Here is a 72,089-nt window from a genome sequence, read left to right as displayed (position 1 = left end):
CATAATATATCAAGTATTCTTTTCTTATTTCATCTTATCTTTCCTTTTCTCCCTTGATAGTCTAGCACCTAGGGTTGTTGTTGTATAAAAAAGTGAGACATAGAACAAACAAGAATAATATAAAACATGCAGGGTATGTTACGCTACATGCAACATCATTCTCATACTTTCATTCATGCCATCATTGTGCCATAGAAAGAGAGCTCATAATCATTCCATTTGATAACTCAATTATGCATAAGCCAAGGCAAATAATGCAAGAAGTTAAACATTTTATCATATAGCTAGCTTAACCACATCATGCCATAGAAACACAAAGTAAACAACCAATATAAGTTAACATTAAAATTATAAGTCCATGCTACCTTAATCCAAGTCTAGCCTTATGCCTTCCTTCCCTTGATCTTGAAGTTTCTTGGCCTTAGAACAATGGCTATCAATCATACAATAAAGACATTCTAAATCTCAACTCAAACAACATTAATGCCTTAACCTAACATAAACTCTAACCTTTATCTTTGATTTTAGGGTTTTTGTTCCATCTTTCTTAACTTATCTTTCACATGCTTTTCCTACATGATTTTTTTATGTTGAATCCATGTTTAAACTTTGATTTATCAAAATCTAATTCCTTCCCTTAGTCCTTAATCTGGCCGAGAAGTTCCCCCTTGAAACTCAAAAATTTTATTTTTAAGTTTAATACTTCCAAATGCATGTTCTCATTCACTTCCTAAACCTATTGAAAGCATTAAATTAACTTGAAGGAAACCCTAGCCTAATGTTTTATGCTTGATCGAGAGATATCATCGATCATGGTGGCTTGAAATTCTTTCATAATTCATGCAATAACACATGTTTCCAACAATTTTCTATCCTTTAATCCTTAAGCCATTATATAATCATTCTTATCAAATCAAATAACAATTAAGGTAACATAATTCCCTAAGGTTTCAATCCCTAAATCCCAATAAGATTAAATTCCAATCAACCACTAATCAATATAATTAAGCCCTCAATGAAAGCTTAAACGTACCTCGATTGCTTGCTTAAGCTTAGCTAACCTCTCTTGATGTTTCTATTCTTCCTTTTCTCTCTTTCTCTCTCTTAAATTCAAGAGAAAAACATTCCCCCTTTAGGTTTTTCAATATGGCCAAAATATATGTTATCGGTGGGTATTTATAGGTAAATTTTTACCCTTAGTTTGCCTTGTTTTGCCCTTAGGAAACTTGAAAATTTCATATCATCTTTGTCAAGATGGAGCCAAGTGTCTAAACATGTGATAAAAACCTAATTAAAAATTACAAATCAGGCTATTCCAAATCAAGATCATGCTATGTGTCTTTTAAACCCTAAGATCATACCATTTGCCTTATAAAGTGTCTTCCTTCTAGAAAAACATGTGTTTAAAGATATATTATTTCATTACATAATTCATTCTTCTAGGCATGTCCTTCAAAAATTTGAAAAATTTCAACTATGTCCTCTGTTCATAAAATGGCGCCAAAACTGGTAGAAAATGAGGAAGAAAAATTGCTCTACCATACTTTAGGTCATTCCACTGAATAGCCACACCGAATCTGTTAAATTTTTCTTAAATCCTATCCAATCCAGTGGTTCAAAAATTTATTTCTTCATGCCAATAAATTTCCTAATAAGAGGAAGTCTCCTAATTTTTCTCATATTAAAAGCCAACATATAACTCTATTCAAATTTCTCTAAAATCGACCTCCTACCAATATAACTCAACATTAAATATTTTTAAAGTTAACATCTGTACTTTCAGAGGTCATGAATAATTTTTCAGTCACTAATAAATTTTCAAATAATTTTTCTCATTTTTTTCTTCATTTATTAAGGCCTTTATGTATTTAAAATAATTGATATTGGCTAATTTTTCCTATTTAGCCAAAAATACCAATAATTAGAAATAATTCTTTGATAAATTATTTCCAGCTTGTTTTCACTTTTTAGGCCTCAAATACTAGTCTAAACCCTTTATTCTATTTTTCTTTATTTTCTAAGAATTTTTAGGTATTTTGGATATACTTTCTAATGCTGCACTTTCTTGACTGGATATTTCATAAACGACAGTCCGGTCTCTGCTTGGGTTTTACTTCAAAAGTTGTGCCATCTATGCCTCTACTACAATACCTAGCCCTCGGTCAATTCTAGGTTAAAATTAATAGGATATGACAAGGGCCAATCAATGTCAAAAATGAAATCTATACTCAAATACATATAGGGTGCAAAGCTAATCCAAAGTTTTGATAGAGACGAGGTGACAAAAGGCAATGCTCAAGAAGGACTTCAAGAGAACAAGGTTAGCCAAGGGTAATCCTACTATGGAGGACTAGAAGGAGAATCCTCTAGAGCTATGTCTACTCCACAAGAAACACACTCTAAGGATGATAAGTGGTTCTCTTAGATGGTTAAGGCATTTATGCAATGATTGAGTATATATTTGAGTCTGAAGCTAAGTCCGAAGTAAGATTTACAGCCATAGAGAATAGGATGGAGCAATGGGAGGCTAAGACTTCCAATTTGACTTCTTATGTCACTAAGCTATTGAATAGAATGCGAAAGTAGCAAGCTAAGGCTAGTGGTTCAATGATTTCCAATATGGTGATGAATCCTAAATCTCTGAATGCAATCACACTAAGAAGTGGCAAGGAAATTAGTGCTAAGCAAATGCAATTGAAGATGATAAAGAGGAGAAGAATTTGTTGATAAAGAGATAGAAGTTGAGTCTCTTACTTCTAAAACCACTCTAGACACCTCTAAGACTAACCAAGAAACCTCCATTCAATTTGAAAGTGCTAAGAAGAAAAGGCTCTTGGAGCAATTACTTAAGCAACTATTGGTTCATGAGAAAGAGTAGTTTGAAGATATCAAGAAGGGGTCGATGGAGAAAGGATCACCTTCCAGCTCTAAAAGTGATAAGGTAAACATTACTGACTTACCTTTTCATCATTTTTATCTCATGAGTAAGAAAATTGTGGAAAAGAAAGACAATGATGAGATTTTTGAAATGTTTAGCAAACTTGATGTTAATATTCCATTACTTGATTTGATTAAGAAAATGCCCTAGAGCTTTATGATGTCTTTCAGTTACCCTATAGTCTTTTTCAACTACAACCGAGAAGAACTTGGGGTTATCAGTTTGAAAACACTTCTTCCTTATATTAGCTGCAGTTAGCATACTTGTATTGATGACCACTGGTGTGCTCATGTTAGTCATATGCATATTGATAGCTGTAAAGATGCTCATCTTGTTGTTGCTTAGTGTAACCACAGTAAGTAGGACCTTTATATCGCCTATGATATGCTTTCTTATAGCTTTAAGCACCATACTTGTAATGATTATGATAAACATATATGTATTATTGACCGTTGGTGAACTTATACCAATACTCATCATCTTTATACCATTGGGAGCTTTAATAACTTTGTCGATGTTGAACATATCAAGATAGAGTACCATATTCACATGGAAATTTTCTATATGGACATCCTCTAAAACCCATATTTGCAATTAAGTAGCATGGTAAGTAAAGACAATAGCACTAGTTGATATAAAGACTTTAGAGTTTAGGGTGTGTCTAGCTGACAACTATAGAACTTTGTATTAGATGCAACAGAAGAGAGGCAAAAACCTAGCTCTAATACCAATTGATGCAAGATTGGTAAGGGGAAAAGAGGGACAGGGGAGAAGAAGGGGAAAAGCTAAGTGACATATGAAGAAGGGATAGAAGAGAACAAAGAATAGAGTGGGAAGAGGAAAGGGAAGGAGAGACAAGAGGAGAGAAAAGACTAGGAAATATCCATTCTCATTCAATCATAAAAGTTAAATACAAATGAAAAGCCTAGTCCTTTTTATAAAGCTTCTAAAAATATAAAATAAAATCCTAAATCAAAACACAATCATAATCAAAGACAATAAAGATAATTGCAAAATATAAAAAGACAATTAATGATGGATACATATCCTTATTTAGATCCCTAATGGATATTCTAGATATCTAATTAAATCATAATTATTTCATATCCTATTCTCTATTGCTAACTAAATTGGAATTTGACCTTTGTTGAATTTTATTTCAACTTGGAGTACCATATTCACATGGAAACTTTCTATATGGAGATCCTCTAAAACCCATATTTGCAATTAAGTAGCACGGTAAGTAGTGACGATAGTGCTAGTTGATATAAAAACTTTAGAGTTTAGGGTATGTCTAGCTAACAACTATAAAACTTTGTATTAGATGCAACAGAAGAGAGGCGAAAACCTGGCTCTAATGCCAATTGATGCAGGACTGGTAAAGGGAAAAGAGGGACACTAAGTTTGGAAAAACTTGGATGATTTTCAATTAGAGTATTTGGTTGAATCACCTTGTTATCAAGGTCAAATTATTTAATTAAGGTACTTTGTCAATGATAAAATCCTTAACAAAAGAATATTAAAATCGACACAAGTTGAGTAACGCGTAACTTTAAGGGAAAATTACACTCAGGTCCCACACAAGATAATTAATTCACAAAAAGTCCCTTGAAATCCCAAAATAACTCCCAAGTCCCCAGGGACCTATGTATAATAAATTGTAATTGTGAAATTACCTATTTACTCCCATTCATTTACAATCTCAACAGTGGTTGTTGACAACCCAAGGAGAAGTAGTTAACAACCGCGGCAATACCCCTGATATCTCACAGAGTGAGTTGTCAGGGGCACTGCTGAGGTTGTTAACCAGTTCTCCTCGAGTTGTCAACAGCCATTGTTGATGTTGTAAATAAATTACTGCAATAAAATTAATGGAGGTAAATAGGTAATTTCATAATTTCAATTTATTACACACAGGTCCCTAGGGACTTAGGAATCATTTTGGAATTTCTACGGACTTTTTATGAATTAATTGTCTTATGTGGGACCTATGTGTAATTTTTCCTAACTTTAATGTTTAAACCTTAAACTTCCATACAGTGCTTTCTAGCCAACTTTGATATGAATTGAGCTTTACTCTGAATTCAGCCTAAAATTTGAATTCAATTTAGATTCAACCAATAAGATTTGTAGCTTTCATGCTTTGTTTGGATGGGAAGAAAAGTCGAGAGAGAAAAAATAGGAAGAAAGAAAATAGAGAGAAAAGAAAACCAGAGAAAAATATTATCACCTCTTATGTTTGATGGACAAGAAAAAACAGAAAAAGAGAAAATGAGCAAATACCAAAACGAATAAAATACCCTTACTTATATATAAAAAAATATGTTAAAATTAAATTAAATATCACAATGAAAAAATGTCACATCTCGAAAAATTTCATCTGGATATAGGAAGTTAAAAATTGGGATGAGGGCCAATATAGAAAGAAGATGGAGAGATGAAACAACTTTTGATATGAAATCCTGATAGGGTTCGGGCTAGCAGTTTTGAAATTATCAATCTAGGAAAGGTAAAACGGAAAATTTCAAAAAAAATTTTAGAAAATTCTCAAAAAAATAGTAAAAATATGACTTAGAGGTTTTGAAATCTCAAATGAGGCCCGAAAGGTGAAATTAGCATGAAAATAACTTGTAACAGAATTTTCCGAAAACGAAAGTTTTTTAGAAAAATAGTAAAAAATTAGAGAAAAATAATTATTTTAAATAGTTAAATACCTCAATAATTCTATGAAAAATGTGGATTAGTTATCTAAATATTTTTTTAAATTTATAAAATTTTTTCAAGTTTTGGAAGCATAGGAATTAATTTTAAAAAATTTATTCCCTGCAGTCTTATCGATAAAAGCCTATTCGGGAAAAATTTAAAATAAATATCTAGAGGTGGAGAAAAATCCTAAAAATTTTCAGATCATATTTTTATATTAAATTAATATTTTTTATTAAGAGAAATGAATTTTTGAAGATCTATAAAAATTATAAAAAGTTACAAGTGAATAGTAACCGATAAAACTTCAAGATGGTTTTGGATTGTGATTTGATTTGTGGGTCATCTTTTTTGGCCATCCAAAACCCTTATTGGGCCCCATATTGGGCCAGGAGAAGGCCCAATTTTGTGCAAGATCTGGTACCTTAATTAAATTGAAATTAAATCCAATTTTCACACAAACATCTTGGAATATTCTAGGGCTTATACACATGGCATGATCTGGATATTTTCAACGCTTGATGGCAGCCAAGTACCCCAATTAGGTGGCACATTTTCATGCCAAATGGAGGGGGAAGGGGAAGAACATTTTCTTGAGCTCCAAAACTGAACTTGATAAATACATTTGGACAAGAAATCATCAAGTTTTAGTTAAGAATTCACCAAGGTATGTCTATGGTTAATATTAAAGCTTGTTTTGGTTAGGTATTTGAATTAAAATTCAAGGGGAAAATGCTATCACATTTTGGCCAGCATGCTTGTATATTAGGGAAGGATAGAACCTTAAATATGAAATGGAATAAGCATGTTTAAGTGGTGTTTGATTGATTTTTGGAAGAAAACCAACTTAAGGTTCAATATGTATCAATTCAGCCAAGGGGAATTTTTGGTGTAGGAGTTTGTTTTGATGTGTTTTGATGATTCCAATGAATTTAAAATATGTTTTTCTGTAAGGAAACACTAAAGGGAAGTGTTTAAAATCATTAGAATCAAAAATAAAATTTTTGAAACATATATACCCCAATTCGACTAAAACAGAATGAAAGGGAAGGATTTGATTTTCATAAATCTGATTAGATATTTGAGTTCTACATGAAAAATTATATAGGAATGAGTCAGGAGGTTATTGAAATCAAAGGAGGAATAATTATGTTAAAAATAAAAAAGGGGGAAAATTAAGTGAGTTTAAGGTCAAGTTTTGTGTTCAAGCTTGAAAATTGTTAATGTGGCTTGTAATTACATTTGAATTGATAGGTTTTGTGGAGGAAAATCAAGGAGAGCATAATTCCCTTAAGGAGGCTAAATTATACCATGGGTTAAGAGGTAGCATTGAATCTATAATTTGATTGTTTTTCTTGCATGCTTAATGTATTCATGTTGGTTATTTTGTGTTGATTGAATTATGCTATGGAATGATTGATTTATGGTGCTTGATGTGCTTGATATTGCATAATGGTATGTTAAGATAATTATGTGATGGTTTTAATGAATAGCATAAAGCATAATATGTGATTTGAATATGTTTTAAGGTGTTTTGGCATGATGCATTATGCATCGCTTGATTAACATGATAATTATAGATCATTGCTATGAGACTTCTATGTAATCTCATTCCCTCCTATGTTAAATTATGTATCAAATAGGGAGTAGATCAAGCATGGCCAAGGGCAAAGAAATAGTTTTGGGCTAAGGAGCTTATGTGGCCTTTATGAATATGTATTAATATTATGTTGTAATTTTGGAGGATTTTATTATAATGTTGTAATGACTCTTGAATGATGTTGACTTAAACCTATGTATATATCGTGTGCATTGTGGTGCATGAATAATGATCTTGATATGGCCAAATGGTTTGGCAAGGAAAAGAAGAAAGAAAATTTAAGAAATCTTGATTTAGAGGATAAACATACCGTAAACAAAGGCCATTTTGTGATACATAAAATAATAAGCAAATGATTGAATTTGGACCTAAGATTTTACAAACTTATAGATCTCATTTTTAGCGTTAAAGCAAGTGGTAAATCACCAAAATTGAAATTTTGTACTAAGAGTTATGCCCTTCCAAAGTTAGGCTAAAATACTAAAAAATTAAAAATTGACCATATAAATAGTACAATTTGATGAATTTTCTAGCTCTGTTTTGGATAGATATGATGCCAATCAGTATTTTTTCCTTAAAGAACTCATGGCAAGCTTAAAATAGAAATTAGAACCACCCCATTTTAATTTTTTTTATAATTAGTTATAAATTTTCAAAGTTTGCCAAAATTTCAATGATGGATGAATAATAACCCGAGACAAATTTTTAAAATATTGGAGTTTTTCACCTTTAAGTCTTAGGAAATGATTTCAAATGATTCCAATTATTATATAATAAGGTAATAAAGGAGATGTGACAAAAAAACACTCAAAATAACGTTATTACAATCAAAATAATTTACAATTAAATTACTTAGCAAAAAATATATTGGGAAAACTAATTTGGGGGTCCCTATATTTTCATCTAGTATTGAATTAGGTTCTTAGGCTTTTTTTCTTTTATTAGGTTCTTTTAGTTTATACAGTTATGCCAATTAGTCCTTCTATTGAATCTGAATTAATGGTGTTAGAAATTCTGTTAAAATATGCTGATGTGGCAAAGAGTTGGACTGTTTTAATAACTTGGACTCTTACTTAGCATTTATGGAGAAAAAAATTTAGCCACGTCTGAAGAGATTTTTTTTTTTTTTACTTAAACCCTAAAAAATATCATGTTCTTCTTCCCTCGTAGCCACCATTGGAGGTCTTAAGGGTATGTAATGCATAGCTTTTGCCTTTTGGTGCAAAATTTGAACCACATCTCTAAATCTGACCACTATTTTGCCATATCTGAGACACTCTGCTAGGTTTAAATCACAGCATCTTGAACTAGACGTAGAACTAAAGGAAGAATAAGAGGAATCAAAAGAAATAAACCCAAACCATGCCTAATCTAAACCATTTGTGAAACATCTTTCCTGTAACCTCTCAGAGTACGCATTTGTTCAAGTGATTTGTGAAATAAGCCCGTAGATTGAAAATTTGCAATTGGTTTCTCAGGTTACTGTTCACTAGTTAAATTTCAGATTTTTAGTCCAATTACAAAAATCATATGGAGGTGTTCTAAATTTCTACTTGAAGCTCTTTTAATGCTCTTTAAGGAAAAAATATCAAAATCTACTTATTCCTTACCAATTTGTATAGTTTAATCCGTAAACATTACTGTTCATTTAGTAAATTCTGAAACTTTCAGATTTCTTGCCTCAACTTTAAGAATTTATATCTTCTTGTGTACACATCCAATTGAGGTAACCTACCTCTCATTTTAAAGCTTGAGATGTGTACCATATTCTTGCCAAAACTCATGGCTTAAATATTGATTCATTTGATAGGTCAAATTAGAGTTGGAAGCTGTCTATTATAGGATATACGTTTTATCCCTTATACAATTCTTACTTTAATTCTTTTAAGAATCCAAGCATGCATAATTTAGTCTCATGCATTCTCATTACACCCCATACTCATTCTTACATGCCGCCAATGTCATATACATCTAAATTACATAAATTGGCATATTCCATTATTATTACATAATTAAAGAATTTAAGTATCACATAGTAATACTAACAATTCTCCACTTCTTTGCATCAATCCCTTGGCTTCTCTTCATGCAACTATTGCCCATCATGCTTGACCTAAATGGTTGGTTAAGGGAGGGGTGAGACTCATGGAAATCTCAGTAGCAAACATTACCACATATATGTACAAGATGAATACTAATGTATAGTATGTAATTTTTCATAGACTTGGGTTAACTGGTAACATGCCATCATGCTTTATACTTGGTATAAAAATACATGACCCTGAAAACATATTAAGCATAGAATTTCCAGCAATAATTATCATGTCACAACATCATATAGTCAACATATACAAACCAACACATAAGCGTACCACATCAAGCACAGGGGTAAGTTCACTATCTTGCACCATAAGTTTTCTCTTGTCCTTCAACTTGCTTCCTAAGCTTCCCAACCATCTAGCTTTCAGTTGACCACCTCCAAACCTTCTCTTGGATGTCTCAAGGTCCTGATCATAGCCACAAGGGTCACATTACTCACTAGGACCAAGAACTTCACAATGTGAAAGACTTATGTCCTTAAATTTAATCTCTTTTCCTTAATTTATAATTTAGTGTTCTAGCTTTATAAAATTTGTTCCCTTAGGCCAATCCTACACAATTTTGCCTGAGGAATCTAAATGTGAGCTTAGATTCATTAAAATCCAACTCCTTCCCTTGGTTCTAGGCCAAAACTGAAATATGTCACCTAAATTTTAGCTTTGATTTCAATGCTTCCGACTTCATTCTTTCATCTTGCTACTACACAATTTTCCATTATAAATCCATTGGAACAATCAACAAAATCACATCCTAACCACAAGAACGGGTCAAGCCACAACATCCTCTTTGGTTCCAAAGTCATGAAATTCAATTAATACAAAGCTAGAGCTACTTGAATCCTCTGTGCTATCCCTTAAACATAGATCTAACATCAATTTCATCTTTTCCTAATTTTATAAATTTTTTGCAGCATGTCCTCTTAGGGTTTCAAGCTCCTAAAAACCATTAAAATTCATAACCAACTCAACAACAACAATGGTAGTGAAAACCACATCAAAAACTATGAACATACCTTGTTTTAGAGCCTGATCTTGCATAGGATCACTTGCTCTTTCTCTTCCCCTTTTCTTTCTCTCTTTAGAATTCATTTTGCAAGAGTTTCTCCATGGTTTCTATATGCCTAGGATGACATGAGGGGAGGGGAGGGGTATATATAGAAAACAAGATTGAATCTTGGCCCTTGGTCTTGTAAATAGGTGGCTCAATCTTGACCGTTCATTTTCCTTCTTTGTCTTGTGGTAACAGCTGTCCTCATGACATTATGCTTACTTCATCTTACTTACATCATGCTTATATCATCAAGTCACATGTCCTTAATCCAACCGTACACGTGTCTTGCATCTCACCGTACACGTATCTTGCATCCAACCGTACACATGTCTCTTTTATCTAACCTTACACTTGTCTCTTTGATGTCCCTTCATCATTTTGGCATTAAAATAAGGAAAAAAATTAATAACAAATTCGTGCAAAATGAAGCCCCTAGACATTTCTCCACCTATCTTACCATTCTGCACCATATCGGGTGCTTTTTTAGGTCCTGACTTTTCCGATACTACTGGAACATCTTCTGACACTCTTTTCTCGTCTCAAATAAGTCCACGTGGTATTATATAACATGCGTAAAGAGGAAGTGATGCTCTCTCCTTATTCTTCTATTAAAATAATTAATAATATTTATTTCAGAATGAACTTAACCAAATTCTTTCTACCAATCCATGACTCCAAGAATCTGTCTCTGGGTACCAATATTGTTTATTCATCACAGGAAATTTTTCTAATTTTTCTTAAGTCAAAAGTCAACCTTTAGATTGTTGACTTTGACTTTTTTTGAATAATGTATAAATAGATTTTAAATTCTATTAAAGCTAATCTCTTCGCTTTCTAGGGACGTAATTATTTTTAAAACCTGTAATAATTTCTCAAGTATTTTCCCCACTTTTGTCCAATTATCTGAGGCCTCTCTGTATTTTAAATAATTCAATTTTTGCTAATATTCAAAATTAGCCAAAGCCTTAGGAATTCCACAATTCCTTCCGGAGGTATTTTCATTATCTTTAACTTTATATGGGCCTCTAGACCTCATTTTAAATTTTTTGGAATTTTTTTAAAGTATTCATAGCTACTTTTCATCACTACCCTTTTTGGGCCTGAAACTTTCCAAATTTGTATTTTAAGTCTTTACTAGGGTTTAACCTCGAGAATCATCTTACTAAGATTCTTAGCATAACCTTTGGCCCTTAATTACCTTAACTCTTTATATTGGGTCCCTGAACTTCACACACAGGCCTTAACACTCCATTTCCTATTTTTCAAGATTTTTCTAGATTTTTTGGCATAATTGCCACTTTTGCCCTTACCAGTCCAAAACTTTACAAAATTATGATTTGCCCCTGGTTTGGCTTAACCCTGTAATTCACCTTATTGAGCCTTCCAGCATAACTTTTGGCCTACATTCATTTCTATTTCTCATTCTTGGGCCTTAAAACTTCATTCGAGTCTCTAACTTTCTCTTTTCTCAGTCCTAAAAAATTTCCTTTTGTGATTTAGTCCATGTGAATCCCTCTGTCCTTTCAGGGAACCTCTAAGACTGCTGCTAAAAAAGGTCTGGTAGTCTGTCCATTTGAGGCTAATTCTGGTACTTTTAGACCCAAAATTGGGGATGTGACAATTTGGAACCATTATGCTATTGCAAGTGAGCTCGCAAAAGAAAGACGGGGGAGTGAGAGAGAAAGGGAGGGAGGAGAGGTAATGGTGGTGTGAGCTTATAGATAAAGCCGAGAAAATGGGGGAGCCCGTCGAACCGCCTGTTTAGGCTTGAAAATTGTGGGGACAAGGCTTAGAATTTTTTCCTTCAAATGAGAAACAAGCTTAAAAAGGTTAGCCCTGTAAAGCCAAGTGCGTAAACGAGCAAGCTCGTTTAGGCCTTTTTATAATTTTTTTATTTTTTTAAATTTTTTGTATAATTCTAATATTATTAATTTTTTTTACATTATTAATGATATTTTGAATATTTAGTTATTATTATCACTTTAAAATTAAATTTTATAGAATAGTTTGATTTATTTGGTTTTAAATAATAATTTGTCCAGTTAAATTTTTAAAAGATAGGTTAATTTGGACTTTAATAATGATTCTATTTATGTTATATGTGTTAATATTTTTAAACTATATATATTTGATAAAAAGAGTATTTTTATAATTATATAACTTGTGATTCTGCATTTTGAACTAGAAATTTATAAGTTTTAATAACAATACTTGTCAAAATAAAGTAAAATAATAGCTACACTATAAAATTGAAAAGCAAAATTAAAGAAGAAAAACTTATTTTGATACGAAAGAAGAGCATACTCATGAAAAAGAGCAATTAATTATAATAATGATAAAATTTCAAAAAATTAATAATAATGCTTGTCTATTAAACATTTGTATTATTGATGAAACTTTTGAATGTTGTCTTCTTGTTGATGGATGTTTTAGATGTTTTTGGATGTTGATAAATATTTATATCTGATGATACTTTATATTTGTAACTTAATTTTATTCATATTTATGTCTTTTAATAATAATTTTATTGATTTATTTTCATTCTTTTGATAAAAAATATGAAAAATATGAAAAATAATTTTTTTTTCCCCTTAAACAAGCCAAAAGCCCGCAGGCCGACACTAAACCCGTCAACTTAAGAGCCGAGCCTAACAAATTGAGATATTTTTAAAACTAGAATTCACTTCCTCGCGCGATGCGTGGAAAGATGGTTAATCTGAATTTCTTTTATTTTAATTTTATTTAAGAAATTAATTTTATCGGCTTCAAGCGAAAAAAATTATTTTGGGCTAAAAACATCTCATTAATTCATTTCAACATGAAATTAATCTCTTCTTACATGCTTTGTCTTACATAACATTGATTATCTTCATTTGATTGATTTAGTATATTATTTTTAACCTTCACCATCACAAATCCCCCATTTATTCGTTCACTATGAGCCATCAAAAATACTAATTTTAAGACAGCATTTAAGGCGATATTTCCATCCCCATAACAAATATAAGTCAAATTTCAAATCTTGCAAAAATAATCACAGAGATCTATATTTTCAAAATAAAAATAGATATCAATAATTAAAAAATTGCAAAAAAAAAATCTTTGTCGAAGTATATATCACATATAATCAATCAACACAGAGTTGAAGAAATGATATATATATATATATATATAAACTTTAGTGATTTACTAAAAATGCGGATAACCTTTTTCAGCCCACATTAAATCCCACACAACGTCATCTTGCCATCATAATTCTTTCCCTTAAAGGTTTCAAATTTCCACCAAAAAGATTTTTTTAAGACGACTTAACATAACAATTTGACTTCAACATTTACATACCTTGATTTTAATTCATCAAATATCAAACTTTACAATATTAAAAACAATATACAACACTTAACCCAGGCGTGCATCCAAAAATTATTTAAAATTAAAGATACAAAATATTAAACTTTAATTAATGACAGCAAAGAATAGTTTCTACATATTACCAAGTCTAAGATTTTCATACGCCACTAACATTGCGATTGTTGATCACAAAAAAAAAAAAAAAGATCACTCAATTTCTTCCTCACTTGATCTCATGCATTTCACTAGAGATTTCCCAACCCATGGTCACAATATCCTTTAACACACAACAATAAATATAGGCAAAGAGGCTAAGGAAAAGAACAGAAGTGGACACCATCAGGAAATGCAAGGGGAGGCAGTTATGGGAGAAAAACGGAAGTAAGATCAATGTCCTTAAGACATGGCAGAAACTGAGATGTCAAATTTGACAAAGGAAAAGGCGGACCTGAATTGCAGTCTGCAAGTATACAAAAGAGAAAAGCCAGGAGGCTGTCGACACAGTGAACTGAGGTAATAGCAAAATGAGCAGGGATGGGATAACTCAAAAATTTTGGGAAAAAATAATCTCCTCTAAATCTAAACACTAATATTTATCCTTCTAGCCAGGTTTAAGGGAATAGTAAAATGAATATAATATCTTACTGGTCAAAGAGATGAATTAATCAAGTGGAACTAAGCTAGCATATCTATGAAATGTCTAGAATCTATATGGAGAACAGAAGAGATGCATATTGAACCTCTTTGCAAATAAATTTGGCCATTCCAACTCCATCCTTTTGGTAATATCCTCAATTGCTTCCTGATAGCTGCAGAGGTAACTTACCTTCGTCTAGTCATTTACTAAAAGAATGCACACCCACAATTCTATCTCATCACACACATATGCATAAGCTAAGTTAATCCAGGCACTGCATCAACAGTGACTTCTGAGGAACCCCTGCCGTGTCATGAAATATTTTTTAAGAAACAAAACAGGATAACAAATAAGATAACTTTGCAAACAGAGTCAAAATCAACAATTTTGTTTTTTACCAGCTGCCAGTTCAGAAAGCAATTCATAGGGAAAGTAGAGAATTCTTAGGTGCGAGAAAACAAATGTAAAAACATCTATAATATGGTTGGTAAATAATGATAGTTCACATGGACAAACAACTCAAAGGGCCAAACTTAAAATCTGACTGCTGTGCTGTATAGAGTAAACATAATTTTTTAGGGGAAAAATTAAGAGAGGTAAAAACAGAATATCAAATATGTTGATTCATGAATTCACTCACACATGAAACAGACAATAGGCATTTGAATACATGGCCATGGCAATAAAAAAAGAGAAGGCGTTAAATTGGATATAAGGCTAGTGGTGATGATATTGATTAAATCAAGGATGGAAATAACCAAGGGCCATGAACAAATTTTGCTATAATATCTTGCACACTCCCTCAGACGAAAGCATTTAAAGCTTGAAATGTGGACAAAACACAAACCAACCATGCCTTGGGGTTGCAAATAAATTGTAATTAAGAGAATTGGAGATAGACGGTATTCAACTTTTGACTACTTGATCTTAGATGTGCTTTGGTATCTTGTCAAGGACCGGTTCAACTTAAAAAGTAGGGCTATTAATTAGCGCTATATTCTTATTCCCATCATATAAAAGAAAAAAAGGAAAGAATAGAAGCAACTGGCTGAACTAAGTTTGTAGAAGTCTGTTTGCCATAATTGAAGCTCAAAGAAGCATATAATACTTCATAAGAAAAACTTATGCAATATACCATGGTCAAATGTTTCAGCTTCAATTAGTAGAAAAGGATTCAATAAATAGAAAAGGACACGGAATATCACAATCAGACGCATTGTGATGAGCACATCTAAAGTTTTAGCTCCAGTGCAACATTTACACGAATGACAGGAGTCAAATGGTCACTTGGATTCCAATATAAGATCATGAATAAATGAAAATGAAATCTGAAAGGGAAAAAAATAAGTACTCACGATGTCGCTATTATCTCTCTAAATTATCACAGTACACCCTCCTTAGTCTCCAGTGGCCACATAATCACTATGCTTCTAGAAATGAATCATTGCTATGACATCATCTAAGAGAAAGCCCCAACAGTCAGCAGAACAAAAACCAAGTGTATGCTCAGCAGATAGGGAAAAGAAAAAATATGCAAGTTTCTTTTGAAAAAAGGGCGGCGCCAGCCAAGTATCATGCCACATACAAGGGAAAAGGAAGAAGCTTGAACATTACAAAACATTTCAGTAGAAGAAAGGAGAATATTCGAACATACCGACACATATAGAGTAGAAGACAAGAGGTAGGAACAATGAAATGAGGAGTTGACCAATAAACTCGAGCTTTCGTATTGATGACGAGAAAAGGAAGAATATTTGTGAAGTTTTTCGCCCCTGACACTCCCTTCCAATCGCCGTGACCTGCAAAAAAAGGAGGCTATGAAAATGAAAAAGATTGATTCATCGTCGAAGACGAAGGCCACTGAAAAAGATGAATGAACTGATGAAGGAGAGCCGGGGGCAGAAGAAGAAGCTTTTACTGTGATGACGAGAAAAAGAAGAATGTTTGTGCATGTTCTTCCTCTCATCACTCCCTTCCCGTTGCCGCAACTTGTAAATAAAGGAGGATGTGAAGATGAAGAAGATTGATTCATCACCGAAGAGGAGGGACATTGAAGAAGATGAAGGGACCCATGACGAAGAGTCGGGGTGGAATAAGAGATTTTTAGAGTGAAGGCTGAGAAACGGGATAAAGGATAAGGGATTTTAGGGAGTGTTTGGATGAAACCAAACCATGGTTTGGAGAATAGCTTCTGGAGAATAGATTTTAGAGAGAATAGATTTTGTGAAAAAGTGATTTTGAGAAGTGAAAGTGTTTGGATAGTTATTATGACAAGCACTTTTTACATGTAGAAATTACCAAAAAGGATATAAGTTAATATGATAATTATATAAGGAATAGATTTTATAATATATTTTGATTTGAAGAAATAAAATTGTTAATGAAATAATTTTTACTAACATAAGTAATAATATATAAGATAATATAATTAATAAATAATTAATGTGTATATATATTTATAAAACATAATATTAAATATGTTTATAGAAAAATGAATTTTTTTTGCTAACAGAAAAATATTAATTTTCTTTAAAGATTTTAAACATGAAATCCCATAATATTTTTTCACAACTAGTTTTTTTAATAACATACTACCTCCAATGTTTAATATAATTAATTAATTAATTGTCACCACATGTATATATTCATAAATATAAGAGTAAAAATATTTTTGAAGAAGGTGAATTATATTGTTGTAAACAAAAAATTATGTATTTTCATGAAGATTATAAACATGAAATAGGATGATATTGTTTGATAAAATTGAATAAACACGCCTTAAAACAATTTATTAATTGTTAAAGTAAGTACTAGTTGGTGTGAGAATATAAGGTATAATATTAATAAAAGGAATATAAATAAATAAATGTCATAATAATTAAGATGATGCATCGATACAGAGCATTTGTAATAGGTTTTTTTGTAACTACATATTACAATCTATGATAAAAGGAAATCAATAAATTTAGTTTGATCTGTTGCACTGACAACGCAGGAAACATGTGTGCTATCAATTGCTCCAATAGCATGTTTAAAAAAAGGCCAGTATTTACCAAACCGAATTTTTGTATGAACATGCCGGAATGTTGGATCTTTCGGTTTGATATTAGACATGTTAAGTCTATAGCATGCCATTAAGACATTATGAAAATGTCTACTAATTGTCTCCCCTGAATGTTGAAATCTTTCTTTTTGCATTTTGCTACTAAGTGCATGATATGTAAAAACATTGCAACTGATTCCTGTATCCCTATATGTTTAGTTTCTTTTAGACCATGTTGTTGCAATTGTTCCACCAGACTTAAGAGCACACTTTGTTCCATCCTAAACATGTTATAACAACGATTGGGGTTGCCATCTAAAACGTCCCTTACCCATAAGCTGCCTGTATAAGCACTTGTATGCCGAGGCTCTTTACACAAGTTCAAAGTAGGGTATGCACCAACCACTGATGCAACCTTGTTAACCTTTTTTTTTCGTCCCTTAGCATGCTCTTTAACAAGTTTAATTTCAGCATCCATATTCGTTTTATCCTGTACACATACACATAAAGTTTAGAATCCTTACATAGGAATTACAAAACATTTATAAAAGTTACAGAGTTGTCTGATTCATACAACAATCCACTAGTCACATAAAACGATACACATAAGGAATTGTCTAATATAATAAACAAGTCATAAATCCCTAGTGTAATGCTCCAAAATGGGCAGAAGTTGTTCCTTCTGATCTTTCAGAGCTGCATACATTTCCTGTGCCTCTGGCCGTTCCATGAGGAGTTATGGGCACTGTCTAAAGAAATCAGGATCACTAACAACTTTAGGAACTGTTTTGAGGTGAGACAGGACTCCCCTAATTGAAATCTCATAAGCACGCACTTCTTCTTTCAACCTTCTAGCTTCTACTCGTGAAATGACCTCATTTCTACGCTCAGCCTCAGAAATATTTGTTTCAGTAATCTTGCTAAGTGCATCTGCTATTTTCATAGAGGGAGATATGCGTTTCTTCATGACTTCACTCTTCCTTCTGACCCTTAGTGAACTACTAGGTCGACTCCCACCTCTGCTTGTACCCCGACCATTGTTATCCTGCCTCAATTCAGTGTTGCACCCACTACCTCCACTATTGTCATTGAAGTTCACTGAGTTAAATTCCCCACTTATACCAGTTGGCGCATCTAAAATTTCATCACTATCTCCGGACCCTTCTTCCAAATCTTCATTGGGTGTTCCTTCACTTAGAAGTGTCATGGAAGAAGGTGCCCATGCTTATGGTCCAGTTGCAGCCACACTCCTGAACAATTGAGTTAATTGATCCCTAAAGTGAAGTCCTCTTTCTCTGAATTTTTTGTAGTTTGGAATTTCCTGCACATTAGATACTAATAATATCATAAAATATTCAAAAAACAGTAAATATACCCCCAAAAAAATTAACGGGCAGAGAAAATGTAAGATCAAAAGGTTCAATAATTACCATTATTTTCTTCTCCCACCAATCATCAGTTGCACTGACAGTATTCCTTTTAGTATCCCATCTCAAACCTGTCTCATGAAGCAGCCTATCCCATGTTTGCCACTCCTTTCGTAGGGAATCATATTTGTTCTTACATTGAGGTTTTGCGTACACTCTTCCAGTTTTGGTAGCAAACTTATCACCAAGAATATCTCAAGCTTTCTTTGTTAAGCTTGTACCCTTTCTTTCTCCTTGTTGCACAAGTTCAATGCACAGGTTAATAAACACTTTTGTGGTTCTTAGATCCCAGAAAGCTTTCACCATATCCTTACCCATTATGCTATAGCACAATTACAGCTCTTTAGTCGTCACAAGTTAATCAACCCAAAATCATATGAAATAACAAAAATCATATTGTCTACTGCAATAGGTGAAAAAGTTGACCACATCTTAAATCTCAATTCCTTCCTACCAAACCAAGCGCGGCAAAAATTAACAAACACAAGAAAATTCTAATTTTAAATGGCCGGAAAAAATACACCCCCTCCTATTCTAAACTTCATTATCTGTTTTTGCTTCAAAATACTAACTTCTAAAACGTCAAAACTAACTAAATAATTATATATACTTTTTCTTTTTCTTAATTGTTGTAGAAAGACAATTGGAAGACAAAATAATAAGAAAAACCATATTTGAACCATCATGCACCATAAATCATATTGTACTTAACCTTTGAAATAATTGTGTATTACGAATATATTTGGAAAAAAATTCGTTCATGTGCGTAATTAATACAAATGTTCATGATGAATGCAATAATATTATAAAGCATATAATTGTTTTAAAGAAATAACATGTTGCACAAGCCTTTCATAATATTTTTTAAAATTATATTCTTATCGGATTTGTCAACCGAAAATAGAAAAAACTAGCAACATAAACCTCTGACCAAAATACAAATCACTTCCTTCAATATATACATGGATTTGAGTTGTGATTTTATTTTTCCTCACTCTCAAAAGTTGGCCATAAATCTATCAAAGTCCTTAATACAACAGTACAGGACAACACATTTCTTATATCATCCCAAATCAGATCGACTCTTAACAAATAATGTTAATTAATTTAATTAATCATAAACCTAAAGTACTATCCAAGAAACAAAAAAAAAAAAGTCCCAATACATAGTTCGACTTCACAGGCTTCTTCTCTAGGGGGAATCTAGACAAAAAAAAAAAGGGATCCCACGCCAAGCAACAAGAGGAAAAAGAACTTGTGTTGAATTTATATAAGTAGAATTCAATTCGCAGGCTTTCTCGTCTCCAAAACAAATTTTCAACAACGCCACATTTCTAAAAAAACAGCCAACGCATTCATCACTGATGACCCGATGCTGCAATGAAGAGATGAAGAGGAGGGAGCGAGCCACAACCACAAGCAGGTAGCTACAATTCAGATGACAGATTGATGCTGGTTGTGAATGGAGAAAATGCATGAGTGAACAAAATTTTTAATATCACCAGAGAGAGCTAACCTAAGTGCAAGATCTGACTAACCGAACTAGACACAGCAACCTGACCGGGCGAACTGAACAATGAAGATTGGAAACCGAGGATGGATGGATCGGATAACCCAACTCTTGATATAGTTTTGGCGAGCCGAGAAACACACAACCAGCCCCTGTTTTCATGAGCCTAGGACGATCTCGTCGGTGTAGAAATTTAGAGCAGCAACGGCGAAGGAAGGACGAAGAGGCGAGCTGAGTAAATTTTGGATGAAAAAAGGACGAAGAGGCAAGCTGATGAAGAAAGGGTGAAGAGGCAAGCTGAATTGCAGATTTGAGCTGGGTGAAGAGAGAATAATCACTGCCAAGTGTCGGCCAGCGAAGCGAAGGAAGAAGGGTATTTTTGGTCAATGACCGTTGCCTTCAATTATCACCCGACTTGTTGCAAATTTTTCTACGCAAAAGTGACTATTTTCTGCTTCTAATAAAACCATGGTTTCACCTGGACCACAGTTTGAAAATTTAGCCCACCTGTTTGGATGATATTTTGTGCAAACCATGGTTTAGCCTTCCAAACCATGGTTTGCACAAAATGTTATCCAAACAGGTAGGCAAAATTTTCAAACCTTCCAAACCATGGTTTCCTATGTCATCCAAACAGGGCCTTAATGTTGAATATTGAGACTGAGAAATCAGATACGGCTCAAAATTCAAATTCAAATTTTCAAGTTGTATCCACAACACGTAGCCCCATTTGTGAGCCGCATGACACAAAGCCCAATAAAATTATTATGAAGCCAGATATCTCTCATGAATAGTAAAATGAGTTTTAAGCTAAAATATAAGCCATCTGAGCCGTGGTTTTAGTGTAAGAGTATTAATAGATGATTTCGGCCTTACAGAGCCGGCCCTATAGGGCTAGACCTACAAGTATTCCCACTTCTAGTTGTAGAAGGAAGAGAGAAGGGAGAGAATTGAGAGTGGTCAATCATTACTCCTCCAATGCCTATTTGAAGCTTCAAGACCGGCCAGTATTTCCACTTCTACTTGTAGAAGGAAGAAAAAAGGGAGATAATTGAGAGTGGTCAATCATTGCTCCTTCAACGCGGATTTGAAGCTTCTAGGTCATCATAACTATCAACCTTCAACCTTTGAAGGCATGGTTCAAAGATTCACAAAGCTTCCGGTTTATTGTGCAACCATTTGATTTGCAGATATGCCTCGTAGATGATGAAGAATTGGGGAGAATATAGTTTTTTTTTTAAAAAAAAAAAATTGATTTCATGCTTCTTAATCATTATGATATATTCTTCCGGTCCTAAATATAAAACCCCTTTCGTAGTGTAATTTATACTATGAAAAGGGTCTTATATTTAGGACCGGAGGAGTATTATATTAATTTCTAAACATAATATTTTGCTTCTCGGCGGGTGATTCTCTGTATCCATTTTTTTTAATCTATTGATTCAGGAAAGATAAAATAAATACATCAGGTCAACAACTCATTGAACTTCCATAAATCGTATAATAGTTTGTTTTTAGACGTTCTAGTAAAAAAATTTCTCTTAAGACGCGACAAAAATTTTTTGTCCGTAAATGCCGAGTAAGATCCAAGCTATTAGAGTAAAAATAGTCCAATTCTTTGCCACATCAACACATTTTAACAAAATTTTTAACACTGTTAATTCAGATATAACAGTGGTATAACCGGACAAACTAAAAAGACATAATAAAAAAGAAAAGCGCTTAAGAACCTAATTCAAAACTAGAAGAAACTATAACTAATTTTGAATTAGTTTTCGAAAATATATTTCCATATTATTATATTTTAAAGCCAAATGATTTAACTAAAAAAATGCTACTTTCAATACTAATAGGTGCAGCTATATTTTTTTGGTGGATAAAATTTAATTCAAACCAAATTTTATTTTAAAACCAGATACATACACACACATATATATTTGTTGTGGATGAACTGACTACTGTAGTAGCCAACTTTGTTTCAAAATTGTGTGGCAAGTCCAAATAGGAAAAAACTGTGCAGCGAGATTTATTGGCGAGACAAGGGCAAATGGGTAAGTACAGTTTTGTTCCTATTTTCTCTCCATTTATCAGCGAGAGAAAAATGGAGAAAAAATTGAATCAGTCTCACACCTCATTTTTCTCCTAATTTTTTTTTCCTTTTTTCTTCGATCATTCAAACAAAGGAAAATTTACTTCTCCCTTCCTAGTTTTCCTTCCTCCATCATTTTCTCTCCATCCAAACAAGGATTCAATGTTCTCCTTTTAGAATTTTGAAGACTCCATCAACATAAGAAAGTGAAAATTTAACTACACAATTCTCACATTTCCTCTATTTTTTTTTTTTTAGTTTTACACGGCAAGCCAGCGGCTTGAGAGAAAAGAAAAAACTAAAACCTAATACAACTCAGATTTGACTTTAAGAGATGTTCTCCTTGTCCATTCTCAAAAGGTCCCTACACGGCTCTGTTGCCTAAGGTAAACAGATATCCTCTGTGTCCAATGTGTCATTTTTCCTCTAGTTAAATACAAGTTTATTCACGTTAAAAAAACAAGGTTTATATAGAAAAGTAGTGTTAGGACTGAGCAAAAAATTCATAGCCCATTGTACTGGCCCACAGCCATGTGAAATTTTACCCATTTGGGTCGTCCCAAAAAGTATATTAAACGAGCAAATTTAAACTGGCAGGCTAGTAAAATCAACGCCCTTACTCACTCGTATATATTTTTTTTTCATTTTTTAATATGAAAAGTATATTAAAATAAATTATTTTTCACACTCATATAACAGTTATAACCTTGATTTAGTGGCAAAAGTGTTTTGCCTGTGGATTCTTGTGACATGCAACTTCAAAATTTTTTATCAATTTTCATATAACATTTAAATTTGGAAGAAGAAAAAAACCCCCATGCTTCCTCATTTTACCATTGCTGTCTTTTTCCCCTCCAATCCTTTCAACCCATCGCCGCTTTTCTTTTCCTCCTCCACCTACTTCTGTAAAAACCCTCTACCTCAAGACATTTTTAACCCATCATAAAACCTCTACTATGGTAGAAAAGGAGAGCTGTTAAAACGAGCTACCATAGTAGAAGGAAAATTTCATATTTTTAGAAATTGACTTTCAAGCTCGGGTCAACCCATAAGACGTTGCATGCAACTAAAATAATCCATTCATATCCACTGGGCCTCCGAGCCTCCGGCCCGGGTAACACATACATCAAGATCAACCCATCTAAATAGTTTTCAACCATATAATCCAGAGTTCATCAAACACTAGCAATGGCCTCCGGCCAAACAAAATAAGGAGATACATTCTCTCCAGTTTACAACAAGGCCGGGTAATCAAATATATCAAAAAGCAGTCCTAAATGTGGCAATATATACTAGTCATACATATATAAATGCTAGAGGCCTAAAGCTAACCGAGCTCAAGCCTCTGCATCTCTTCCCGATGGCCCACGCCCGGAACCTTCACCTGAAAACATTGTAAACCACGGGGTGAGACAAAGTCCCAGTAACCAACCTTTCCAATACTAGGTACTACTAAATAGGTGCTCGTGAGGTGTCAAGTGGGGCAGTTCACAAATAGTATAATAACGAGATAGCCACAACAAATTATGCAAGTGCAATGATGCAATCCCAACAACCAAATCCCTCACTTTGGGGGATTTTCAGGAGCCGAAGCCGGCCTATCCCTCACTATGGGGGACGTAAGGAGCCATAAAAGGCCTATCCCTCACTTTGGGGGACGTAAGGAGCCAAAAGGCCTATCCCTCACTATGGGGGACGTACTAAGCTAACCATCATGCATTAATGGAGGCCTTACCACGTGGTAGTAACAGACAAAACTCTCACCAATTCCCAGTCAATGCATCATGCTCAAATCATAATCAAAAAGTAATAATCATTTCACAATTAACCTCATTCAGTGGCATATCCTTCACAATTTCAAGATTTCATTCATCATCAATTAAAAACCCCACAAGACGGTTTTCCCTTTTTATATACAACATACAATTCGAACATAATTACTACTTAAAGCACAAAACATAAATCTACTCACAGTACCACAGAAGCAAGTACTAAGGATTGGAAAGTGGTTACCTCTCGCCTAAGCAAGGAACAACAAACCAACGATGTGGCCCCGTGCACCACCAAGACTCACAACCGGTCTACACAAGCACACAAACACACAACCATCATATATTAGCTTTCAAACTAATAATGTGGCCAAAAACAACACTTGGGGACACAAAATTCCTATCTCCCATCAAAACTCTACCCAACTCAAAGGGTATATCTATCAAGGCAACACTCCAAAGTCATACCAATCCATTAACACCTTAATTCCTTTCCAAACATCAATTAAGATTCACAACCTCAAGGACCCATTATGGAATTCTACACCCAAACATCCCATTTGAGCAATTAAGGCTCCAACAACAATTCTAAACCGATTAAACATCCAATTTAACCCTCCTTAACATAACCCAATTCACAAAACCCAAAATCAATCTTTACATTGTCATCCTCAATCCCAAATCATCCAATTCCATAAACCCTAGCTCCAAAAATTCAAGATTCTTTAAATCCAAGGAAACTACACCGATTAAATACTTAAACTAACCCAATGCAATCAATTAAACTCAAAACAATCGGTCAAAAACCTCAATTCCATCACAACTTAGAAAATCCTAGGGTTCCACTAAAAATCCTCAGAAATTCCAAGAAATTCCAATAAAGAAAGAAGATTAGAGGTTAAAATCACTTACTTGAGGTAATGGATCCTTAGAAATGCCCCCTCCAAGCCAAAATACCGAAACCCTAGCAGAGCCTCTCTCTACCTCAGATTTTCTTCTTTTTCGCACGCTGAACTGCTCCCGCGAATATATAGATTCGCGACCTTTCGCCACGGCGAACTCCATCTTCGCCGCGGCGAACTAATCCTGAGAGGGATTACTCGCCTGAAAACTTGACTTCGCCGCAGCGAACCTCAATCTTCGCCGGGGCGAAAGCTTCCCGAGAGGAAACTCTCGCTCGCCCAGAAAACATTCGCCGCGGCATACCCCTACCTTCACCGTGGCGAAACCTTCCCGAAAGGGAAGCCTCGCTCACCTGAACAACTTCGCCGCGGCATCCCTTAGACTTCGCCGCGGCCAAACCTTCCCGAGAAGACACTCCCCTTTGAAACTCCCGGTGCGCCGCGGCGAACATACCCTGAGAGGGGTACGTTCATCTATTCCTCCAACAAACCTCAAATCCAACCCAAACACCAAGATCAAGATTAAATCACTAATCTATCCTCAAAATCAACGCAAAAGAGGCTATTAAAACCCGATAAAACTCAGGATGTTACAACTTCTCTCTTCTTTCTCTCCTCTCTCACATCACCATTACCATCTCTTCCTCCACCGCTACTAAGCCACTCCTAATATTGACCAGGCGGCAGCAATGACGACTAGTCAGCCGCTCTTATGGCTTCACCGCGCACATCAACCTCTCATCATTTCATTATCACCTCTTCTCTCCATGTTTGTGACTTTGCTTCCCTCTGCTCATTGCTCTCCATCATTTCTCTACCTTGCCAGTCTCATACTCACTCAATTCGAATCAATGCAATTGTGCCTATATCTAAGGTGGTTGTGGTTTTTGCTATGACATTTTTTGGTCTTCTTTCATCCTCCTTTATCTTCCTCAATCTATCAGCTGCATTTTGACAAATTGTTATGCCCTGATGAAAGTTGTCTGGTTGATTTGGTTACTTGGTTCCTCATAACCTATTTAACCCCCCTATTTATTCTTAGCCCGTTTACAATGAACTTAAACAGATTCATCACAAGTCCCATGTAATTTTAAACAGGCCGGCTACAAATTAGGGCACAAGCTGCCCAACCTACCTATTGTTCTACCCTAAGCAGCACAGGTTTTGGCCTGGTCATAATTAATCTAGAATAATTTGATTTTAAAAGAATGACATTGATATTGATATTGATTTTCTTTTTCTTTTTGAACTTATAATGTACTCTTTTCCAAAAGCAATTTCAAAAAGCAAAATTGCGTTAAAATTATTTCTGTAAAAAGCTGGATTTGCCCCTATATCACATTACACGTTTAAAGTTCACCGAAGCAAACCAATGATTTGAGGACAAGATAAAGACGGTGTTAGAAAAACAAATTGAGGCTTCTGAAAATTTTTGGGGGGGGGGGGAGTAATTAAAATTCATACTGAAATTTACTTCACATCAGGAAATTTTCACTAGAAAATGTACGATCATAGAAGTTTACCTGCTCCCACCGTGAATATCAAATTTTACAATGAAAAACAGACAAAACCAACATGGCTGTTCTAGCTTCTTATCGGGGCCCAAGGGAATAATAGTTTGAAACTCTAAGTGCTTCAAGTGAATCTTCTGATCATATGTCCATTGAATTCCATTTCAATTAAAAACAGATACAAAAAACACCATTTGAACTATGCATAACCAGAACAACAGGGTCGCACCACAGCATGAACAGGGCAACAAAAAATGACAAACCAATAGGTTGAAACCATGAGGCAGCTTCCTCTGAATTCAACCCCAGTGTGAAACCATCGGTTATAAGCATTTTCCTAGAAAATCGCATACCCAGCAACCATAACATTAAAGGCATGCATAAGCAACTTCAAAATCGTTGTTCCAGCCCTTTAGCGTGATAGCCATGTGGAAACTACCAACAAAGGAAGCATTAAAAGAAGGGAGTGGCACACAAATGCATCAACGTTTTCAGGTGTGGTCGCTTTGCTGAGAATAGAATTCCAGAGTTGTCCAAAGCTATGCCGTGAATTTTCCTGCACAGAAAATCCATTCTCTTGAAAAATGCTACGCATGAAATAATGTGCCAATCCTAATGGCGCATATGATAGTCACCTTAGTGCTTAAGTTACTACTAACTTGATCCTTGTTATTCATGTTTCTCAAAATTCTTCTGTCGCTCCCAGAGATTGGTTGATCTGTGCAAATTTTAATTTTGGCTTCTCCAACGTCTATACTCCGGTGGGAACTGTATGCTGAATCAGTATGTAATGTTTCCATTACAGAACCAAAGAAGTTGGTCACAGGTACCTAACAAGGAGAAACAAAATCATCCTTATAGAATTCTTCCCAATTAGACCTGATTAATGCTCATTTTCACCACATCAACGCAATAACTGGTACATAGAAGCATAAACACAAAAACTTTATTGGCATGCAGATTTCTGTCACGTATAGTATTTTCTCGTCTATCTTGTTAAGAGATCTGTCTTGTAACCAGAACGCATATCCTACGGAAGTATACAAGATTCTCATTGCTTTATTATTCTTTCAGGAAAATAGCTTATAAGACGATTTCAACAACTCCCTGAGTAGAGATAAATTAAAGAAATAAAATGTGTTAGGTGGAAACTATACACAGAATTTTCACAGCCAACATTATTTGATGTTTTGCAGCCCATGATGCACCATGAGATGTAAAATAATGTCAGGTAGCAGCAATTTGCAGAGTAAACATCTGTTACTTATGTAGGTAATCCCTCAACAAATAATGTTACTCAAAATTCCTCAACATAAAAAATATTTCAATATATTTATTGAAAAAAAAGTTCAGCTGCATTAAATTAAGAACAAAAATTATTACCTCCTCCAAACTACGTTGATATAGGTCCATTCTATGATATGCGGTTGACATCAACAAATTTGGATTAAATGAATTGAAAAGGCTGCAAAATAAACACAAAATATGCCCGAATTAGCAATATAACTACCAAAAGAATATGACGCTGGAATGCTCTACCTACTGCAACACAATTCTCTTGATATGCTCCTAAGCAACCCATACCAATTATCTGTACTAACATAATAGAGAAGGGGAGAGGCGGATTCACCAAGATCACAAAATGAGAGTCGATCACCTTAATTAAACTTTTGTTTTCATTTGCACAGCCATAGAATTATAAACCATGAAAACAGAATTCAACTTTCCTGGAAAATCCATTTGGACATGTAAAGCCCCACTAAAAATCAAATATTTGATTTGGACAACAGTAATCAATAGAACTAAATATCATGTCACAAATTGGAAGACCCAACTCAGTTTCATCTTCCAGTATTTGGAAGTTTGGATGATCCATGTAGCATAGAAATTGAAACTCATTGTTTTCCATATTGGTTTGATGGAAAAATCAAAATGATCCTCATCTATGTTGATCTCTCAACAGATTTCTTTCATCAAAATTACAAGATCATTCAAGACCGGAAAGTTAAACAGAGGCTACAGAAACACTTCATAACAAGGAAAAGAAGTCATGTATTCGCACTCCCAAAAAACACTTATGGTCTACCTGCTCAAGGAGGCATTATCATACATATTTAGCTTCTCAAAGAAGGCTAGAGTATAATATGTAAAGCGATCCACAACAGAAACACCAACCTGTATTAAATAAAACAGAAGTGAATTTTAGTTGTCCGGATCATAGACCAAATTCAAGAATAAAATGTTCACAGTTACGAACCATGTCAATAACATTGCAAGGATCAACGTTATTAAAAGTAGCCATATTCTAGCCATCATAGAACAAAATCCTCAACCAAGTAACTTCTATCCTTTTACCTTCCTCTAGACTCTTCTCTCCCACATATTGTTATCAGAACTGCCAAGTGAAGAGAAATTTGCCAACTGCTCAAGACCTCGAGTTTTTGCCATTGCCTACCGTTTGTTTGGTCTTATGATTGCCATTGTTTCTTGACTGCTAGCACAATGATCTTCTCTTTTTCTTTTTCTTTTTTGTACACTCATTCACACCCTCTGTAGTCCGTTCAGTTTATTAGCTTTGCTAGATACTTACTCAGATGTTTTCTTAGCTCTTGCTAATAACATCAGAACATTTAAGTTTTGTTTTCCCACTTACGTCAACTGGTGCTTAGGTTGAATGTTGCTGTACATTTATACAATAAAGGACGAATTCATCTCAGAAGTTTATGATATGGTCATTAATCTGTTTAAAACTTTCTAAATGAATGTTTTCCAGATTTAAATTTTCCTTGCATTTAAGTGAAGACTCGTAATATTTTATTATAATTTCTAACACACCTTACATGGAAGCATATTATGAGATTTAAGAGTAAAACAAGAACAAGCTCCTTGTGACTAGAACTAAAAATTTCAATCAAGAAAATGTATAACAGAAAAGATCAAATTCAGATCATGTGTTCATCGTGACTTGGATACCATTTCAAGTACCAATTCAACTCAGAAATCGGAGTTAAGGCCCATGAGTGATTTTAATATACTTAGTAAAGTAATGACACTGCTTGAAAATTGTGTGATCATGATTTTTTAAAAAATTCTTTTAATACAATTCCTCAAATTATTTATTATTGGGGAGGATGCCACAGCAGTTTTGATGCCTATGTCTAGAATCTAAATGCCATTAACAACAGGAATGACTGCAGCAGATGGTTAATACTAGAAAATGGATACATACATCTGGGTCTAAGTGATGTGAATATGAATTCTCTCCTTTCATGCTGCTTCCCATAGCCAAAACACCTGGGGAATGAAGCTGTAAGGTTCAGAAAATGAACCAAGTCAACCTAGGGAAAAAAATTAGCAGAATAAATAAATGACAACTTTTTCTCAACGTGACAGAGAAAAGAATTAGAGGATTTCAGGCTTTGACATATCTATGCGGCATATTTGCCTTTTACCACCAGGACATTTAAATACATGCAAAGGATGTGTACCAAGCTAGCCCAGGACAATAGTAAACAGAGAGTTGAAACTTAAAAGTAAAAGCAAATAGAAATTTACTAGGTACAGCCATGTCCTTTGTTCTTCACAACATGACAGTCAAAATGGATCAAAATACGCTATAAGTAAGCCAGCACATCACATTTGGCTAGTTAGCAGGCAAAGGTTTGTGAGATGACAAAGACCTATAACTATCTAGTGTAGAATGCTTGTAAAATTCCACCCATCAACTTTCGTAATTTTGTCTCAGGAACTCTAAATAATTGAATTAAAGTAACTACACAAGCAATAAGCTAATATTTGAGAAGGAAGGTCATGTGCGCACATGCAGGCAGGGTTAATATGGGTAGTACATGTGTTAAGAGAACTCGGCATAGAAATAAATACACCAATCAAGATGTGGTGTGATAATATGGCTGCACTCAAGATTGCAAACAATGCTGTCCAACATGACCGAACAAAATGTTGAAATTGACAGCCATTTCATCAAGGAAAAGATTGAAGCTAAAGTCATCGATCTAACCTAAATTCCCTTTGGAAGACAGATTGCGGATGTAATGACCAAACCACTGGTCAAGAACAAGTTTGACAAGTCGACTAGCAAGCCGGGAATAATTAACATCTATTCCCCAGCTTGAGGGAGAGTGTTGGAAATGGGCCATAGGGGGAGGCCCATTCACTCTTTAACCTAGAATCAAACACAGCTATGTACTCTGATTTTCTACCCGTTAGACACATGGTTCTTAGGCACTAATTTAGGGATTACAGAATATATTTCTTTCTTTTTTTTACTTCCTCATTAATTCTGGAGGATTTCATGTGATATGCTAAATCACTCTTCTGCCTATATGTATCATTCAATCCTATGGAATAAAACACAGCTTTCTGTATACAAACTTCCACTTGCAACTAAGCTTTTTGGGGACAACATAAGGGCTGTCACATACAACCAAAAGGAATGCTCCTAGGCTGGTCACGCATGGCTAAGCAATGAGTTTTGCAAGTCAAGAACCTGCAAGAGTGTGAAACTCACGTTTGGCGTTGATGGGTCTCATGTTCAATGCTTCAATACAAGGTTGCTGGTACAAAATTGGTTCATGGATTATTTAAAATGCTTCTTGGCTCTAGTTTAGTACCATTTTCTATGTACTTGCCCTTGGGGACAAAGATCTCTTGTAGAGAAGATAATGATAAGTTTAGGTAAGATTTTATTAGATTCATTAATTATAAGAATTTACTTGGATTTTAAATAAATTTAGATAGAATATGGATATTATCATATTAGGAGGATTTAGATAGGATTTAATTATATCAGTAATAGTAATGTTTGGATTAGATATTTAATTGAGATTAGAATTACCCATGACTTATAAATAGGGTAATCATCAATCTTATTCTCATATGCTTTGACCTTTTGAATTATACAGTATAATTCTAGTTTCTCTTTGTATTCACTCTGTTTTTCTCTCTTTCACCTTTCTTTCTACAATCACCCTATCACAATCAAATTAACAAATACTGAGTTTAAGCTTCCTAATATCCAAAGTTCTTTTACCAATGATTACAAATCCCATTGGAATAGACAAAGGCACCTATCGTAAAAACACAAGGCATGCAGTAATCTTATGTAAAAACAATCTAACAAGGCAACATCATGCAATTAATACTTCGATTGACTGATTGCCAACATCTCCTTTTAATTAAAGAATGAATAAGCTTCATATAATATTCTAAAAATCCATCTAATGAGAATTCATGTTTGATTTTTCTAAAAATCATATTCTGGAAAGCATTTTGAGACCTGTGAGAAGAGAGTTGAAGCTTGGCAAGTGTCCACCATTATCAATAGCTCCTTAAACCTAAGAGACAACATACCAGCAAAAAGATGAGTTTTTTGCCCTATATAAAGAGGTCACAAGATGTCAATAACTACCAAATATGAAGTTAATCACAAAATATAGATTAAATCTTCATAGTTAGAAAAATGGTCTATTTCATAAAACATTTGCCAAGCAAAAACTTCATACAAAAAACTAAGCATTACTTTAGCATATGAAAACAGCCATACAAGAAAGCATGCAAATACAGCCCTTGATCCAAAACTTTATCAAATATCAAGTTCACAAATCAAACTTAAAAGTCACAACATTAATTTGCATAAGATTTCTGATAAGACTCCAAATCAGCACATTAACATACCAGAGAAGAAATAAGGAGAATGGAGTAGTGGTTGAGTCAGTTTTTTCATCTTTGAAGGACAGCTGAATGAGTCTCATAAGTTTTATTTGTTTTATTAATGATTTATCAGCTGAGTAAGTGAACTTTAGGTTGTTAGGTCCACCGTCTCTTTCTGTTAGCTTAGCTCCAAGATACTAGGGATATTTACTTATTTTTCATTCTCATTTAATCATATTTTCTGCATTATAAATGTGTTGGCAGATTTTATGGCCAACATACCAGAGAAATAAAGTACTATTTGAATTAAGTGGAAATTCTCCATTGATTCGGCTATTGAGGGTGTGTAGATTGAGACTCTTACTTTACTCATTCTTAATAGAATTTATCCCTGGTTATTGAGATTTATCAGGTGAGATTCTGATAGGATCGACCTATTTAAAAATACCTATAAGAGGCGACAGAGGCAGAAGCAAGCAAAAGGCAACAGTCCTTTCTAAGCAACCAGGGAGTTGACTTCTAATTCCTACCTTTTTGGAGAAAGTAGCACACTCTAATGTCTTTAGGTCTGTGTACTAGGTTGTTGTATTTTGGAGACTGTGCTGTTTACTTTTAAGTATTTTAGCCGTTGTAGCTTGGGGGAGGGAAGACGTTTTTTTGGCATGAGAGCATGGTGAGGAGAGAGCTGACCTCTCGAATGTCAGGACCATTGTATGGGCTGTGAGTGTGTGAACCATTTTGTAACTTCCTATCTCCCACTGAGTAGGAAGATTGCTATTGATTAATCCTATTCGAGTATTATTTCACTATCAGGAGCCCATTCACTGTTTCATTATCTGATTTATTACTGTTCCTACTGTCAGTTCCTATCAGATTCTCACTTGAAAGATCCAGAAGAGATTCACTGTAATTATTCCCTCTTCATCTTAGAAAATCAAATCAGGATGCTAACAACTTCATACCTACGCTTCTCTTTCATTTGCTTCACAGCATCAGCTAAATCATGACTCTGGAGCTCTTCAGAGTCCTGAAATTTCAAAAATTCATCACCTCCATGCCCAGTCATATACAAAAGTACATGACTCCCTTCTTCACTTAGAAGACGCTTAGACCTTGGAACAGCAGCCTCATGACGACCCGTCAAAACTCGTAAAAAGTTTTCCACTGTCACTTCATAGCCACGATAATCTACCTGCAAGTTAAGAAGCAAAATGTTCATCCTCTAAAAGACATTGCGTATAGCCCCAAAACAGGTTGAAAGCGATGAATATCTCTATAGCATCATATCAGATGGAAGTCTACATATACACAAGTGTTCAACTGAAAAAAGTGAGAGAATGTGACTAGACAAAGAGGTTTATTGGGTTACCACAGCACGTCTTCTATTAAGAGGGTGCCTGGTAACCCCAGAAAGCAAAAATGTTTTCACACAAATCGAAACAAAACTCCCCTTACATATTTACTTAGTATACCGTAAAATCAATTTTAAAATCATGATTTAGTTTCCATCCAAATATCCCTAAGTCTCTTTTAAGAAATTATAAGATTTAATATTGATATCAGCTTAAAGCCAATCAGAGAGAGATGGAAAATTTACATATCAGAGAAATGTGTTATGGCTAACAGACTTCAGTAGCAAGAGTACCTAAAGTCAACCAAGGTATTTGATGTGTAAATATAATAGAAAGGAGGAAGTTAGTTAGCATTAGTTACCAAGTCCTTAGGCCTATAAATAAGGGGCCTGGGTAATCAGACTGGCGAATGGCCAAAGTGAATAGAATAAGTTCTCCCTCCTCTCTCTCTCTCTCTCTCTCATTTTTCTTCCCAGACTTCTTCTTCCCCTCTCTCCTCTAATTTCTCTACAAACAAACAAACAACAAGCCTTATCCCACTAGGTGGGGTCGGCTACATGAATCACACGACGCCATCATGCTCTGTCAACAACCCAATCCTTAGATATGTTGTTGATTAGGAGGTCTCGTTCAATGACCTCATTCAGCGTTCTTCTCGGTCTTCCCCTGCCTCTTTTTATAGGACTCCATCTTGTTTGATCCACCCTCCTCACCGGGGCCTCCAAAGGCCTTCTCTGACATGTCCAAACCATCTTAAGCGATTTTCAACCATTTTCTCTTGGATAGGTGCCACACTGACTCTTGTCCTGATCTTTTCATTTCGAATCCTATCTTTTCTTGTATGACCACACATCCATCTTAACATCCTCATTTCTGCTACTCCGACTTTGTGCTCTTGTTTTCCCTTTATTGCCCAACATTCACTACCATACATCATAGCTGGTCTTATAGCAGTCCGATAAAATTTTCCTTTAAGTTTCTCAGGTACCTTCTTATCACAAATAACTCCGGTAGCTTTCCTCCACTTTAACCAGCCAACTTGTATTCTATGAGAAATGTCTCCATCAATTTCCCCATCCTCCTGTATAATAGATCCTAGGTATTTAAACTTTGATACTTGAGGAATAATTTGCTCTCCCATCCTCACCTCCAAATCCCTATTACCTTGCCTCCCTCCAAAATCACAATGCATATATTCTGTTTTGTTCCTGCTCAAACGGAAACCTTTCGACTCCAAAGTCCTTCTCCATAACTCCAAACTAGTGTTAATCTCTTCTTTTGATTCCGCCATAAGAACTATATCATCCGCGAAGAGCATGGACTTAGGGATTCTTTCTTGAACAGGTTTAGTTACAACATCCAGAACAATGTTGAACAAGTACGGACTCAGAGAGGATCCCTGATGTAGGCCAATCTTAATAGGAAAGTCCTTTGTCTCCCCCCCAGGCGTCCTTACACTGGTAGTTACCGCCTCATACATATCTTGTATGACTTTGATATACGCAACCCGTACACCTTTCTTTTCCAAAGCCTTCCACAATACTTCTCTTGGCACACGATCATAAGCCTTTTCCAGGTCAATAAAAACCATATGTAAATCTCTTCTTTTACTTCTATATCTCTCCATTAACCCCCTTAGTAAATAGATTGCTTCCGATGTGGATCTCCCTGGCATAAATCCAAATTGGTTTTCCGAAATAGAAGTCTCCAACCTCAATCTATTTATGCAAGATTCAGGGCAGAATGGCAAACTCAGCTATATACCAGACACAAGCTTGAATCATCAAACAAAAGAAGCCTCCCAGTAATATTAATACTCACAGCAAAATTATTTATTAATTGATTGCATAGTGAAAGGAAGCACATAAGTAGACTTAAAATATTATTACGTGTTTCCCCTTTTTGTGCCCAAATTAGTAAGCAAAGCTTCAAATTTCTCATGTAGTTTCTACGAACATAGCTAGTGAATCAAAGAAAAGAGTAGCCTCTGCTTAAGCTATGTATTAGTAGGATTAATACTAAAAAGTAGTGAGATGCATAGGCCACAAAAGGCCTTGACCTCGGATGTTTGCATTACGAGCAACAAGAGCTCAGAATTTCTCAATAACCTCTTTCTAGACAGCGAGAAGGCTACACATTAGAAGGAAAAGTTGTTTGGGATGGTTATGAGCATTGAATTTCCTTCACTACTTTCTTTGCTGTTAGATTAGTTCCTTCTCCTTAATCTTTGTACTCTTCTATCTCATTATATTGTTCTTCTGTGCATATGCGTTCATATCTCTACATATATGTGGATATATATTCCTACTTTTCATTACTTATATGCGGAAGTTTAAAATCCACAACCAAAACTGGCTCACGAGTTTATGGTTTGTTAATATAATTTAGACTCATATCAAGACAATTCGAAAGCCAACACAAAGAATATTATCTAGTGAACAAGGAAAATGAAAGGCAAAAAGAAAACTCACCTCCACATTGTCCCCATACAAATTAAGCTTATGATTTTCATTATTGAAAACCTGGGCAGGGTATTTGTTTCTAGCATTACATGCCATGTCATCTGCCAGCATGAGTATTATCCTCTCGTCAGGAATTCCTAACCGCTTAACTGTCCTGATTAACAAGGAAATTATAATGACAACAGGTAATTACAAAGTATAATTGGAGCAAATAAAGTTAAATTGGATATTACCTATATAAGGAAAGTGTATTGGCCATGTGTCGATAATTAAACCTAAATAAGGGAAGCAACGAATTAAATATGTTAACCAAGTCATGAAACTAAGACTTTGTGATAGCTATAAAACGTCTTTTATAAGACTTAGTAACATGTTTAGACAGCATTGCTGATGCTTAATCTTTTTTTTTTTTGGGGCCAAATTGTTGATACTTAGTCTAAAAAGCAATTTCAAGGATGCACACACTAGACCAATAAATTTTGCTCTAAATCAAAATACAGGTGGCTGAAAACGTTTATGTCCTCAGGAATAAAAAGGAAGTCGGTATTAAAGCTCACTAGACATGTTGTAGAGATGAGATACAGCCAAAAAGGGATGGTGCGTTCTAACACGTGATTGCTTTTTTAGTGATAATGATAGTAAACTGGATTCAAACAATATTTAAATTAATTTAATAATTAATTTATGTTATAGTAAGCTGTTAGTTGAAATAAAATCGAATGAACAAAACAATCATGAATGACAACATAAATGATTGAGTTGGAGTAAATGAGTTGGAAAACAATGTCCGAAACCAGGTCAGTTCGAGTAAGCATCATATTTTCATGTTGCCAAAGGTGGTATAAACAATCCAAAGGAACCACGAAAAGAAAACACTGGTATGATTCTTTAAGAGGGTTTCATTACTCACAAAAAGAGGATATAGCTATAATTTTGTTATGTTATAAATTAAAAATGGAAGCTGCACTTACCAGAATCGTGATGTGCAGACTAAAACAGCCCAATTATTTGTATGCAATGTGGATTCAGATGAAGATGACAAATGCGCCACAGAGTTGCCGATGTTTCCAAGACATAACAGTAATAACATTAGCACTCCAATAGGTAACCTTAGCAAACTTAAGATCAGGAACCTCATGCTTCTATATAACGATTCTCACACCTAGTGTGTCAAATCTATTGTTCTTCAAAAAGTAGATATATTACTCAGGTACCTCTTTTCTTCAGATATCAAAGAAACGTTTCAGTAACTGCCAAAAAAAAAAAAAAAGGAGCGATCAAACAGGGAATATTGAATTGCAAGACTAGCTAGAATCAAGAGAGAAATAATTGAATACTCCATAACAAAATCATAGCCTCAAAACCTGTTATTGTGCAAGAGTTTACAGACTTGCTAGCATTCATATCAGCAAACAGATGCTATTTACAATCCTTCAGTCAAACTACGAATGACATAATTCCCCCAGGGGATCCATAAAAAACCAATATGGAGAAGTATTGAGGGGGATTTATAGAAACTAACCAGGAAGCTTTGAATGGGGACCCAGTTCCACAAATGCTTTCACAGCAAGCGGCAGATATCATTTGAAAGAAAAATGCAGACCGGATATGGCAAGCTAGAAGTTGGTGATGGAGATTAGAGGGCAACAAGATTCAGATCTGACGACGATCTTATCCAGCCAGATCTGATGATTTCTTCCCAATTTCTGCCAGATCTTCTTCCCTCAATTACATAAAAACTAAGTTCACAATTTTCTCTCCATTTCTAAAACAAAAAAATGTTCTTTTCGTGGAAAGCATTCCACCAAAATAAAACAAAGCATGCGCATTTGATTTGCAGACAAAATAAAAATTAAAAGATATGGCATATGACAAGCCAGAAAGAATGAACATTAATCAGTTCCAGACATTCCCATGTCTAGAATCTTTAGAAAAGGGAGGGAAAACAAAATAGATTACTCAGAAAACAAGAAAAAAATCACCATGATCACAGAGAATGGTAATCAACTTATTCACTGGCTTAGCAAAATGCATTTTATATGAAAATTCAAATAGATAAAACCAAGATCATTGGAAAAATTAACCAGCACCGTGAGATTGCTCGGCTTTGTGCTCAGGCTATGGTTCCTGGTCTTTTTAATAGCATTAAGGTCTTTTAATTAAAAGAAAATACTTTAATTAAAAATTGTGTCTCATTTACAAGACATATCAATCACACTTTTAAACACCACCCATACATATAACTTTTAAATTTCTCCTCTTCGTTTGTCTTTGTAGTTTCCCACTCCATTTGTTCTTGCTTCATTTTGATCTGCTAGTACACCTAAACAATTGAAATTCTAAACATCTCTTACTTGAAAAAATCGGTTTGAAGGGTAGCAGATAGTGTAATGGGCGACGAAGATCTGGGAATCTTAGCGGACCCAATTAGATCATTTGAATGTTTGAAGTCCTGGGCTGCTGTTCCTATCTCAGCTACAGTTGCTAGGGTCTTTGATTACTGTATTTTGCAATATTATTTGTTTGAATGTGGCTAGGATTATATTATATAACAGGTTATAATTATTATATTTAATGTTATAATAGTTCTTCGATTCCTATCTTAGCCACTTGATTTATTATTAATAAATTTCAATGTATGGACTCTCTGAGACAATTTTATCTTGTTTTTAGTATGAAGTTATATGTATGGGTGGTGTTTTAAGGTCAGATTACACTTGTGGCATATATAGCATTCAAGTTGAAGAACAAGAAATGGAACTATGACATAAATCTGGTGACTTGGGTAGCTGGTTTGCCCTTTGAAGAAGTTGTCTAAAATAAGCAATGCTCATATAGATTCAATACTAGATGTTTCTAACTTTATTTGACTCATTTATAAGTTTTTCTGTTCTGTTCTTAAAGATGGGTACATTATTTAGTTGCTGTTGTATGGATTAGGTTGGATTTGTTGTCCATGTAATGTGTCAATGGTTTTACATCTCTCACTAGGGGATTGTTAGTTGCTGATTTAGGTCTCATATGGTATCTAGAAGTAATAGAAACATATTGCACAAGTACAACTTTGTTTTTCACATCTATAAGTGTTTCCTCAATCAAGTTTAAGCGTCATAACATTGTCAATGAAAAATGAAAGGACGTGCTCAAGAGAAGATCCTACCATGCTTTCAATCTTCTACATAAATTTAGAACCAACTTAAAATCAGATTACTTAGGCCAAGTATTTTATTCATAAGTTAATATGCCAAAATGGCCCCCACACTAGCAGATTACTAAGACCACAAAACTATGGGTTTTCCTTTTAAATAATAACTATGGACTAAAAATTCAGAGAAGTAGCCTCACACATTATTAAACTTTTTATCACAGTAATAAATAACTCGTTCACTGAAACACACCACTTTCGATTAGCATCAGAAAAATAACAACAATCATAACATGGGGCAGTGGATCAATTCCTACCTCCAAATATTTTATAGTGCAGTGATGAATAAATCCAGATGAGCAATTGTAAAATCTATAAGTAACAAATTCTCTTGCCAAAAAAAAGGTAACAAATTCTCTTGCCAGAAAATCGGTAACAAATTCGCTCTCAGTCACTATCTTATTCTCTTTACTGTTCTCATTCCAGTAACACACGACACTTAATCCTGGTTCATCCTCAATCACCCAAGAAACTATCACTGCCTTCCCCATATAATCACCTTGTGTTATATGAACCTTAACCAAGGAAATCCATACATCCATAAAAATGGCGAGGAATGAGGCCAAAGGCTAGAGAACTGAATTTTAAATCATTTTACACAGATTTTACGGAACTTGTTGAGGAGCATTATAACCAGGTAGGATTGCGAATACATCGTTATCAAGTGGCATATATATCCACAGTATTCACAATCTCTCTCATTAATGAACTGGTTCTGCTACCATAACAAAGCACAGCTACACTCGAAAAAAAAACCGGAACCACAAAACAAGGGAATCTCTGAAGACCCATCTTCTCAAACTGCACATTAATCTCCCATGGTGACTCTAACGTCTCACTAATGATTGACTTAGAACCCCATTATATTAATCTCTGCGTAGCGTGTTTGAACACAATATAATGCGAATTTGTTGTTGAATAAATCGGGGAATATTCAAAATCCTCTACCGCATTACAATGCAAAGATTACCTCTTGGGCTGGCATTTTTCTTGCAGTAGAAAATGGCTCTTGTTCCAGCTCTCACTGTTGAAGGTTGAAGAAGAAGAATAAGCCTCTCTTTCCTCTCAGATCTGGTCGAGTCGTCTCGTTCTGTCAATGGCGTTCTGTCGCTCTCACCCACGATGATGATAAAGACGATGAGGTCAGGAAATTTAGGAGGACTTTGAAATACAGAAGCGAATTGGGAAGAGGGAGAAAGGGAGAGGGATCCACCAGGAGAGATGGCCGTTGCGGTTACACGAGAGAAAATTAGGAAGGAAAGAAAACTAAAGAGGAAAATATGCAAGGAAAAAAAAAACTAGACCAGACCGGTTAGTTCGACCGGAAAACCGGTGAACCAATGGTTAGTCCGGTCTGGGAGGCCAAAAAAACCGGTCTACAATTGAACCGTTTTGAGAACGGTTCAACTGGTAATAACCGGATCGTTTGATGGGTTGCCTGGTTTTAAATATTTTATTTTTTTATCCTTCAATCCATGGAAAACGAAGTCGTTTGGCATTGGAAAATTAAAAAAAAAAAAAGACAGTCCGGTCCAAATTGAATGAGCTCGGCCCCTGCTTCAATTCGAGAAAAGTCTTTGCCTTTCACTTCTCGCCGTTGCCACCCTCCCCCAAATCGAAAATCCCTAGCTGAATCAACCTCATTATGCCGAAGTTTTCTTCGCCATCGGAGGTCCCGGATCTTCGCGTCACGTCGTCGAGGTCGAACGTTGAAGCAGCCGGTGATCGTGGTTCAAGCGCAAATCTACATCACAGCCGCAAGTGGTCGCCTCCCATCGTCGTTACTTCTTCATAGTGGCAGAATCATTGTCAGAGCTGTAGGTGGTTGCTTTTGTGCTCTTGCCTCTTGTCTTATTAGTAATTTTCATTCAGTTAGGCTTAGATAGTTAAATCATAAATGTGCTTTGCTCTTACGGTTTTTTGGTTCACTGGTCATGCTTTGTGCGTTCTTCTTCTATTTTTTTATTCATCTGAATTCTCAAGTTCAACACTAATAACTTGTAAAGTAGCTAGGCTTAGATAAAATGAAATTTATTTCCTTTTTCTAATGTAGAACAATATTGTGTATAATATAGATGTAAGATCCAGGAAAAAGTTAAAAACAGTTATATCGATTGATTTCAATGATTTGTTTACTTGGAACATCATTTAACAATGAAGGTACTGCAAATTCAACAACTTTTGAGAGGAATAATGAAAGTTTATATATATAATTAAGATTCTATTAGTATTCTTAAATAAATATATAATTATTTGCATAATCATTATTATTGATTATTGTCTTATATAGGTGATAAAAATATGGATATTGGTGATCCTCCACCTTTGCACGATGATATTGTTACTCCTATTTTTCCTCGCCCAACTGATGATATCTCAATTCATGCTCTTACCAATGATCTTAATGATAATTTTGATTTTGCATAGTGATGAAGATGTGAATTTTATTAATATTTTCTTAGTACAATTAAACATTTAAACTACTTTTGTAACTTCCAATCTTTTTTTGAGTGATTATTATTTATAAATTCGGTTCTATTTTAATATTGTGAATTAAATTATATTATTTTAATATGATTGGTCCAATCCCGGTCTGACCTCCGGTTCGACCGGTGACCCTTGACCTACTGCCTCGACCGGTTTAGCTTCCGGTCCGGTTTTTTGTTTCTTGAAAATATGGGAAGAAATAAGTTTTTTCTTGTTTAGATAGTGGAGAAAATATAGGAGGAAGAAAAAGCGAAAGAAAAAATAAAGTGGGTCTCATATCTTTTTTTTTTAATTTTCTCTTTATATATGGAGAGATTTGGGAAGGAAAACAAGATTTTCATGATTTGTCCCTCTCTTATCTTCCTCTCCATATTTATTTTCTTTTATTATATTTAAAAGTTATTTAGTTTTTATTTTTTATCTTAAAACAATGTTTTTAAAACATAATAATCTGAAAAAATATATAAATCAAATAACTTGATTTTAAATTATTTGATAATGCTAATATTAGTATGATTTTTCTATTGTAATATTTAATTTAATTTAATTTAATTTTAAATATGATATATTTTGATAAGAACATTTTAGTCATTTAGATGTTTGCTAAATTTTCCTCCTCTCTATTTTTTCTCACTTATCCAAACAAGAAGGATGATGACAACTTCCCTCCAATTTTTCCTTCTCTCTATTTTCTCTCTTCTCGTTTTCTTTTCTCTCTACTTTTCTTCCCATCCAAATCGTATCATAATCTTTTTCCACCATGTCCCTCAGAATCCCAAAATCCTGTCCATGCATATGATCCAAAACCTCACACTACGCCACATCATGAAACTCTTAAAAATGAATAAGGTTGAAGTACACCCTAATAGCAGCGTCTTCAACCTTCTGCTCTCCTCGCCGCTTTCGACTCCCAAGTCCCAACCACTAAGAATACATTTGAATTAGCGTTGGACAAAACTAACTTCAGTCTAACTAATTTTTGTAACTAAAATTAGAATAAAAAATCAGTCAGTGTAATGCTATTTATGTTTGGATAGGTGCTTATATAAAGTTAGTTGAAAAAGTTAAAAGTTGTTTGGATGATTAATAAAAAAATAAGTTTAGATATAAAATAACTGAAAAAGACATGAACTTTATTGAACATTAATGTTTATATTATATGATATTAGTATGATAATTGTTAAAAAAATAATTAAAATTATAATTGTATAATAAAAATATCTGTTGGTGAGAAAATTTTGAACATACATAGAATATAATTAAATACATATAATTAATTTGAGAATATTAGGAAATTTAAATAAATTATTTTGACATATTTATATTTATTTTTCTTCAAATTAATTTGCTTGACTTATAAACTAATATGTAGTCTAATAATACACATAAGTATTTTAGAGAAATCATGTAACATAAAATATAAATAAATAATTTATTCAGCTTTTTTAATTTTTTAAATTAATCTATTGAATCTTGTATAAAAGCATTCTCTCTCTGAGGCAAAAGAGTAAAAACATTTTGTCATTCACCTATGTGGACCCCATCAGTTGCGTTGTGGAAGGCAAAAGTTACTTTTTGGAGCGTTGGAAAAAAAGTCAATTTATGGCATAAGTTCATTTGCACTCAACAACAATCCAAATATGTGTTTACTTCAAAAAAGCTTCAAACCACCATTTCACATGTTCCTAAGCACTTTTCCTCCTCCAAACGGTGATCCAAACATACCTTAAGACGTCACCTTAATGGATTCGTTTGGATTTTAATCTGATTTTAAAAAAATGAGATTAAATAAAAATTAGATTAGGTAATCTAATTAATTTTTATAAAAATTAGTTTGTAAAGTAAAGAAATTATTTGGATTATAGTTGGATAAATAAGTTTAGTTTATAGAATGATTAAAGTATAACTTTTATTGAACAATAAAAAATGATTAAAAATATGAATTTATAAAATACAATAATTTTAAATTATTATAATTGAAAGAAGTTATATTTAATGAATAAAAATATATTTAAATTAGAAATCACAAAACTGTGAAAATTTGAACTAAATAATATTACATAATTAATTGGATGATATACTCTGCACAATTTATATATATAATAAAAAATAATATTAAAAATTAAAAATATTATAAAAATTATGTTAAAAATTATTTTTACTCAAGAAAGTATTGAAAATAAATAACTCAAAATTGATTATGAAATACTAGAAATATGAAGATAGAAACATAAGAATATAAATATACAGACAAAAATGATTTTTTTTTAAAAAGTTGTTTTGACATGAGTCATAATTAAGTTTCAGATACTTTTGTAATCAAGCTTAAAAAAGTATTACTTCCGGTTCTTAATATAAGACTTTATTTGACTTTTATTTTATCTTTAATATAACACCTTAATCTATTTTGTCTTTTATATTTATGCATTTTTTCAAGATAGTCTTGCTAACAATAGTAATTCTAGCTAACACACTTGATTAGTAAGAATATTTTAGGAAAGACAATACCTATTTATTACAACTAACTAACTTAACTTCTTTTGTTAATCTTCTTAAATTAGTTAACTAACTCTTATAATTAGAATTAGAGGTAATAATTTTTTGTACTCATAGTTTCCAAATTTACAATATGACTTAGTCAAACTTTTAAGCTATTTTTTGCACTCATGTTCACTCAACCAAACAGGCTGAATATCTTTGACCGTGCAAAGATACTTCGCAAATTTTTCACCGGTAAAAATAGGTTCTTCACAATTTAAGGTCTAAAAGTGAAAACTAATCTAAATGATAAATAAAGCCAAAAGGGTGGAAATCTCTAACAAAAATGGAGCTCTCTCTGGATCTGTGTGTATATACACACGCGCACATGAAGAAACTCTTTTAGTTGATTGATCTCTTGTCTTGGTGTCTCTATTTGGAAGCATGGTGACTTTAGTTTTATCCATTGAGATCTGTGGGCAGGCTTCCATTTCTAGGAGACGGTGGCGAAGGCGGAGGAGAGTCAACCACAAACTTGATCCGTGGTCGAATTTAGAGCAACACTTTGCTTTCAATGGCTCTGGTAATGTCGCCACAGAGAAGATTAGAATGCCATGCGTTGTAGGGGATTAAATTTCCGACATAGGAAGAGGAGGAGGAAGAGGATGATTACAAATGACAGATAGAGGTGGGAGATCGAGGAAGAATAGCCAAGGCAAGCATGGCCATGGAGGAGATGGTTATTGCTAACCAATGGTTGGGTGTCGGAAGAGGAGAGAGGAGAAGGCCGAATGGTATTGTTAGTCGTACTTACGACGTGGCACAATGTGAGTTTTTTGATCATACAGATGGACAGGATTTTGGGATTCTGAGGGATGCTGAGAAAAGAGATACTAAGGCAATCCGGATCCGGGTTTATGAAGATAGATGGAGATGGAGATGGCGAGAGATTGAGAGATGGACATGAGAAGTAGAAGGGTGTTTTTGTCTTTTAATAAATATTTTATAATTCATATTTAAAATTCAGTTTTTGACAGCAATCTATCAATATAAAAAAATAGAGTATAAAACAGGAGTTGTTGGTAGTCTGACACGTGGTGTTACCAATATGTAGATAAATGGTCCTCATTTTTAAATTTTTGCAAAAACCATGTTTCCCTATTCATGTGTTTACGTTTCTACCGATTTTCCCCTATTCATATAATTATGTTTCTACACATGTTCTCCCATTCATGTGCTTTTCTTTTTCTTTTCTTTTTTTTTTTGGCATATTATTTGCAGAAAATTTGTACTTATAAAACTTAAAATTTAAAACATGATTTATCTCATGATTATTTCATGGTTGGTTACAAAGTGAGAGTTGGTTGCAGGCTGACACGTGAATTCTGATCACTAGAACATGTTGTTTTGGATTTTATGACTTTGTTATAGGAGGTTTTTTTTATTCCAATTAAGAATATCTCTAGTTTGAAATTAAATTAATAATCTCAACCAAATAAAAGGCTGTTAAATTTCAAATTTTAAATTAAAATTAATAATTCATAAAAACTAGTTGTCCATCCCCCCAAATTAAATCATTTTGAATTTACAAATGTATTTATAAAATAAAAAACAATTGAATAGACTTATATGCCCATGTTGTTACTTCTCTTGTGCGAAATTTTTTGAGGTTAGTTAGATTTTTAGATTTCAAATCAATGTTCCATATTTAAATTCAAATTAATATAAATATTTAAACTGTAAATGAAGTTTTACAACATTTAGCTTCATCACCAATCAATAATTTTCTATAGCATGCCACGTGGCAGGCTATAATCTTAGATAAATAGAAGATTTTTTTAATTGGAAAAATAAAATGGGAAAATAAAAATGATAGCATTTCCTGTTGTTATTCCAATTTTGAGACAGATTTTTTAATTCAAAATGAAAACTGGGAGGAATTTCTAATGTTGGGAGTTTTGATCACTACACCTGCATTGGTCCATATTCCAAGGTTTTGTTCTAGGCAATTTTCTAATTTCAGGGGCTGTTGCTCATGATTACACATCAATCAAACCTTCTCACTTTGCATATTTTTTGGTATTCAAATTTTGTGTTTAGCCATTTTATTGTGGCCGTTTCCACTTTGTCGTAAGGTTTGGAGCAATCAGCTTTTTCGACGGTAATTGGCTATATATATGTGTGGTGCTTGGAAGCAACCATTTTAAGGTAGTTCTTTAGGCAATTCTTTCAGTCTCCACCTCGCCAATTTTATGTAGTCAATAATGAAAGCACCAAATTTTTATTCCATTCATTTGGGTAAAGAAGATTTGTCGAGTTTGAAGGAGGAAATGTCTTCTTAGTTTGAAATCTCGGTATGTGCTTTTCTTTTCCTTTCTGATTATTTCCATTCTTGACCTCACCCATCATTAGCTCTCTCAAATCAACCAGTTCACAAGTGAAAGTCCTTCTTTTGCTTATTGGGCTGCTAGGTTTCTTGTTCTTGGTAAATTGGATTATGCTTATGCGTCTGCAAGATGAAGCAGTCCATCCTATCTCTAAGTTATCAAGAAATTCATCTTCTGATTCAAGTTTGGCTTCAATTCAGGTATGCCCTTGATTAGTATTTTAGATTTTTAATTCTAAAAGTTTCTTCTCCTGTCCCTTGCTGTTTCAATTTTTTCTACCGTACACTTCAAAGTGAAGCATATATAGGTGTATACATTTAATTCTAGAAAATAAAAAAAAGATGGACCTAGTGCATGACCATTCTTTAGGAATTGGTTTTAACATGGTACTATGAAATTATATTTATTGCAGTCATTGCGATATTTTATAACTACAACAATTCTATCTTTTATCAACTAGTTGCCTCTGCCCAGGATTCATTTACTAATGTTTGCCATTTTCTATAGCTGAAAGATTTAATGAGATAGTTAGAAGTCCTTGTTACATGGCTCTTGAGGCACTAAAACGAAAGTAGCCATATTAGGCAAGTTAGATTTGTTTTGTGCATGGTGTGTTTCAGCTCATGACAAATGGATTTTTAATGGCTAAGAATTAAATTTTAAGTCATTATGGATATACTGCTAGAAGAAAACAAATGCTTGTCTTCAAATGGCTTGCTCCTCAAGTAATAAATATATATGGTCCCGGCCATCTGTCTGTGTTGTGAAAATGAAACTAAAGCAAAACATTTACTAAATTTCTGCTAAAGGGTTTGCTAGATAAGAGTCAAATTTGTTTGGTAAATCAAAAACATTTATGAACTTCTATGCTCCTAATCTGGTCACTGTGCTTGCTTTGGTCTCAAGTTGTGGCTAAATGGGTGCTCTTAAGCTTATAAAATGGCTTCATACTTATGTAATTAATAATATGGTCTATTACTTGATCATAGTTCAACACCTTTCTCAACGTCTTAAAGCTAAAGGCTCAGTTACAACTAACCATTGAGTTTTGTGTGGATCCAATTGAAAATACAAATATTATCAAATCAAGGTCTTAAACTGATTTTCTATTTGAGTTATCATCCTTCCATCTATTAGGTTTTTCTTTTCCTTCCAAACAATTGTTGCATGTAAAAAAAAAAAGATAAAAGATGTCAGTTGTAAAACTTTTATTTGTCTTGAATATATCCAGTGCATTGTACGGGCATTGAACTAGTCTTGTTAATTTGAGAATCTAGCTAACAATTTTGTATCTTCTAAGATCTTTATGCGATTTTTCCTAAATTTTTTAGTTAACTTTTTTCTTTAAAAAATAAAATTATTGAGTCAAGATAGGAACCACTTAAATGTCCTTATCTTTCTTTTCATTACCATCTTTTTCTCTCTCCACATTCTTGATGCCAAAAGCTCCTAAAATTAACTTTTGCATTGAAGGAGCTTTTCCCTCAAAAGTTAATTTGACAAAAAGCCGATCTAAACAAATCATTGAGATCAAATTTCCTTGCACCGGACTTTTAGCCCTTCCCAATGCATGCTTAAGATCTCCAACGACAATCTAAACACACTCAGAGGTGTTTGAAATTATGAAGGCAGAAATGCTTTTTCTTTACTTCTCAACTTTAACTTCAATTTCAGGTTGGATGTGATGTGATTTACGTTTAAATTTATTTTTTTAAAAAGTTAATTTAAGAAATTAAATTTTATTTGGATCATTAATTGAAAAATAAGTTTATACGTAAAATAACTGAAAATGACCTAAATTTGATTTTTTTTTACCATAGACCTAAATTTGATTAAGTAATACATATTTAATATTATATACATATAATGTCAATTGTAAAAGAAATATTAAAAATAAAAAAAATAATTTATTATTAGAAAATTTTTGAAAAACACTAAAATGCCTAATTAAATATGTTTAATGGATAAAAATGTATATGAAATAGAAATCATACAAATGTAGTATTTTTAAACTACATAATATTACATAACTAATTGGATAATTTAGTCTCTAATTATGTCACCAATGCGATTCATTTATCTTGATCTAAATAAATTTGATGAGCATGCTTCACAATTTTGATAACTATTATTTTCCTTAATTATACATTTGGACTTGCATGAAATCTCCACTAATTTCAGAATTCATCCTGATAAAATTATGTATAGTTATTATTGTACAAACTATTTAGACTTGAGTTTTATATTTGTATTTGGGCATCTTATCTAAGATTCTAAACTCATTATTCCACGCCCCAAAAATCCTTTCTATAGTGCATCTCTAATTTGAATGATAATAATTGAAGACTTTGTTTTTATTTTCATATCCTGGTTGTCACCCGAAATATGAAATGTGATACTGTTCACATCTATGCAAACCCAAAGATATCCTTTTAGTGTTGAATAGCCAACATCAATCAAATAGTATTTCTCTAATAAATCATGAAATCATTATGACAGTGTGAAGTTAATGAGTCAAGATAGGACCCACTTAAAAATCTTTATCTTTCTTCTCATTATCATCTTTTTCTCTCTCCATATCCTTGATGCCAAAAGCTCCTAAAAATAACTTCTGCATTGAAGGAGCTTTTCCCTTAAAAGTTAATTTGATGAAAAGCCGATCCACAAGAATCATTAAGATCAAATTTCCCTCCGCTGCCCATTTAGCTCTTCCCAATGCACATTGGGAGTCTCCAATGACAATCCAATCACACCCATAGTGTGTTTGAAATTGCGGAGATAAGAATGACTTTTTCTTTACCCCTCAACTTTAACTTCAACTTTAACTTGGATATGATGTGATTTATGTTTAGATTTATTTTTTTAAAAAAGTTAATTTAAGAAATTAAATTTTATTTGGATGATTAATTAAAAAATAAATTTAGACATAAAATAACTGAAAATGATGTAAATTTTATTAAGTAATACATATTTAATATTATATACATATAATGTCACAATTGTAAAAAACATATTAAAAATAAAAATTAATTTATTGTTAGAAAGAAATTGGAAAACACTAAAATAATTAATTAAATATGTTTAATGGATACAAATGTCTATGAATTAGAAGTCATACAAATGTAGTATTTTTAAACTAAATAAGATTACATAACTAATTGAATAATTTGGTCTCTGATTATGTCACCAACATGATTTATTTGTCTTGATATAGATAAATTTAATGAGGATGCCTCACAAATTTGATAACTATTGTTTTCCTCAATTATACTTTCATATTTGTATGAAATCTCTACCAATTTCAAAATTTATCTTGATAAAATTATGTGTAGCTATTATTGCACAAACTATTTAGACTTGATTTTTCTACTTGTATTTGGGCATCTTGTCTAAGATTCTAAACTCATTATTCCACATCCCAAAAATCCTTTTCAAAGCGCATCTCAAACTTGAATGATACTAATTGAAGACTTTGTTTTTGTTTTCATATCCTAGTTGTTGCATGAAGTCTAGAAGGTGCTACTACTCACATCTATGCACGCAGACCAAAGATATCCTTTTGTGAAATTAAAGAATAAGCTGCCAAAAGACCATTAAACTAGGGTTCTTACCTGAGGAAGATGCAGTGCATCTTTTCCTACGTCATGCCATTGAAAATGGGAGGGATTGTCCTAACAAATTGAAGTTGTTGGCATCAAAAGTTGTGAACAAGTGTGGAAACTTACCAGTTTTTGTTGTAGCAGTAGCAAGAACCTTCAGAAATTGGGATCCAAATGAATGGGAGGATGCTTTCATAGCAATAGAAAAAGATTCATCCTTAAGGCACAGAAATACTAATAAAGAAACGAAAAAGTTTTATAATTCCTTGAACATAAGCTTCACGTGTCTAGATATAGGAGCCCAGGATCTCATTCTGATATGCTCTTTATTCCCTAGAGCTTATGAAATACCTATAGAGCTTTTAAGCAGAATTGCTACAGTTTAGGGCTTCGTGAAAATGTTGGCAGCTACTGCAAAGCAAGAAGTGAAGTGCTTTCAATCAAAACCACACTCGTAAGTTCTGCTTTACTGTTGACTACAAAAAAAGGATGTGTAAAGATGCTTGATGTGATTTCTGATGTGGCCCAACATATAGGAGATGAAAAGATTCAAGTAATCATGGATTCTAAAAGAAAATTGAAGGAGAATATAAAATATTCATCCTGGACGATAGATGACTTTTCCAACTCTTTTGAGAGCAACAATATTGAGGTTCTTTTAGTATGGGTAAATGCAAATCATTCTTTGGAAGTTGCTGACACATTCTTTAGAGGCATGGAGGGACTTAGAGTTTTTCTTTTGTATTCCAAGGTTGAGTTTGGGAAAAAATTGGCCTTATCACTACCAAAATCAATTCATTCACTTGAAAATATCCAGACACTATCCCTAGCAAATTGGGAGTTGGGTGATATATCTATTTTGTAAAACCTGAAAAAACTCCAAACTCTCGAGTTGACAAATTGTTCAATTATTGAATTGCCAAATGATGTTAGCCAACTAGGGAAACTGAGATCGTTAGGCTTGGTTCAATCTTCAATCAAAAGGAATAATCCATTTGAAATGATTGGAAGATGCTCAAAATTTGTAGTATTGTATTATGTTTCAAATAATGACACTTAAAAATAAAGCAAAGCCTTCTAAAATCACAAATCTTTAAAAATGTGGAATATATCATATCGAAAGCAACTACTCTTACCAGCGTTCTTTTCAATTGGATGCTTCAATAAAAAGATATTTCAATTCAACCAAGTTAAAAGGGATCTTGTCTAAAAGCATATTCAAATCCCTTGTAGCAAGAGCAGAGATTCTCCAGTTAATAGAATGTGATGAAGCAAGATGGGCGAATCTCATTCCTGACATGGTTCATCCTAAAGAAGATGATGGCCTAAATGGCTTAATTAGGCTCTTTTTGAAATCTTAGCTTCCAGTACAATGCCTTGTCAATACAAGTAGAATACAATCTAATGCAACCATATTCTCCAACTTAGTTGAGCTATGACTTCATAATATGTATGTGAGGGAATTATGTCATCGTGATTTTCCTAGTGACTTTCTCAAGCAACTAGAGAAGCTATACTTAAATCATTGTGGTAAACTAGATGGCACATTATTGAAGGGCAAGCTAGAACTAAGTAATCTGAAGTCTATAGAGTTAAATGATTGTTGAATGACATGTCTTTTCCACTCATCTACAGCTCAGAGTCTACGGCAATTGGAAAATTTATACATAAGAGGATGCTTAAAGTTGAAATGCCTAACAAGTGATGATGTGAGATTAGCATAGCAGAAAGTGGATGATCATCAAGATCCTAATCAAAAGATCCGCCACTTAATGTTCCCAAAATTGAAGTTTTTCAAGGTTGAAAAATGTCATGAATTGGAATTTATATTGCCAAAAATGTCAATGGTTGTAATGAGTTAAAATACATATTTGGCCAAGGCTTAGAGAGGAGGGAGGAATGTATCAAATGGAAAAGGAAATCAAACTCCCCTTACTACAAGGAATAGAAATTGCTAACGTACCAAAATTCATCAACATATATCCATAATATTATCTCCCACAGCCTTCCCAGGTACAAAAATCATGGGGCCCTCTATGTTGTTTATCTTCAAAGGCAAGTGCCTTTAGTATCAATAAAACATCTTTTTCTAAGGCCAATTAACTGAACCTTACTCAGTACTTATCTCTCACTCTTTTTGGTTGCTATGATTGCAATTTTGTAATATAATAAAATATTGACAAATATACTTTAATGTAACATGGGCTTTAAAGGACAAACATCTCAGTGAAGCTAGTGGACTTTTTACACCTTCATTATGTCCATACAAGAATTTGAGAAAGATAAATATAGAGGGATTTTCTGAGTTGAAGCCACTTCTTACCCTATCCATTGCCTCATCATTGAAATTGTTAGAAGAATTGACAATCAGGAAGTGTAGTGAACTGGAGCATATAGCCGTAGATGAGGGGCATGTTTATAATCATATGAATGATTGTTATATCTTTTCCAACTTAAAACAGCTTGAAGTCTTCAATGCTGAAAAGTTGAAATATGTGTTTGGAAAATGTCATTCCAATCAAAGGCGTAATGTTCATATCAAACTTAATCTCCTGGATCTCAAAAGACTACACCTTCATGATGTGCCAAATAGGGTGAGTATATGCAACGAGAAGTATTCTGTGAAGGCATTATCTCCACAAGATATAAGTTTGAAAAACTGCCCACAACTTCTCATAAATAATGCTATGGATTTATCCGTTGATGTGCAAAAAAGAGATCATCTCTCAAAGGAAAAGATAAACCTCTTTCCTACTCGTTTCTTTAGTTTGTGAATATTTAAGCAGATAAAATTTATTGTTTTGTGAAGATTTCTACTTGTGCTAGCTTTTTTTGTGTGAATAGATACATATATTATTGATTTTGATGGCTTGTCCAAAAATATGGTTGATGTTATTTGTAAGTTACTTTTTCACATCTGATTTCCACTTTAAGACATTTTTATTGTTGAATTTTTTCTCGTTATTTTACTTTTTCATTTACATAAGTATTTAGAATGTTGAATTTACATTCTTAATTTTTATTGTAGAAGTTGATGTCATATGAATTAAAATATATCATTTTCGCTTCTTGGTAATTGTTTAAAGGAAAAATCACAAATAAAGATCTTGAAAAATATAAAATTATAATTTGGGTTTTTAAATTAAAAAAGTTACTGCTAGGGACCCAATCTTAAATATGAATTAGGAAATATTGCGTAAAAGACCAAGTTGTCCTCCTGTTGAAAATAACAAGTAAGCTATTAAGAATACCAAGCGTAGTATTTAAAATTACAAGTTATTTATTTTAAATAACAAGTGTGTACTATGAAATAATAAGTATGGTTTTAAAAATTACAAGTATTTCAAATAACAATGTAAGTACTCTAAGTAATAGGAGCGCAATTTGATCTTTTGTACAAAATTTGCTAATTTATACTCAAGACCTAGTCCTGGCAATAATTTTAGGATTTGAAGAATCCAAATCACAATTTCATATTTTCTAGGGTCATTACTTGCAATTTTTTCTTGTTTAAATAGAAAAGAATAGAAAAAGCAAAAGATGGAAATTTCAGTTTGAACTTAATTTATATTGAAAGAGAGCATTTCTTTTGTTTACAATATGAGAAAAATTAGGGCAGAAGTTAAAAATATTTATGTATTTATAAATTGATAGAAAAGCTAAATAAAATTTCTCTTTAATTCTTCTTTCGCAAATTCTGTAAAGAGCTAGAAAAAGTACTTTCTATTTTTTTTAAATATAACAACATGCTAAAATGTTCTTTATTAGTTTATTGAAGAAGAATTCATATGTATTTACCAGGAAAAATGAAAAAAAGGAATTAACATGTTTGTGTTTAACCAAGGCATCCAAAGCGAAGTATATGCCAAATACAGCTTATGGATATTTTCCACCACCATTATATCAATCCAATTTGAGAGGAATTGAGATAACTGGATTTTCCAAGTTAACATCACTCTTTACCATATCCATTGCCTCATCACTGAAGTTCTTGGAAGCATTGTATCTCAAGGAGTGTGATGCCCTGGAACATATAATAACAGACAAGGGGGCTAATGGTCAAGGTCATATGAATGTGCACTCTATCTTTCCAAACTTACAACAAGTCTATATTTGGAGCTGTAACAATATGGAATATGTATTCCCAGCTTTTTATTCAAAAGACTTTAAGGAATTGGGATCTGTGAGCATCAAAAAGGCAGAAAAGATGAAATATGTAGTTCAAGAATGTCATGCTAATCAGAATCATAATGTTCAGAGTAAACTTAATCTCCCAACCTTGAAAAATAATATATCTTGAAGATGTACGAAATATGGTTAGTATTTGCACAGAAAACTATTATGTGAAGGTATTACACCTAGAATATTATTTTATTGGAGGATGTGAACAGCTTCCCCAAACTTTTATAGATTTCTTGGTTGGTGGACACAAAAGACAAGATCTCTCAAGCAGAAAGGTAAACCACTTTGCAGTTTGCTTCTCTAGTTTATAATCAATCACCTAAAGAGACTCTTTAATACTAGTATATCTCAATTGTATGCTTACAGGCATTATCTTTCAAGGAGAAAGGCAAGGTACTATCAAACTTGCAAGAGTTGGCTGATTTAAGGGATACATACGTGGGACCTAGAATCTTTTTGAGCTTTCAAAACCTTTCTGTTCTAGAATTTGAAAAATACAAATAGTTGAAGTTCATACTGTCTGCTTCTACCACGAGAGGCATACCAGAATTGAGAAGGCTATTCATATCAGACTGTGAAGAGTTGGTGGGCATAATTGAGGATGATGAAGAGAATCACCAAAATCCTTTGGATCCGCATCAACCATGTTTCTCAAAGCTACGCAGTATTCGAGTAAATCACTGAAAGAAGTTGAAATGCTTATTCTCTATCTCCACATGTGCAAAACTTCCATGTCTCTTGACGTTGGAGATAGAAGATGTTCCTGAGCTTGCGCGAGTATTTGAATGGAAGCAGGGCGCGCCGCAAGAGTTGGTCATCAAGGATATGCTTCCAAATTTACTTGCAATAAGACTGGTAAAACTACCAAGTCTTCACACTATCTATCATGGAATTGATTTCCAAACTGTGAAAATCCGTATTATGCAAGATTGTAGCAATATCCATTCAGCTAATGTCAGCTCCTTGAGAGTAAGTATTCACATATACGTAGTTAATCGAAATCACTAACTGCTATATATGATTTCTTCTCATACTAATAATAATGAAATTGTGGTTTTGCTTGTGCAGTTTATAATTATGTAAATTATTCGTTAACACAAGAAAAGATGAACTTTGTAGATGACCATGACTTCTACTCCACATGCGCTAGACTTCTACTAATTTTGCTGGTCAAAAAGACTTGTACTAATTTTGGTAGAAATTCAGTAGTTCTCCTACTTTTGTTATTTTGTGGGCTAAGATCAGTATTCTTCTTGATGACTTCAACTCGTTAATTTCTTTATTATCATTGCTTAGAGAAAAGAAGAATCAAAGGAAGCTCGTGAGAGAGACAATGCAATATCAGAACAGAGCAGTAGTACTCAAGACCAAGCTGATGTACATACATTATACTTTTCTATAATCAACAAACTTTAAAGAAGCCAACAAATTTATTTCTCACTTGTCCCAAATTTTAGCAGGCTGTTAATAAATCTAGAACGGTTTTTTCTTCTTTGTGGGCCAGGATATACAAGTTTATTGGACACTTAAACTTAATTTATCTCTCTTTATATTTTTTTTGTGATTGATTGTTTAGAGTGAAGAGGCATCTAAGGAGGCTGTTGAAAAAGACTCCGCAATACCAAAGCAGAAAAATAGTTCACCAAATTTGACAGAGGTACAAACTTATGCTTCACAATAATGACTCAGGCTCATTAACGAAGAAAAAGTTTCTCTCTCAATAAATGTATGATTTGCTTCTTTATGAACTGAACTTTTCTAGCAACTCAGTTTTCAACACAAATTATTTTCTAATACGGTAGCAACAACTTCGTCATCTGATTCAGTTATTGTGGGACTCATTCCTTAACAAATGCTTTCACTTGTATTTTCATCGATCATCTTTCAGTTATGTAGCAATGCAGAAGTGGAAAGAACTTAATAGTAATGATTTTGTTTTCAATTTATAGAAGAGTTTGTAAGAGTAGCTGATGCACATCCAGGAATCAAAGCTGACTCTAACAGTAAGCTAATGTGTATATTCTATTATTGTTCAGATTGAAGAAGAGGGATCACAAGATGTTGGAAATGACTCAGCAATGCCCCAACAGAGCAATGGTTCTCCAAATTTTGAAAATGTACGTGTTTATACTTTCCTTTGACTAAGAATACTTAAACTCACTAATGAATTCTCTCTTACCTCATTTTCTTATCCATTTATTCCAAATAAATAAAGATATTTCTTTCTTGTTGTGTGATGAGATTTAATTTATTATAGTTATTAATAACATCAAAGCTCAGTTTATCTTCTTTTTATTATACAATTTTTTTTATGTTTAGAGCAAGGAATTATCAAAGGAGATTGCTAAAAGAGGCACCACAAATTCGTCAAATTTTATAAAAATGTGTACGTTATGCTTTTCTATGACAATAGTGACCCACAGAGCAACAAACAATTTCCCTTTTAATTAATATATGATATGCTTCTTAATTATTTTAACCCTTTTAGAAACTGATATATTCATAATTTATGGACTCTGTAGAGTGCCAATGCATCAGGAAATGAAATTGTTGAAGAAAAGCTGTCTACAACTCTATCATCTAACTCAGATGTGGTAAGGGTTATTCTCAATTAATGCTTTCTGTGTGTGTGTGTGCATGTATATTCAGTCTTTTTTTCCTTTTTCAGTTATATGTGCAGCAACGTAGAGGTGGAAATGTCCCATAATAGTAATAATTTTGTATTTTCATTGAGCACTTTCCTCAATTAATAAAAAGCTTTCTGCTTGGTTAATTGAACTTCTTTAACAACTTATTCATATTTTATGAACTGTGCAGAATACTAAGGTATCAACAAATGAAATTGTGGAAGAACAAGTTCCTACTTCAAATACAGCAGCAACTCCACCATCAAAGTCTGACAGGGTAAGAGTCTTTTCTCAACAAATGCTTTCACCCTTGTATATTTATCAAAGTTGACGCTATGGGTAAACTAATTAAAACAAATTTAAGAAACAAGTGGAGCCAAGTATTCAAGAAGGTACTGAATTAGATGAAGCTAGAAACGCATATTAAACCATGAATTGAGAATCAAGCAATACGTCACAAACTGCATCTGCTATTCTTGTAGAAAATAGATAGTAAGAATATAGTCCTTCCTGATATGGGTTGAGTTATTATATGCTAAATGACATGACCTTGTGATAGTTTTTTGCATTTTTATGTTCATTTAGGATAATTTGGTTTACAATGTAAGTTCACCAACTCATTTTGAGCTACCGATCTCGAATCTAGGCACATCAGTCTTTAAGAAGGTAAGTTAGTTTTTTGCTTTAAATATGTCACTTGTTGCTTAATTATTCCTTTGCGTAGGAGTTATGTGAAAAGGAATCAATCGATGATCACCAAGCACTTGGAGAAGGTAGAAGCTCCAATGAAGCTCCTCAAAGAGTTAAAGAACCTACCAATGAATGTTCTTCTCCGCCAGTAAATATTTGGTTTTTAATATATATGCACTATTGATACATTATTGATTTCATTGAGATTAATTTTCCTATTCCTATGATCTTAGATTTCTTCAATCCCTTCTCCCAAAAAGCGTCAAATAGAAACTTCAATTACTCACATGGAAATGGAATCAAGCAGGTCTGCTATTACTAATCAATCTGTACAAGTAAGCCTTCAATGTGTTGCATCAGTTTTGGAATCTAATTTTATTCTTTAAAATTTGCAAATACTAATGCTATAATAGTACAATTTGATCATCAACTGGTACCCATAGAGTTAGTATCTGATACTTTGCAAATTAATGCTTCATTTCATTTCCTTTAGGGTCAAATTATGTTTAATCAAAGAGAGATCTCCATTGATGATGATCTTATTAGATTATTTCAAATAATGAAGGATGGTTCCGGCTTGGAGGTTCGCCTGCCTTATGTTTCCAAAGTTGCTTCTCTTGAAGATGACAAGGTGGCTATGGCCTTTACTGACACAGAATCCTCATTGAAAATAGATCTCCATCAGATAGCTAACTCTAAAAAACACATTAATCGCCTTGAGAATGTGCTCAACTTCTTGTCCACCCATTTTTTTGAAGAAGAACCTTCCTCTCACGGCCTTATTAGAGGCAAAATAGATTCTCTTCATCAAGAAATCCAAAGAATTCTCTCATCCTTCAGGCAAGCTTTTGATAACCTTGACACATTCACCAAGCTTAAAGAGAAAGAGAAATGGATCGATGACCCACATTCTCAAAGGGAGGAAGCAACCAGAAATATTGTGTTTGAAATTCACAATACTGAGGATTATATTATTGAACTAAAGGAGCAAATCTCTAGATTACAGGCTGAATTGAAAAACAAATAAAAAGAATTAGAAGACTGTGAAATCAAACTGTCATCTCTTCAGAAGCAAAAGAAGGAATGTGTCTTGGACACCATAGGGTCCACGGATGAGTATGAGGCTGTGAAGAAAGACAAGTACTATGTGGTGGATGGCCAAACAAAAGCAACCCAAGTACTAAAAGAGCTGGAAAATCAATGGCCTTCTTTTGTAGTTGATTTGAGGAAAACTTCACTTCCGCTGGGCATCCTTCTTCGGCAGAGGCTTTGATTGTTAGGGATTGTTATGTAAATAACCCAAAAATAGCATTAAAAATATAAATTTCTTGAGTGTATCCAAATTATTTTTCACTGTATTGATCACGTTGTCACATGTGTTCTAGTTTGGTGTGTTATCATTGTGGGCGATTTTCATTTGGTTTAAAGTATGGGTCGGGTTAGCACTTCATGAAGATTCATTATTATGTACACCGATTCTCCTTGTTGTGTACATTGATTCTGTTAAAGGTTGAAACTAGAATTTTATCCTGGTTGTTGACCATGCTTTGGTGCCTTATACGATTTAGAGCATGGGAGCCTAATTCAGTATTGATATCTTGTGCACAGAAAGGAAAACTAATGCAACTATGAAAAGTATGCAAAGACTTTGAGTGGAGAAAGAAAGTTTACATCTTAATATTTTCATTATTTATATTGATAAAAATCCTTGAGCAGAAGCAACGGAAGATCAAATCCTTATAATCGCAATGATCATTTGGTAAGAGAAGCATCAAATTAAAATCGAATCATTAATTCATGATCCCCCATGGGATGCATATCTATAGGTATTGGCTTTTTAATTACAATCTGTCTTTATATTCAGTTCCATGGGATTTGTGGTCTCAAATAATGCTTAGTTTTGTTGCACACGAAATAGAGTAAAATGTTGAAATTTATAAAAAAGAAAACATATGCTCTATAAATGCGCAAAGCCAGGAGGTGCAAGACAAGACCTACATAAATTCACATAATTAATACAGAGTATCCATTTCAGGAGTTCATTATATATATATATATATATATATTTTGACCTTGAGTTCATTATTATATATAATACTTATATATTTATATATATTGAACACAGAATAGACAATGATTTTTGTGGTTTTAACCTAAATAACTCCTAAATTTACAAGAGGTGCTCTGCCACCAATGGATTCTGTTCTGTTTCTGTCAATTTCAGCCGGGTGGTCTGAAGCATTTCGCATCCACACAACTCAAACACTTCCCTTCTTGTTGCGTATTGGCTTTAATCTTGAGGAAGCTATTATTGAGTCAAGTTTATTTCTTGCTTTGGAGCCAAGTGTCCTGTGCCACCAAGAGAACTAAACCATTCAAGTTTGGCAGGGAAATTAATTTAGGATTTGGGATACTTACTAGTTGCATTTTAACTTTTCTATTTGAGTAGCGCAAAGAAATATTCCTGATATAGCTTTCACAATCTTACTTTCAAACCACCTAAACCTTAAGCCCATTGGATAGGGAGAGAAGTTGTGTTAAAGGGTAAAAATTAGCATTCATGTTTGTATATTTTCAACATTCTCTTTCTTTATCGAAGAGGTAAAACAAAAACGTAACTAATGATATATATGTGTACTATCTCCAGTCCTTAATATAAGACTCAGTTAACTAATTTGGTGAGATTAAGAAAATCACTAAATTACTTTAAAGTATTTATATTTATTGTTTTTTAAAACTAATTTGACTCATTTATAAATTGATATATAATTTAATGATACATATAAGTATTTCAAGGAGATCATGTATCATGTAACATATGTTATAATTAAATAATTTAGTAATTTACTTAATCTCTTTAAATTAGTCAATTGAGTCTTATATTAAAAATCAGACATAATATCTTCTTAGAATGCATGAGTATGTAATTAATCTTAGGTTGCGTTTGGTAGCAAGTATTGGAAATGAGAGAATAGGACTGAGATTACAATTAAGAAAATCTATTAGAAGAGTGTTTAGTATAAGAGATTGTTTGATATATGAGATTAGCCAAAGCCATATATGTGGGATTGGAGAATACCATGGGGGGAAGTGGTATTCTCCAATACCACGTTTATGGGTTTGCCTAATTCCATATAACAAACAATTACTCATACTAAATATTATTTTAATGATTTTTTTCAATTACAATTACAATCACAATCCCTCATTTTCAATGTTTCATACCAAACGGGAGCTTAGTTCTTCGGCTATATATCTAAGGCTGTGCGCTGCACCTTTTAATAATATTAATGGACAGCTTCGAGCATCATCAGCTAGTGTAAATCTAACAGCAATGTATGATTGTACAGTTACATTTTGATTAAGAGTCTTATTAGAGAGAAGATAGTTAAATATATAAATCTAACAGCAATATATCTTTCTGCTTTCTCCCTATCTTAATTCATGTCTTTAGATAAAATAAGGATTCTACCTAAAATGTCACAAATAACTAAGAAATGTTATGAAACAAATGAAAGTTGAGAAAAATATTTTTTTACACAAAAGAATGACAAATAAAGCAAGTTCTCACACTGAATCTCTTTTGCAGACAACCGCTCCCCTCCAACCATATGCTCTGCTTACAAAAGTTTCTGCGTGATGGCTTCTCACGTTAATTCTTCATCATCCTTTGAACATTTGATTACTTTACTTGATTCTTGGGTAAAATAGAATGTTTCCAGAAACATGGTATAAGAAACTGAAACACTCGATTTTTACTTAGTTGCTCTGTTTCATCATTCTCTTCATCGCCAGAGTTTTGGTACGCGGTGCTTGTTGACCTCGGCGATGGAAATCGTCAAGTATGAAGAAGAAGGTGAAGGAACAGAAGAAGGATTCAGAACAGAACCCTAGAACAGAACTGTTTTATGGTAATTAAGTTTCATAATGTGAAAATACTAACTACTATGTGATACTGTGAAAACACAAGAAGTTTACTGTAATATCATGCAGAAATGTTGTAAGGAAACAAGCGGAAAGATTCGGCGCTCATAATCACTACAAAGTCATCATATTTTGACCATTCACATATATTTTGAATGGTTCAAATTTAATTTTTTTATTGTGTTAAAGTATAATTTTAACAATAAAGTTTATCTTAAAAGGCACTGGACACTATAATATTTATTTATGTACAAAAATATACATGAAATTGTCAAAACGAGGCATCTGACACCAAGCCATTAATGTCTGTTAGTTTATTGTCAAAAGAGTCCAAAAAATCAGTTTTAAGGTGTATTTTTAATAACAAAGTTTATGTCAAGGGCATTAGGCACCATGAAGTTTAGTTGGGTGTAAAAATATACATGAACTTTTTAAAAGAGAAAAAATAACAAAATTATTCAACTCCTGTAAACATCTATTGATTTTATTCTTTTGGATCCCACCAAATGCTATATTTTTTTCCATCAATTTTCACTTCTAGATCGATTCATCTTTCTCTTATCATAGTTAACTTGCCTAGAGTAACTTATAAAAGGACTAAGCATTTGCCATTCCCTTGGAAAATGAATCTCCACATGTAAGAATAAAGAAGCCAAGATCGAGATAAGATAACCCCATTGAATGAACAAGTATTATGAAAAATAAACACGACCTGCTATACATTCTAATGATTTACAAAATGCTAACAATCTACAGAAGATCATATTATATAAAATGATAGTGTCATGGAAACGTTAAACTTCATATAATTTAATTTGGTGTTGTGCAGAATCTCAAAGAAACTTTTGGAGAAGGTCCTTCATCAGAGAGATGACAAACCAAGTTCATCAACTTATTCAAAACCAAAAATTGAAAAACCATACACATCAGCTCCTTCTAGGGTAAGCTTGTTCCATTCATTTTAATTAGCTTCAAATAAATGTCTGGTTATTTATTCATTCCTTGCCTTAGGAGTTGTGTGGAAAGGAATCAATGGGTGATGAACAAGCATATTTGGAGAAAGTTGAAGCTCCTCAAAGAGTTGAAGAACCTACCAATCAATTTTCTTCCAAAGAAAAATCAAAAGAAATTCCGCCATCTAATATTGGAATGACATCTCCAATGGTAAATATTTGGTTTTTAATATATTTGCACTATGAATAAATTATTGACTTTCATTCAAATTAATCTTTCTATATATTTCTAATTTTTTATGCTCTTAGATTTCTTCTATCTCTTCTCCCAAAATACCTCACCTAGAACCTTCAGCTACTCGCATGGAAACGGAATCAGGGAGCTCATCTTTTAGTGATGAAACTGCACAAGTAAGCCTTCATTTGTTTGGATGAGTTTAGTGATGTTATTTTATTCTTTAAAACTGTCATACACTAATGCTAGAACACACAAAATTGTGTTTCTTATAATACTTTTCTTGTGCTTCTACAAGTCGCAGAGAACACACAAAATTATGTTCCTTACAATATTCAAGCGGTAAAATTAATGCTTGGCATTTCATTTGTTTCAGGGTAAAATTAGGATCAATCAAAGAGAGACCTTCATTGATGATCTTATTAGATTATTTCAAATAATGAAGGATGGCTCTGAGTTGGAAGTTGGCCAGCCTTATATTTCCACGATTGCAACTTTTGAAGACAACAAAGTGGCTAAGGCATTTGTTCACATAGAATTCTCATTGAAAATGGATCTTCATCAGATAGCTAACTCAGAAGAACACACTCATCGCCTTGAGAATGCACTCAACTTCTTGTCCACCTATTTTTCTGAAGAAGAGCCTTCCTCTCATGGCCTTGTTAGAGGCAAAATAGACTCTCTTCATTGAGAAATCCAAAGAATTATCTCATCCTTCAAGCAAGCCTCTAATAACCTTGAGAAATTCACCAAGCTTGAAGAAAAAGAGAAGTGGACCGATGAATCACTGTCTCAAAGGGAGGAAGCAGCCAAAACTCGTGTCTAAAATCCGCAATACTGAGGATTATATGATTGAACTGAAGGACCAAATCTCTAGATTGCAGGCTGAACTGAAAAGCAAGGAAAAAGAATTTGACGACTGTGAAATCAAACTGTCAACCTTCAGAGGCAAAAGAAGGAATGTGTCTAGAACCCCATAGGGTTCATGGATGAGTACGAGGCTGTGAAGAAAGACAAGTTCTTTGTGGTGGATGGCCAAACAAAAGCAAGGGGAGAACTAAAAGAGTTGGAAAATCAACGGCCTTCTTGTGTTGCTGATTTGAGGAAAACTGCACTTTTGTTAGGAATCATTCTTAAGCAGAAACTCTGATTGTTGGGGATTGTTATGTAAATAACCCAAGAATAACATTAAAAATATAAATCTCTAGAGTGCAGCCAAAGTACTTTTCAATGCATTGATCAGATTGTCTTATATGTTCAGGTTGCGTGCGTCATCGTTGTGGGTGATTTTCTCTTAGTTCAAAGTATGAGTTGAGTTAGCACTTGATGAAGAGTCATAATTAGGTACACTGATTCTGTTAAAAGTGAAACTAGAATTTGGACCATGTCTTGGTGCCTTAAATGATTCAGAGTGAGGAGCCTAATTCAGTATTGATATCTTCTAGACAGAAAGGAAAACTAATGCAACTATGAAAAGTAGGCAAAAGAGATGACTTTGAACAGAGAAAGTATAAATATTAGCATTCTCATTATTTATATTGACAAAATCTTTGAGCAGAAGCAATGGGAGATCAAATGATTATAATCGCAATGATCATTTGGTGAGAGAAGCATCATATTCAAAATCAAATCATTATCTGCATGGGATGTATATTCATCGGTATTGGTGTTTTGATTTCAATCAGTCATAATCTTCAGCCTAGAGGATTACACAACCCATCCTCAGTCATAACCTCCCACATATGCTCTATAATTACACAACGGCAATAGGTGCAAGACAAGACCTACACAAATTCACATAATTAATATAGAGTATCGATTTCAGAGCATGATCCTTATATATTTATATCAGGACAGCACAGACAATGATTTATATGATTTTAGGCTAAGTAACTTCTACATTTACAAGAGCTGCTGCGCCAGACTCTGCCACCAATGGATTCCGCTATGTCTCTGTCAATCTCAGCTCTGAAGTCCGAAGCATTTGGCAACCACACAATTCAAATGCTTCCCTTGAAGCTTCAAGATTCTGTCGAGATTATTAGAATGCTTTTTGTTGCACATTTGCTTAAGTGTGCCCTGCCACAAAGAGAACTAAACCATTCAAGCTTGGCAGGGAAATCTGGGCTTTGGGAGACTTACTAGCTGCATTTAACTTTGTTATAAATTAAAACAAATAAGTAACGGAGAGAAATATTCATGATATAGCTTTCACAATTTTAGTTTGGAACCACGTAAACCTTGAGCCCATGGTGTAGGAGAGAAGTTATGGTAAAAACTAGCATTCACGAGCATATGTAAATCTTATATCTTCAGCTATCTTAGGCTGTGTCCCACACTTTTTGATATTAATGGGCAGCCTCAAGTATCATCAACTAGTATAAATCTAACAGCAAAAATTATATATAGCAGCGGTTTGGGCGGTAGCTGGAGCAAAAACTGAATTGCAGATTGGCATAATAAATTAGAAGGGTGGACTTGCACAACATTTAACAAAGTGGGTTTCAAGTGTAGCCTTCAAGGCAGAGATTGAAGATCATGAACATTTTTATCATGTCATTCCATTACCATACAGATTTTGGGTTTGGGGCCCTTAAGGTGCCTCTCGCTAGTGTTCCTTGCTATATTCCAACCTCACGCGTTTTTCCCCCCTTCTTTTGATCATTAGATTGTAAATAAAATGAGTGACATTTTGATATTTGACGGCAGTACAGTGGTGCAATTTTGGATTTTTATGACTTTTCAAAGAAAATAGTTTAAATTATGAAATTTTTTATTTATTTGCGCTCAATTTGCCGAGAACCGAACGATCAAAAGAAGAATGAAATAAAAAGAATTGAGAAGTTAGGTTCTACAAAAGGTATTAGAGAGCATTAGGAAAAGGCACAATAGAGCGAGGTCTCAAACCCACAAATTTTAACCTTTGCGTCATCTAAGCAAATATTGTTTGTGTTACACCGTCCATCCCGTCTTTCTATACTACTCAATTCTATATTGCCGAATATTTGTCGAGTTAGCAAACTATTCTGATTTGTATGAAATTATAAAATGCTTAAACATTACTGAAGAGTTATTTTTGAGGAGATTGTACTCACTTGAGAAAAGGAGCATATTACTGCAAAGTCTTGGTAACCCTTGTTAAATTTGGATCGCTTCCTTTTTATGCGGCATGATTTAAATTATTTAACTTTTTTGGTGAAAAATCCCACTTATGTAAAGCATGACTGTGCGGTCATATTTTCAATTCACCTTCAAATACTAAATGGATACATTCGTCAATTAAGAGCTTGTTTGGGGTAGCATTCAAAAGCATTTATAAGCATATTTCTTGTAAGCTAAAATAAAATTTCTCTCACATACTTACTTTATATTTCATATATTACGGTTAAAAAGTTAGTTATAAGTTATTTCAAATGCTCTTAAAGAGATCATTTTTCTTAAATGCAAAATTAGATTTTTTTTTGGGGGAAAATTGGGGAAAGTTCCCATTTGAAAAATATATTGGTAAATATGACCTAACAATTTGTCAGCTTTTGAAGTCTTTCAGTGTAAATAAATGTCACAATGAAAAGACCAAAATATCCTTAATTGCACATATTTGAATTTAGCTGCATATAAGGAATATCTATTGCATATTATTAAAGTTTGATTGCACCTAACTTAAATTGCACATAATAAAGGATAAATTGCATATAAGGAAAATTCAGTTGCACATAAGGAAGATATATTGCACGTAAGAAAAAAGTCAATTCCACTTAACCTATAAGTTGTGCATAATAGAAGATAAAATGCATATATGGGGAGTTTAATTGCATATAACAAAGATATATTACAGCTAAGACAAGTTAGATTGCTCACAACATGCTTAGAACATAAGTGCAATATGTGCAAATTATATGAGGTCCAACTAAACTTCCCTTACATGCAATATAATTCCTTCTATGCAGCTAAACTCCTCATATGTGTAATTTATCTTCTATTATATGCAATTTAGGTTAAGTGCAACTAAATTTTCCTTACGTCCAATATATCATATCTATGTGCAATTTAATTCTTAGTCTGTGCAATATATCTTCCATTATGTGCAGCTTAGGTTATATGCAATTAAACTTCAATAACGTGCAATATATCTTTTAGACGTACAACTAAATTCTCAATCTGTGCAATTTATTTTCTATTAGGTGCAATTTAGGTTTGGTGCAATCAAACTTCAATAATATGCAATATATCTTTCTTATGTACAACTAAACTTCCTATATATGCAACTTATCTTTCATTATATTTAAAACATGTCCTATGCAATCTAACTTCTCTTGCATGCAATATATTTTTATTGTGTGCAACTAAACTTCTCATATGTGTAATTTATTTTTTATTATGTTCAAAACATATTGTATGCAATCTAACTTGCCTTACATGTATTATATCTTTCTTATGTGTAACTAAACTTGCAGTATGCATTTTATCTTCCATTATCTACAACTTATTAGTTAAATTCAATTGACTTTTTCTTATGTGTAATATATCTTTCCTATGTGCAACTGAGTTTTTGCTTTGCACAATTATCTTCTATTATGTGCAACCTAGGTTAGATGCAATCAAACTGCAATAATATGCAACATATATTCTTTTTGTGCAAATAAAATCCCAATATGTGCAATTAAGGGTATTTTAGTCTTTTTATTTTCAAATTTATTTATACCAGAGGACCTCAAAAGCTCACAAATTGTCAGGTCCTATTTACTAACAGATCTTTTAAATGGGGACTTTCCCTCAATTTTCCCTTTTTTTTATACACTGGAAAAATAAAGCACGCCTACTGCGATCTAGTGCTAGAGACCAGAAGCTCCAAGACAGCATCAGTGCCAAGAATTTGAAGCCCCATCGGCCCATTAAGTGCCTTTTCAGCGTGACAGTCTGCCAAAGAGTTGTAGTCCCTCTCTATCACTTGAATTTCCACATTCCAGGAACGCATGAGCGTACTTCTAATTTCGCTAATCAAGTTCCAATCCACATGGAAGTCGTAGCGGTGAAGCGGATCAGCTGAATGGCTTCAAGTGAGTCACTTCTAAGAAGGATCTATCTTTCTCTCTGTCCCATGTGCGTTCTAGTGCCATTAGGCAGTCCCAAAGTTCTGCAGTAAGGTGGTCTCCCGCTTCTTGTCTGAGCAGGAAGCGTTCCATCAACCTATCATCCTCAGCTTTAAGGACACCTCCGCATGCAACGTTCCCCAACCTGAAAGAGAACGCTCCCTCCACTTCCACAGTACACTGGCCTCTCAGCTCCAGATTCTGCCTTTGTGTAGTGTTCTGGATCTGGTTAGTCAAGGTAGTCCCACGAAGTTTTTGTGAAACATTAGAGATAGACCTCTTGATAGCTTGTGGGTGAGCCACGATTCCACTTAGATTTGCCTCTGCCTGATTGTGAGTGACAACATTTCGGTCTTTCCAGATTAGCAGATGATAATAAATAAGCTGCCCTACTTACAATCGACACTCCACACCTGCCTTTTCATATTCAGTGACAACCAGTCTTGTAGGGTCCCAGCAAAGAAGCTATTACGGAAATTTGGCTTAGGAATGGGAACCCACAATTTTTGAATGTCTGGGCAATCTCGAAGAACATGAAGCTCACTTTCTGCCGTGAGTTTACACCTGTCACAAATTCCAGTTTGGAAAAGATCGCGTTTGTGCGTCTGTTTATTAGTTATCAACCTTTCGTGGAAAAGAAGCCAAGCGAAAGACTTGCATCTTTCAGGGGTTTTTAACTTCCAAATTCTATTCCAAATCTGAGTGGTGGTTGTGCTCGGTTGGTTCAACGCCATATAGGCCGATTTTGTGGTAAATGAACCACTTTTCTCCCACTCCCACTGAATTCCTGTACGCCAGAGGAGACATGCCGCCAATTGTTCTTAATCCCTTGCCAAGTATTAGAGCCTGCACGTTTAGGATTAATCACGGGGATCAGGTCCTCTCCACACCCATACTTGTGTCGAATGACTTTCACCCAAAGAGGAAACTCAAAATTAGATGTTACCATAGGGAGAAAAGTTGTGTTAAATGGTAAAATTAGAATTCATGTCTGTATAGAATATTCCTTTTGGTAGGCATTAATCAGAAGCGTAGTAGTTGGCCCAAAAAAAAAAAAAAGGAAAATCAGAATCGTAGAAGAGTAGTGAAGATTTTGATTTGATTGATATATATATAGGCTGTAACCACATGATAATTAGATTCTTTTACACTACCAAATGTTGATGCAGACTGTAATCATAATGAATTGTTTAAGACTAATTCACACCTACTCTCCTCCTTGTCAACCCATTATCACATAAACTATTTTTCAATCCTTTTTCCTGCCAACTTGCATTTCTCTTATGATTACATTTTTTATTTTTTAGGGTGACGAAGGCCTAATGGTTATCCATTCTCAATATCAATAACGGCGAACCTTGTGAAATGTGCCATTTTGAAACTCAGTAATATTTGCACTAATTAATTATGATCCGACATCAGAAGTCAGATGGAGATAAAATAATAAATAATAAAGGCACAGCCTCTGAGGTGGTGGTTACAGAAAAGATCACCATATTAATGAGGCCAAACAAAACAAAGACAACAACAAATAAACAAAGATTTGAGAGTTTTCCTCACTTTTAATATGCAATAACAAGAGATTTTTTTTTGTTATAATAAAAGTTTAAATGAGTTGGATCTTGGAGCTCATCAAGGCCAGTACATGTTTTCAAGTTCAAAAAATATTTATAGAAATACTTACAGATCGTCTATTAACAAAATATTCACATAAGTAGTGGCACTCAAACACACTCTTATGGGTTATTAACTAACTCCTTACTAATTAAGCTAATTCTTGTTAGCATAGCAAGAACTTTGGATCATATTAATTAATGCTTGCTAATTATATAGATGCCCATGCCCCCTGTACTATTGACCAAACTAGCTGTCTTCTGTACTGCTTCTCTCTCTCTGCAATTTCTGTGCTCTTCTTGGCTTCTCAGTTTCATTTCTCTCTTCAATCACAAAAAGCTTTAGAGTTTTGGCTTTCTCTTTGGGAGTTTGTCTACGTTATTTCTTTGTATTTCAATCCTTTGTTTGGTTTTCTCTCCTTAATTTGTTGCTCCTTTCTCTCGAAATTTTTGTGCTCTTCTACTTGTTTTCCTGCTTTTAGTTTTCTCTCCCCGTCTTCCTCTCCGGAAAAAAAAAAACAAAACAAAACAAAATTCCTGCTCAAGTCATCCAAACACTCCCGACTTTTTGTTAAACAGTGAATTCGTTTGTTTTGGTTCTTTGTGGTTTTGGATCTTTCATCCTTTAGAGTTTCTCTTCATCAATCCTCGTTGTTGCTATTTTTCTTCTGAAAAATCAAAAAGAAAAAACAATTTGTGTGCTCAACTTGGACTCTTCTTGCTTTCATTTTTCCTCTTTCCTTGCTATTTACTACAGTTTTTCTCTATAGTTTCTATATATTGTTCTTCTTGCTTTTAAAAAAATTACAAAAGCAAAAATAAAAAAGAATTTGTTATCATCTGTTGTATTTGAAGTATTTTTTTAACTCTCATCTCTGTATATTGTTGTTATCGTTGTTCTTCTACTTATTATTTAAAAAAATTAAAAAAAATTTGTGTTCAAAAGTATTTTTTTATTTATATTTAAATTCCTCATTTGGTTTTTCTCTACTGCCATTGTTCTCAATTCTCGTAGTTCCTCTTCTTAAAAAGCCAAAAGAGAAAAAGACCAGAGAAAGGGGGAAATAACCAAAAAGAGTCTTTTATATCAAGGGCATTGTAGCTGCAGTTTCTGGGAGCTAGGTAAGGATTTGTACTCCGTGATACTTCCTGAATTATGTTTGCATCTTTGTGTGTGTGTGTAGTCTCTTACACTTTTTATTTAAATTATTTTTATTTCTTAGACGATTTTGGCCCCGTGAAGCATTCTTGAAGATTTCGATACCTATTTTCATGTTAGTATATGCATGGTTTTAATCCTAAGAAACTTCTACAGCTTTCTTCAATTATATAAACCAAAGTGGTTATGCATATTTACATAGAGTATTTTAATTTCTACAATTTGTGAGCAACGCGGTTCTTTGTATTTTAAATGTTTCATGTGAATGTTGATATTGATATGGTTTAGCTTCCTATGTATGTTTAGAAAGTTTATTACTATCTCTTATCCTAAATATAAGAATAAATTTACATTACAAACTCACTCTTATATTTAGCATTAGAGATAATATCTATTTAGGATTAAGGTATAAAAATACTCATAAATTTATACTCAATAATATTAGCCGAACATTATATACTTTTTTCGGATTGAAAAAATATTCATAAATTTTCTAAAATGGGACGACAATAACAACGTCCGTCTTTTTTTTTAATGGGACTCACATTATTTCTGTGAAAATACCAAAACACCCGGTTAAAAAACAAAAAATCCATCTGAGCCCTCCAATGATTTTGGGAGTCTCCTTCCCTAATCTTCTGCTGCCCGGATTGGAGAAAGAGACCAGAGGAAGGACTACGCTTCACGCGAGGGAACAAGAACGTGTTTTCTTCTAGATGCCTGCCTTTCGCTCATCCTTCCATTCTCGCCTCGTCGCCTCCGTCGTTCTCACTCATCTCATGTTCCTTAGTTTTAGGGCCTGTTTGGTTTGAGAGGAAGATAGGGAAGTATGGGTGAGACTTTAACATTTGATTTGATTCGACGGGAGCGACAATGATTCCTTTCATAATAATTAATTTATCATTTTATCCTTACATCTTTATTTATATTTATATATTATATAAATTAATTTATATCTTAATTCAAATTATATAATTTAATAAAAATTTAGTTTTTGTTGTGTTAACACGTGTATTAAAAAATAGGTACGGTAATTTTTTTGTTTAAATTAACATAATAATGTATTTTAAGCAATCAAATCAATAGTGCTTCATGAGAGAAGTGTTTGTTCTCTTGTGACTATGATGTTTTCTTTTCTAGCTTTAATATATATTTTAATTTAATGTTAATTAATAAAAAATATTTATAAAAATAAATTAATTTTGTTATACTATAGTTTTCCAGTGTAATAATTTTTACTTTAAATTAATTTTTATTATAATATATTTTTAATTGTACTAATATATATTTTTGAAATTAATTTTATAATAATATATTTTTATTTCTTATGGATATTAATGAAATAT

General features: G+C 33.5%; 1 protein-coding gene across 2 annotated transcripts; it reads right to left on the bottom strand.

Annotated features, from left to right (window-relative positions):
- Positions 1 to 26,593: 26,593 nt before the first annotated feature.
- On the bottom strand, positions 26,594 to 40,530 carry LOC114745246 (putative GPI-anchor transamidase). Of its 2 annotated transcripts, none has more exons than XM_028933396.1 (11): positions 40,290 to 40,530; positions 37,086 to 37,364; positions 36,348 to 36,389; positions 36,124 to 36,268; positions 33,263 to 33,492; positions 31,927 to 31,984; positions 29,860 to 29,937; positions 28,717 to 28,805; positions 28,014 to 28,095; positions 27,290 to 27,460; positions 26,594 to 27,186 (listed from the first exon to the last, which is right to left on the bottom strand). In XM_028933396.1, the coding sequence occupies exons 2-11, from the start codon at positions 37,250 to 37,252 to the stop codon at positions 27,043 to 27,045; spliced, it is 1,206 nt and encodes a 401-aa protein (XP_028789229.1). In that variant the 5' UTR covers positions 37,253 to 37,364; positions 40,290 to 40,530; the 3' UTR covers positions 26,594 to 27,042. The 2 variants fall into 2 exon arrangements, with proteins under 2 accessions (XP_028789229.1, XP_028789228.1); XM_028933395.1 differs by having other exon boundaries at positions 26,754 to 27,186; positions 27,266 to 27,460.
- Positions 40,531 to 72,089: the final 31,559 nt, after the last annotated feature.

The sequence above is a fragment of the Neltuma alba genome, unplaced genomic scaffold, assembly GCF_004799145.2.
Source record: "Neltuma alba isolate B1F8T4 unplaced genomic scaffold, ASM479914v2 tig00004567_pilon, whole genome shotgun sequence".
Taxonomy (NCBI): domain Eukaryota; kingdom Viridiplantae; phylum Streptophyta; class Magnoliopsida; order Fabales; family Fabaceae; genus Neltuma; species Neltuma alba.
This window is presented reverse-complemented; position numbering and strand designations above follow the sequence as displayed.

Coding starts and splice junctions, on each gene's coding strand:
- LOC114745246 (XM_028933395.1), bottom strand. CDS start 37,252: ATGAGGTTCCTGATCTTAAGTTTGCTAAGGTTACCTATTGGAGTGCTA. Junction 33,493..36,123: donor TGTATGGGGACAATGTGGAG/GTGAGTTTTCTT, acceptor CTTAACTTGCAG/GTAGATTATCGTGGCTATGA. Junction 27,187..27,265: donor GTAGTAACTTAAGCACTAAG/GTGACTATCATA, acceptor TTTTCTGTGCAG/GAAAATTCACGGCATAGCTT.